Source organism: Siphateles boraxobius, unplaced genomic scaffold (genome assembly GCF_051911475.1).
Source record: "Siphateles boraxobius isolate OS27281-9 unplaced genomic scaffold, OSU_SipBor_1 26, whole genome shotgun sequence".
Classification (NCBI taxonomy): domain Eukaryota; kingdom Metazoa; phylum Chordata; class Actinopteri; order Cypriniformes; family Leuciscidae; genus Siphateles; species Siphateles boraxobius.
The window spans coordinates 4,569,498-4,641,586 of NW_027508876.1; the positions used below are offsets into that span (position 1 = coordinate 4,569,498).

At 43.5% G+C, this 72,089-nt stretch overlaps 1 protein-coding gene across 2 annotated transcripts; it reads left to right on the top strand.

Annotated features, from left to right (window-relative positions):
- The first annotated feature begins 3,461 nt into the window (after positions 1–3,461).
- LOC143751588 (NXPE family member 3-like) lies at positions 3,462–35,455 on the top strand. 2 transcript variants are annotated; one of them, XM_077244165.1, is made up of 9 exons: positions 3,462–3,703; positions 6,370–6,509; positions 7,149–7,213; positions 25,336–25,707; positions 31,521–31,936; positions 32,019–32,089; positions 32,207–32,410; positions 32,983–33,323; positions 33,946–35,455. In XM_077244165.1, the coding sequence occupies exons 2-9, from the start codon at positions 6,479–6,481 to the stop codon at positions 34,141–34,143; spliced, it is 1,698 nt and encodes a 565-aa protein (XP_077100280.1). In that variant the 5' UTR covers positions 3,462–3,703; positions 6,370–6,478; the 3' UTR covers positions 34,144–35,455. The 2 variants fall into 2 exon arrangements, with proteins under 2 accessions (XP_077100280.1, XP_077100281.1); XM_077244166.1 differs by having other exon boundaries at positions 3,587–3,703; positions 7,141–7,213.
- Positions 35,456–72,089: the final 36,634 nt, after the last annotated feature.

The window sequence follows — 72,089 nt, forward strand, 5'->3', positions numbered from 1 at the left end:
GTACTTCAACATTCATTTATTTCAGCAACTTTTAATCAGTTTAATCTGTACATTTTTTATATTTCAACTATTTTATAATGCTTGTTGTGATTTATATACTCAACTGTTGTATATTTGAGCAATAATTATTCTTTCTAAGAGTTTTTTGGGTACATTTTATTTTGTTCCCATCGTGTCTTTGTATGTCACTTCCTGTTCTTGCCACGGAACAATGAGTCAGAGCTGCGGTCGGAGTTTTACAATTCTGCTGATCATATAAAACGATGTAATCATTGCAAAGTTTAAAGTATTTATTTTTATGATCATAAGTCATGCAATCAAGAAGCTTCAAGATGTAACCCCCTCTCTTAGCTCACAAGCAGGCAAAAGTGGTATGTATTTTCTGTTTATGTACGAGTTTAAAGTCATGTGTGTTTTCCATGTAACTGACAGTATGACATGTTTTTGTTGTATATTCATCCTTTTAGTTCTACGGTGTTGATGTTGATGTCTGAGTCCAGAGAGCATTAAACATCAGTTAAAAGAACCTCAGCCTTCGTGTTGTGACTAAGAGCGGTACACTATGTAGTGTCTACTCCTGATAGGAAACGCAAATCACGGGTGTGTCATATTAATATGTTGAAAGCATATCATTATAGGGAGAGATCTTCGGAGAAAACTGAGGAAAAATCTGTACCTGTGGCTGCGTCTGTTGCAGTAGTCGGCAAGGTTTTATCTTCAATAGGAACAGGGGCGGATGAAGATGGTCTCGTGCTGCGTAATGCACCGCAGCAGTGTACTAGGCTGAGAAATTCAGAATTGTTGAAGAAGTTGCCGCCTTTAGTTCATCTATCCGAAGCTCAGAGACAGGATGTTATCCAGCTGATTGAAAATTTTCCTACTCTTTTCAATGACACACCTACTAAGACTTCGGTGTTACAACATGACATTGATGTTAGGGATTCTCCCCCTATCAAACAACATGCTTACCGTGTTAATGCATGCAAGCGAGCTATTATGAGAGAAGAAGTTGACTTTTTAACAGAAAATGGTTTAGCTATTCCTAGTTACAGTCCGTGGAGTTCGCCGTGTGTACTCGTTCCTAAATCAGATGGAACTTTCCGTTTTTGCACGGATTATCGGAAAGTTAATGCGGTTACGATGCCAGATTACTATCCTCTTCCTCGGATGGAGGATTGCATTGATAACCTTGGTTCTGCACGTTTCGTTACTAAATTAGATTTACTAAAAGGCTATTGGCAGGTGCCTTTAACTAATCGTCCATCGCAGATCTCTGCATTTGTGACACCTGATCACTTTATGCAATACAAAGTTATGGTGTTCGGTTTGCGTAACGCACCCGCTACCTTTCAAAGGTTGGTTAACCTGGTGTTGGTGGGTGTGCCAAATTGTAATGCGTACTTGGATGACTTGGTGGTATACTCTTCAGAATTGTCAGAACATCTATCTTTGTTGCACACTGTCTTTGAACGGTTGGAAAAAGCTACGTTAACACTGAACCTAGCCAAATGCGAATTTGCCCAAGCAACGGTGACTTATCTTGGTAAGGAGGTTGGTCAGGGGCAGGTTCGACCTGTGGCCTCTAAGGTTTCTGCTATTAATGAATTTTCCATTCCCACGACCAGACGCGAGTTACGCCAGTTTTTGGGAATGGCAGGATACTATCGTAGTTTCTGTCGAAACTTTTCTAGTGTGGTGCATCCCCTCACGAGTTTACTGAGTCCATCTAAATCATTTGTTTGGTCAGCTGAGTGTCAACATTCGTTTGACAGTGTGAAAGCTTTGTTGTGTAGTACTCCAGTCTTAGCAGCTCCGGATTTTGCTTTGCCTTTTAAACTGGAGGTCGATGCAAGTGCCGTAGGTGCTGGTGCAGTACTCCTTCAAGAGGATAAAACAGCATTGAACATCCTGTGTGTTATTTTTCTCTCGAAATTTTAATAAACATCAGTTTAATTATTCGACCATTGAGAAGGAGGCTTTGGCATTACTGTTGGCACTGCAATACTTTGAGGTGTACATAGGCTCCAGTCCTCTCCCTGTTATCGTTTATACGGATCATAATCCGTTAGTTTTTCTTTCACGTATGTACAGACCCGGCCCGAGCCTTTTGGAGGCCCTAAGCAGAATTTGATTTGGTGGCCCCTCCCACTACGCGAAGCCACCTGTGCTTGACAATTATTGACATAAATGTCACACAATAATGATACATTATAAATGAATACAGTAAGGTTATGTATTAATACAAAATAAATACTTAATAAAAAATAGATGCCAACTTAAATAAAAAAGTTTTAACTTTTACTTTACTCTTTTACTAACTCTTTTACTAACTCTAACTCTTTTAAACAAACAGTCTCAAAACATATAAAATAAATTATTTGCTAAAATAATGACAAACTATGAGAAATCAGAAACATAATAAGAGTAAGGGTTCAACAATGACAATTATTGTTGAAAACTGTAAAAATATTATTATTTCTCAACTGTCCTCAAAATCTTTTTTTATTATTATTGTAACAGACTTTGTTGGATTGTAAATGACAGAATCCAACAAAGTCTGTTACTATAATACCGTTAATGATGTACTGGCGCTCGTTGTATGTGTGTATGCAATCTATTTTTCCCCTCGGGGCTTGCCGTAGATATGGGTCGTGCGCACTTGGTACTGGAGTGTCGCGGGTTTTTGGAGCTAGTGATCTGATGTGTGGTATAATAAAGTGGAGAAGAGTTCAAACTGCTATGTTTATTATTTATTCAAACTGCTACCCTTACACCTAGAAGGTTAAGTTCCCCTGCGGCTATTTTCTCCAACTTAAACCGTTACCGTGACTATGTGCAGTTGCGCACGAATTGTCTATGCAATCGCGAGGTGTCTAGATTATGCGCATGACTTAAACGCTGGCAGACACAGCATCAGTTGTTGGCAGGTATATTGATCATGAAATCAGAATTTTCTTTTCTTGAATTATTCAATCATTCATTCATTCATATTCATTCATTTATGTCACTTGTTTAAGTCATCTAAAAAAAAAAAATCGATTGGGGGGCCGCCTGGTGGCCAGGCCCTGGGTATGTACAACCAGAATCAGCGGCTCATGCGCTGGTCTCTGATTGTGCAGAATTATAATTTGGAAATCCGTCACAAAAAAGGAACCGAAAATGTTGTGGCTGATGCCCTTTCTAGGTGTGGTTAGTTCTTGACTTGGGTTAGGTTTTAGGTATGTATGATATGTACTTTTTTTTAATTATTATTGTTCTGATTTTAACAAACTATAATAATTATAGGTTTGTTCTTATGGAGAGGGGTGTTACGTTCCTGTATGGGGTGTGTGTGTTCTTTTGTGTTTCTCTTCCCGCTCTCTCTGTTACTTTCGCTTTGGCAGGTACTCGTGATTGGCCAAGTGACCTGTCAATCATTGCTAGCACTGACGTCATTACTTCTCGCTGTCGCCAATGGGAACAGGCCACCTGGGGAATAAAATGGCACGCCCGATATCTCCACCCAGGGTGAGACTCAGGCCACCCAGCTTTCTGTTTTGAGATTTCGTATACCCTGTTAAGACTATTGTCCCTGTTCGATCTGTGTGATATTGAATCAATGTATGAGTGAACTCTTCTGTGTTCGTTCCTCTGGTTTTATGTAACTGCTATACAGCAGACCGCTGAAAGATACTAGTGCGGAGAGAGAGAGAGAGACAGACAGGTAAGCATGTCACGTGACATACACTGCAACACGCAGGGGTTTTCGTTCTTTCTAAATACATTAGGTTAGGGGCGAGTGCCACTACCTGTATTTTTGTTTTCTGATAGTTAGTGGAGATTAGGTAGGGCGTATTGGACGCCGAAGATTATTGTTTTCTTCTTTATTTTCTCAGTTAGGATTAGAGGTTATTTAACAGCTAGACTTCGTTTGGTTTTGTTTCTTTCTTTTCTTTGGCGCCGTCTACGTCTATCTTTTTCTCTTTTTGATGATCCATTTATCTTACAGAAATTCTGTATCCCTTATGTATAAATGTATATATCATCTATGTTCGTCATAGATTGGTTCACTTCACTTTTGCCATTGACCTTGTTATACTGAATAAAGGTGTTGGCTGTTTGCACAGTAAGTTGGATTCTTGGGTCTTTTGTACAAACCATGGCTTATATGTCCCTTTTTAATGTCGCATTTGCGGTTAATGTCGCAAACCGGTGGTCTAAGAGTTGTTGTTTTTTTTCTTTAATGATACGCGACCGGCCTAACCGGTCGCTTACTGCCTGAAGCGGAATGCTGTGTGTGTGTGTGTGTGTGTGTGTGATTCAGACCGGGCCAAACCAATACTTTCAATCTGAGGAGGGATGCGAGCGGCCCCTCTTAACTTTTACTCATGTTTGGCGGGTTTGTGTGAATGCAATGCAACAGAGACGGACGGTAAAAATGGCGAAAAGGAGAGATTACTGTCAATGGAAAGAAGAGAAAGAAATGGGTGGGGCCGAAAAAATAAGAATTAAAAAGAAAAGATATTTTGCACAAGAGGCAGCTAAATGCGCCAAATTAACAGACCTTTTGCGTAGTGGAAAGAGTGCTGTGGCAGCAGGAGGTGCAGATGAGGAAGGACCCAGCAGCATGGACAGGACAGGTGCACGATTAGGGATATATTAGTGATTTATTACACACTGAAATTGTTTATATTTGCATTTAAATATATGCATTTATTAAATGGCTTGGTAGAATTCCAATGTAGCATGCGGTGTTATTTCTTGATAACAGACCGCTGTTAAGTATAACACACCGTTGCCATGAAAAACAGCGCGTTGCCATGGATGCAGTTCAGAGACGGAACAGACTATTTTCTTTAGCGGAAGCAATACAATCGTTTTTAAATCAATACACTGCTTTTTAAATCAATATTTTGTGTGAAATTATTGATTTATTTGGTAGGTAGACATGTAATAAGCGGGATAATGTATAGTGAGGCGGTTGCTATAGTGAATACAAACGCTATAACAACCGCCTCGCTATACATTATCCCTTACATATATTATATATTTATAGATATATTATATATTATAAACAGCAGTTTGTCGTCACACACAGAAAACATCATTCTATAAGCAAGGAATCTATGTATGTCTGTATATGTATATTAGCTGTTAAGGTCAGTGTTTGAGAGGGACAGGTTGATGATGACCCCTGCAGTCATATTGATGAGAAGGGATAGGAAGGAAAGCAGCAAGAGAAAGAAGAGCTGGAGGATGAGGAGAATGGAACCAGCACAAAAACAAGGACAGGTACAGGGGCAGAGTGCAGGGCTGGGTACTAGGCAATCATATTATGCATAGGTAGAAAATGTATTATTCTTAGTCTTATTTATTACTGATGTTCTTCTCATGTTCTTCTCAGCTGTTCAATCAGTAAGCAGAGGCAGGGAGAGTTGAAAGTGAGGACACACACACAAATCTCTATTTTATGGGACTGCATTGTAGTTTTTGAGTATCTGAGTGGGTATTTGGTAGTATTTGTAACTATTTTATCACTCCAAATGACTGTACACATGACATGCTGGTAGTTAGCAGTATACTGTGACTTATGTGTTCGAGATTAGATTTTGCTGACCTGGTTGTGTTCAGTGCAGTGGTGACTTGCTTATACTACCTGAAGAGGCAGGTATAATCCTAAAATTTCTTGAAGGTCTTCAGTGTAATCTGATTCTCTTTATACCATAAAAACACTATTAGAATTAAAATAACTGCAAAAAAATCCTTCTGCTCGTGCATCAAGGGCACTCGCGTAAAAGGCCTCTCCATCTTAAAGTCCCGGGCTGAATTTCAGTCCCAGTACGTCCCTGGTCGTAACACGTCCACTATGGTCTCGGACACCACTACAAATGGCTGTCCTCTCAAATAACGCCCTATTTGAGGGTATAGGGGTTGATTTCGGAACCCTTCTTTTCACACATTTGTAATTCTGCAAAAGATATTTTTCTCCCTTTTCAAAATAGTAGTCCACAATATAATTTACATTCTGAACAAAATTGTCACAATTGGTTTAGGGTTTTGTATTCATCTCCACGTTTTCATGTCTCTATTATGAAGTATTCCTATCGTCATTTCCTGGTTCCTGGTTTTGTCATGTGATTCCATTATCCCGTAATGTGATCCTGTCATGTGTCATTGTTAAAAGGATAAGTTCACTTCATTCATTTCCTTTTCATTAGTCTTCCTTTGTTTGAATTTTGTTTTGTTTTTCAACACAACATAAATTCTGGCAAGACCCAACAAAGAGACACAAACAGAACTTAACTTACATAGTGAGAGAATAATGAGGTGATTGATTAGTGCACAACTGAAACTGAGTGTCCATGACAACCAACTGTTTTGCTGGTTCAGGTGTGTTTAATTGGGGTCGGAGCTAAACTCTGCAGGACAGTGGCCCTCCAGGACCGAGTCTGGAGACCCCTGGTGTACAGTATCTTATAGGAAACCATCAGATGTGACCATGTTCATTCCACCCACAGCTAATTCTCCAGGTAAATAGTAGTTTATTGGGAGTTTATTATTAATGAGAATATAAATCAAATTGATTTATTCTTTTTGCTTTAAATGTAATTCAGTGTGTACTTGTAACTATCTTTGTGAGGACCAGTTTGAGTTGTAGACCAGCGGAGAGAGGACAAAATTAGTAAAGTGAGGACATTTTGGCCGGTCCTCACTTTTTGAGACCCTTTTAAACACTTTAACCACCAGGGGTCGTTGTATACTTAAAACCGCTAGTGGGAAAGATTTACCCATACACATGACAACTGTTTTGATATGGCTAAAAAACATATTATGTTACTGTATTATGTCACTGTCTTCACAAAGTAATGTCTAGAGTAATGAAATGGTTATTTTTAGTCATCAACTATGTTTTTGTCCTGCTGTTTTTTGTTCAACGCTATTTTAAGCAGGCTGCACTAATCACTTTTCCTAACGGTGAATATAAACCAGCCTACAATGACAACGAGAATTAGAAGGAAAAAAATACATATTTGGGTGGTATAATATTCTAATAAAATGTAAGGCACCTAGTTGTGCTATGAGAGTGTATTGTATCAATAAATGTCCTCACTAAGAAAGATGTACAAGAATGTGTGTATTTGCACATTTTTCTCATTACAGTGTCTTAGTTCACAGGATAACACACGGTTGCATTTGGTTTTTGCTGCTATGTCTTTGGATATCCATCTGTATGGTAAGTTAATGTAAAACATATTAAATAATATATAATGTTAAGAACCATATAATATTATTTATACCCTTTTATGCAGTGTTTAATTTGTAAATAAATAATTGCCGGATCAAAAACAGCAATTAAATGGCACTGTGACCGAAACTGACCATACAACTTACACTAAGTTTTTGGGGAAAATACAATGACGTCACTAAACATGACAGCACAAATTTTATTTTAGTTTTTCAAGAACTTTATTGAACAATATAAACAACCATAAATGTCCTGGTACAAAATAAGAAATGTCTTCTGTCTTAATCAGACAACAGTCAAGCATCATAACACAAGATAAAGAACATATAAAGAAATAAAATAAAAATATATAGAAGTAAATAACGAATAAAGAAATAATTGACTAGGGGTTCTCAGCAAGTTTAAGATCCTCTATTAAGATACTAGTGACGGCACAGCTATAAGAGCATCATTCACAAGTTTATGCACAGTGCTAACTACAGCCTAGCGCAGTGGTTCCCAACCTTTTTTCCCCACCACACACACTTTTTTTTTTAATTCACAGAAATATTTGTATTCTAATGTTATTACTTTTCAACTCCATATTATTATTTAAACAAAAAGAAATTTAAGATAGATTTAAACCGTGTTCTTTTTTGCAAACATAGTCTACTTTCCAGACATTATTTTACAACTACACATTAATTTAAATAAGCAGAAGTTAACCTGCCGTACCAAACAAACCCATAAAATAGTCAATAAAAGTTTTGTCATTGTTACAAACTGCTTTGAAACACAGGTTGAAGACTCAAACTTTTTCTTTCTTTTTTTTGAGGGCAATTAACAGTTGTAATCCACAGAACAGATATAGGGTCAAAACCACAGGACAAAAAAATCCAGAACAATGGAGTCCAAGACTAGTGATGTGACATTGATCTGAGGCGTCGGAGCTTGTGTGGAGCATAAATGGGCTTGCCAGATGAAGCCTCGATTCGATGCTTGTGTTGTTAACGTAGAAATAATGTGACCAATGACAAACGAAGCATCCCTTTCTGTCCAATCATGTGCGAGCTTAATTTTAAATATTGGAATGTTCGAACCCCCAGATCAGAGAAGGTTTTTACTCAGACTTAATAATTTACATTTTTAAATACCCAGTCATACTTAAGTAATGTGAAGAATACAAATTATTTCAGGAAAATAAAATATTTGCCATATGCAATTCATATACGTATTCATTATTCTTCGATAATAACTATGAAGGTAATATATCATAAAGAATCGCATGCGTAGGGTAAGATTTTTGAAAGTGTACATAAGTTTGCAAGCGTAAATTAAATTTGCTTGCACAAGAGAAGATTTGTAAAGTTGTAAATTGCCTTTCAAGTGTAAGAAAAAAATATTTGCAGCATTTTACTGTTATTCATGTATTGTGCAGCTTCATGCTAATGCAAAATAAAAATGATCTGTATTCTTATGACTTGCATTTTCACATTTTTTTTTTCTCGCACAAATACGGCCAAAAGCATTGCAGGCCTGTGAACAGCAATTTGCAACCGAAAACAACAGATTCAGGAACTGCAAAACAGATTGATCGCATAAAACAAACCTTTGTGTAAAAAAATAAACTGTTGCAAATGTCTAAATGACTTCTTGTGTGCATGGGGCAAAATAATTCTCAAAATAACCCGATTTGTACTGTTGCGTCTTTCTTTTAGCTGCTCTAACAGTTTTTGAACAATTCCTTCACTCATTGAGTTTTGCAAGGTGAAGAGGAGGGCGGGTACACCTTCTTCATGTAGCCAATCAAATGAGTTTCTCGCTGACTCACGATCTACTCTTATCTGATTGGTTCAATAAACATGCCAGTCACCAGAACACATCTTTATCTTACACAATAGAGAGCCTAAGTCCCTCCCCTCAGGCTCGGGACCTTATTTCAGAAAAAAATATGTATGGTAGTCAATGGCGAGAGACAACTTATCTTTTTATTCCGTCTGAACTGTGCCCTTAATTATACATATGATTTTTGTCAATTTAAAAGATAATTATGAAAATCAAGAAAGTCACAGTATGTCATAAAATAGAGTAACATTTAGTTTTATGTGAAATTCGCTCAATGAACTACATCTCTCGTCTCGCACTATATACGTCACCAAGCTCGTATGTGTCCAGTCTGGTACAAAACACACAGGCATGACGGCGTAACGTTACGATTATAACGTTAGACTATAGAAAAAATGACAGACGTTAGCTTCAGTAAAGTTAGCTTCATTCATTGAGAGAAAAGGTATGACGTCACATGCGCGCCTTTTGGGTTTGTAGTCTTTGTAATTACGTATTTTTACAGTCTTATACCTCAACAGTTTTATATCAAACTGCGACTTTCTTGACTTTAAAATGTATCTTTTAAATTGACAAACATCATATGTGTAATTCAGGGCACAATTCAAAAAATTAAATAACTTCATATATCTGCACATTGACTGACATGTGATAACACGTAGGCCTACAAGGTATATGGATACATACACACCTGTATTCCATAGCCTGTTTCACATAAAGTCAATATATGAGTTAGCTACATATTATATGTAAAGACAATTATGTACCCAAATTAATTTTAAATACAGAATAAAGCAATAAAGATTCACATATATGATACTCGCATAACTAAAAGATGCCCAAACACACCCTAATAAGAGAAATACATAAACTACTGATGCACTTAGAACCTTAACGTTATTTTACATAATTTCACCCTTATTGCATCGTCTCACGCCATGTGCATGCAAAGCACTCAAAATGGAATGGTTAATAAAACAGATAGGCTACACTCAACTCGTAAAACACAAAAATAACAACTTGCATTTCTGCGCCCGAGTCCAACTGAACCACACACAAATTCCTTGTTTGTGCAAGCACACTTGGCAATAAAGCTCTTTCTGATTCTGATTCTGATTCTGATTCTAGTGTGAGTACACCCTTAGTCTGTATAGTGTGATTCACAGGAGCGCTCAGGCGCCATCTGCTGGTGTAGCGGTGAACTGACATATAATTCTATTTGTGTTCAAATAAAAAAAAAATAGGGGACTGTCTTCTTTCAATTAATTATGTGATAAAAGATTTTATAACACCCTTTACACAATCTTATCTATTCCCGGAACAATCAGGGCTTCGTCATGAGACTTCATTTGCCCATCCCAATCCCTACAGATTACTGTTACCTGTAAAACAGGATAAAAAGTAAAGAACGGGAGAGAAACGTCTGCTCTTTCACAGCTCCTGTGTACATATGAGGGAGCATCATGCACAGTTAACCGTTCCGTTCACGACTCTCCAGACAGAATATCAAAATAAGAGTCATTTTTCTGTCCATATAAATCAATATCCATGTTTTAATTTGCTCATCAACACTGCATAAGAAAATACAATCATAGAACTTGGAACAATATACATATTCAGAGAATGAAGAAAAAAAACACAATTACATAGGCTACTAGGGATGTGTCATTTGCGAACAAGCCATTCTTTGTAGCGAACGAGAAGAGCAGTCTCCCATTCGGGAGACCCTCATCTTTTTTGGGGGCAGGACTTTATTTGGATGAGCACACCATGCGGCCAATCAATTGGGAGGACAGACTAGGATCATACCATTATGTGAAAGGAAGGGGGACACATGCGAGTGATGAAAGCGAGTGGTAAAGGCCAGGTACACAGAGCGATAGAGAGAGGCGGGGGAAATGCGGGGGATCATGTGTGTGTATATATATATATATATATATATATATATATATTAGAGATGCTCCGATCAGCATTTTTGGGGCCGATTACCGATCACCATAATCATGATCTGCCGATTGCCGATCACTGCCGATCACAGAATAGCAGGGGAATGGGAATCTTTTATCTATAATCTAGCAGAGTTTGCACCATTTGTAGAAATGTGTTTATTTAATTGTATTTAGAAAATTAGATGCCTTAAGGCTACTGTAGGCCAGCTTTCCCAAATAAGGCAGAGTAAAGCCCAATTTATACTTCTGCGTCGAACTTACGCCGTAGCTGCGCCCTAGGCTGTGCGTAGCGCGCGTACCCTTCGGCGTACCCTGACGTGCACCTCTCCAGAAATGTAACAACGCGTCAATTCTACGCGGACGCAAGTGCTGTGATTGGTCTGCTCAAACCGCTCCCTCGGGTTTCAAATGCTCCCTCTGCGTGCGTCAATGCGGACAACGAGTCAGAAGTATAAATTAAAACCAATGCGTAGTCTACGGCGTAGAGGCTCCGGCGTATGTCCGACGAAGAAGTATAAATCAGCCTTAACATTAAATTATTCCAAACAAAGAGGGGTCAGGCAGACCAACACACATCAGATCAGCCTAATGGGAGGTGATCAAGTTACACTTAGGCATATTTGGAAATTGTAGCCTCTTAATACACCCACTACATTTACTAATTGGCAACAAAATGTACAACTTGTTACACCAAAACTGGCTACTGATAAAAGGACAAAACTATGGCAAGTTTTTTTCTGTTATTATTATGAACGTCTGATGTAGTTGAGCAGAATGCTCTTTTATGAAGTTACTTCATTAAAGGACATATCAAATGAGATTATGCCTGAAAAGGTTTTGGATTTTTTATCATATGTTCATTTAAAAATATATATTGTATAAAATGACGTCTTGTTTTGTTTTGTTTTATTGTATTTATATGATATTTGTATTTTTATAATTGAATTTTTGCCATGAAAATAGCTTTGAATGCTGACATGGCATTAGCTAAAATAATCTGAATCTGATGTAGTTGAGGAACCAACCACATCAGATCAAAACAAATAAAATACCACCAGCACTTTTGAAACATCTCGCGGCACGAATGTACCAATACAAATAAATAAAAACATCTCCAGTTAACTCAGAGCATTCATTTTGTTAAATAAGAGGCGATCTAGCGCTGAAAAGTTTTTTTTTTTTTTTTATCAAGTGATCAAAGTGCTCGTTGCCGCATCGATCAGTGGCGCAGATACCGTGTTCTGTTGTGGCTCGCGCGGTGCACGGTCTTCACTCAGACGCGCGCTTCAATCCGTTGGGAGACTCCCTATTCGTTCCGGTGAAGGAGAACTCATGTTGCCACTGCCAAGCTCCACTCTGCTGTTGTGTGCTCGTGCGCCACGCATGCAGGTGGGAAAAAGTCGCGCGAGTAATTTACGTCACGTGATCGGCTTTTTTGATCGGCGCTTTTGGGGTTCGCCGATCAATCTATTTTTAGCCAATATCGGCCGATCATGATCGGCGTCCGATCAATCGGAGCATCCCTAAAATATATATATATATATATATATATATATATATATATATATATATATATATATATATATATAAACACTGTACATATACAGGGTTTGAAATGAACACCCGCCAAATGCTGGTAAAAATCAACTGTGGCGGGTAACACTGTCAAATCACTAGCCAATTTGGCATGCTACTTATTATGTTTACTCACTTTGCTGGTGAAATTCGTGTAAGCCAAATCTGCACAAATGTAGCGCAAATACTCAACTGTGAGTCATCATGATATATGAAAGGGTGGGATAATGGCACTTTATACAATATGTAAAATAAGTCTCTGTTGTCCCCAGAGCGTATATGTGAAGTTTTAGCTCAAAATAACCCACAGATAATTTTGGAGATCATGTTAAATTTGTCCTTTTTTGAGGGTCAGTAAAAACGCGTTGTTTTGTGTGTGTCCCTTTAAATGCAAATGAGCTGCTGCTCCCTGCACAGAGGGCAGAACTTCAACAGCTCCTGTGTTCTGGCAGCTCCTATTACCTCACGTAGACATGCACTAAAAATGTCAGAAACTGTACTGGCTTTTATGTTTAAACTGGAGTCGACAAAATGATGGAGGGACTCAAGAAGAAGTGACAACGGAGAATGCAACAGGATGTTTCTGAATGGTTAGTTGATGAATTTATGTTGCTGATGTGGAGTTAACTATCTTCAAGTCATTGATTAGCATATTCTGTAATGATAATCTCTAAAACAGTGTTGGAACTGTTGTAAGATTTCTACAGAGTGAGATGCTATTGCATTTGTGTAACGTCCCAGCTAACAAAAATGTGTTCTTAGAACGTTTTGCTAACATTGCCATTAGGTTATGAAAACGTTATTTCTGAATGTTTTTTAAATGTTGAAAACGTCCAGTTTTTGTAAAGTATTAAACTTTTTTTTCTTGGTTAATGTGAACGTTCAAGGAACATTCCATTCAGTTCTTTTGAAAATGTTTTGAAAACGTTATTTCTGAAAGTTTCTGAACATTCAAAACATCCAATTTTTTTTTACATGTTTTTGGTTTATGTGAACGTTACAGGGACATTCCATTCTATCACTTTGGAAATGTTATGAAAATGTTATTTTTAGATGTTTTCTGGATGTTCACATCACCCTGAATGAATGGCCCGTCCATCACCAAGAAAAAAAAAACATTCTTAATTTTAAGTGATTCATTTAAGATTCCCTATAAATTAATTAATAATTCCTTTTGAGCTAAATTGACCTGTCTGCCCCCTACACATTATTACATAAGCAAAATAAAGGAAATTAAAATGGTCAATCAAAACTTTAAATATAAAACAAAAGAGAAGCAGATAAGTGACAAGTCCGTGGAAAAACAAAAAACTGCCGTGCTCTCAACTCATGAATGTGCTGCTGGTCGTCTCAGCCATTCACTGAACAAGGTAGACGCAGTTAGAGAGAGTGACGGCAGGGAGAAAGCAAGAGCTCGCGCTCGCAGAACAGTACTGGCAACATCTGGAGGTTACTGAGGTTTGTCTAAAAAGTCGCTAGATTTGAACTAGTAGCTTTTTTTGAAAAAAATGTCGCTAAAGGGGTCTGAAAAGTCGTTAAAATAGCGACAAAGGTGATAAGTTGGCAACACTGACAGCGTCTACACCATAGACTGTAAAAAAAGATGGACGACGCCCCTTCGCTCTCCATTGGCGAGAAGTAAAGCCCGCCATTGTCCCGATATGGCGCTGACATCTTGGGAGTTGAGTCTGCACAGTTGCGATTTCGGGACCAGACATGCGCAGTAGTGAGCAGGAAGCTAACACCGCAAAATCAACGCCCCGCCCTACCTCTCGCTGAATCAATCGCAAGCACACACCTCGGTTGCAGAACAACCCATTATGTCGGTGTGAAATAATTAATCATAGAAATTTAGATATTAAATTTAAAGCTCCAATCTCCTCAGCCCTCCAAAGATCCCGAAAAAAGTCTGTTGTTGCTTCAGTGACTACTTCGCTCAGAGAACCTGTCAATCACAGCTGTGCATCATGACGCTACAGCGCCGTTTTTATAGCATCAAATAACTAACTAAAAACAAACTTATTTTAAAAACAAACACTTGAAATTACATCAGCGATCAGTGATGAAAACTACAGTAAATGACAGAAACTATCTTTAGAAAAAAGATATGTGATCTGTAATTTAATTGTTTAGTTGGTCTCACGTCCCATTGAATAACATGGGGAGGTGGGGTTTATGACCTATACTAGGACCAGTCACCGGGGGGCGATCGAGACGCTTTTGGCTCGTTTTCACTGAGCGGTACGATACAGTACGGTACAGTACAGTACAGTACGGTTCGGGTCGGTAAACCATGATCCGGCTAGCGTTTCCACCGCCAACAGTACCCTTACTTGATAGGCGTGGTGTTTGCCGGAAAGAAGCGATCGACGTCATTTGCGCGCGAAGAAGAAAGCGACATAGTAAACAACAATGGATGACACCGCAGATCTTGTTCTTGCTTCTCGGCATGTTTGTCACAAGAAACAAGCGCCGGCATTAGGCGTTTCTCAATACCAAGTAGCCTACGCAAAGTCCGACTCAGGAGAATGACTCCCGTGGACGCGAGTCCAGTAATTCTGCTAATGGAACAGCGCGTTCTTGAAAGCGCCACTCAGCCTGCTCTGCTACTCCGGTTATCTCTGTATGTACATTTTAGGCAACAATAAAACGAAATATGTTATAAAACACCACTCTGCTGCTTTTCGATTTCATTTAAATACATTTTAAACATTATAAGCACACAACAAATGTGGTCTAGGCAACGCATAGCCTATTGATTAGGCTATATTCACTGCATGTATACGGTAGCCTATATTTATAACAAAACTAAATATAAAACACAACCCTGCCTCTTTTCGTTTAAATCAAAAAATATTAAACCTATTCCAGGCAATATGTGCATTGGTACAAATGTTGCAATAAACATTACAGATGATCTTGTAATAAAATAAAAAATGACAAAACTCAACCCTATGTCTTTTTGTTAAATTTCAGTTTTATCAATAATTGCCATTGTTAAAAGTATAAGTGAAAGGTACAAAAAGCTATACAGTAAAGCTTTAGTAACATAAAGCAAACAATTCAGTCAAATATACAAATTCAGTGCTCAAATATATGAAACTTCACTTAGCCTTCTGCCAAAACTATTGGCCAGGGAACGAATTATAGATTCACGAGACCAAAGATCGCCTGTTAGGTCTATACAAGACGAATTATAACTCATGTTTAACCACTACAGAGACGTCAGAGTCAGCGGCAAACATCAGAACGACTAGCCGAGGAAAGGCTGTTCCAGGCGGGGTACATGAGCGCAGAGCGCCCGGTGATTGCTTGGAATGGATCTCAGTCAGATTATCATAAATCTATAAATAAACCACAGATTTGAGCTTTAAAAAAATTCATTCTTGCCTGAAAAAATCTTAAAACTACATTTCGTGACACAATAACAGTAGTATTATATTTCAACTGTATATAAAAAAAAATGGCGCTTCTAATGCCCTTGTAGCACGCGCAAGTGACCATACTCTGTCAACCAATCAACGTTCTGCAGTGAGTCTAGCTCCACCTTTTAGTACCGTACCACTGTGCTAGGTATCCCAAAGGAAGGGTACCCAAAAAGTGGTAGTGTACGGTTCGGCTTTGGTACCATTCACAACTTTTGACAGTGGAAACGCAAATAATTGCGTACCGTACCGAACTGTACCGTACCGTACCACTCAGTGGAAACGAGCCATTTGGCTTCACTTTTCAGGGCTTGTGCGGCATGCTTGGTCTACACTAGCTAAGCTAGAGTAGGTAACCGTGACGTCATTTGACAATGATGCTTTGCATTATTTTAGTAATTAATAATTATTTAGTTTTGCTCAACTTCCTCGTGCATAAGCTTCTTAGGTTAACAACAACCAGGAGCATTTAAAAAATGTTTTAATACGTTTATTTATTTATTTTTTGCATCTGTCAGAGAGTGCTGTAATGTCTGCATTTTCCAACAGGGGCTACTTCCCACAGCCCTGCTGTTAGTTCAATGTCACTGTCTCCACCCATGTGTTATGTTGACTTTCCTCAAAATTGCTGAAAGACATGACACATATGCAGGGGTGTGAAGTAACGAATTACAAATACTCACGTTACTGTAATTAAGTAGTTTTTTTCAGAAATTGTACTTTTTAGAGTAGTTTAAAAATTGTGTAATTTTACTTTTACTTGAGTACATTTTAAGTGATGTATCGGTACTTTTTCTCCGCTATTTTCCTTCTGTTTGTGGTCGTTACTCGTTACATATGCTTGTTTTAGCCTAATTTCATTTTATTTTTATCCATCAACGTGATTGGATTGAGTAATCGGTCTCGTGACTGTCATCAAATTAAGCATAGAAAACTTTAACCGCCTATTCCTGCTGTTACTCGTGACTGCTGTGGAAGTGCATTCTTCACGCATCAATTCAATCCAGATATCAGCGTCTTCCTCTAATATGCTAAGGTACATTTCACATTTCTGCTTAATATGATATTTATATAGGCTGGCCTGTCTAAATGGCCTAACATTTGGTCTGAGGTTGGGGGTATTGCGTGACGAGTTCATAATGCGGCGAATTCCCGCTCCCATTTACTTCACAATCACATTATAGAGAGACGCGCGTCACGATCTGTGCACTGCCGCGTCTCGCGCTCGCCATGCCGCCAGATTCAGAATCAGTGCACTCTATGAACCATGGCGTTAACTTGAACTGCATTTATTCTGTCAGTCTGTGACTAACGTTACAGCTCGTTAATAAACAACGTTTTTTGATTGATCCTTTATACAATCCGTCTTCATTTGGCAAGTGCACTTGCGCAAAAACATTTTTCATGTTGAACTTTTGTTTTTTTGTGTGTGGATGCTGCTGATAAAACAGCTTCGACGAGACTACAAAGAGACATGCGTGTGTGTGTTTTTTTGTTTCTTTTGTAAACGTTTCCTGGATATAACTTCCCTATTTAATGCACAATTTTCCTTACAAATTATATTATCAGCAGCATTACAATGCGAGTAAATGTAGCCGTGTAAAATGTAAGGGATGATGCCACCCTTCTAGAACAATGTGCATTTACGTTTAAATTCTAACATATTTAATAGGATGGAATTAAAGTGTGTAATTAGTGTTAGCTCACTATCTTAGCCTTTTTCAGTGCATTAGGTGAGGTAATCTGATAATATTAGTGATTCTCATTTATCAAAACACTAACATTGGTACCGTTTTGGAGAGAAATTGGGTATTTTTTAATCTCTCTATTTAACCCATCTCATGGTGTGTGATGCTGAACTATCATATGAGTTTCTAAAGGTTTTTGAATTCTTTGCACAGTTATGAATATTGATATTTTATGTGCAACAATAGCATGCTCAGGCCCAGTTTCTTTTCGCCTAATTTTAAATGCTCCCCCCCCCCCCCCCAAATAATATGATTTAAATTGTGATGAGTGTACTGATTTGATGCATTTTAAAAAGATGGATGATATATATTCTTCAATCCTTCTGACAAAGAAGAAAATATAATGTGAATTACAGTATGTGCATTTTTTTTAATTTATAAATTGTAGTGCACAGTGTTTATTATAAGGGGTAGAATCCGCAGCTCAGTACTCACTACTCACTACTCATGAGTACTTTTAAATAAGCTACTTTTTTACTCTTACTCAAGTAGTTTTTTGGACAAGTACTTTTTTACTCTACTCACAATACTTTTTTTGGAATGTAATGGTACTTTTACTTGAGTATGTTTTTTCAGTACTCTTTCCACCACTGCACATATGTGCCATTTAAGGAAGGGGATATCAAAAAATATTTTATACTAGCTTGGAAAAATTGAATTTAAATAATTAAAGCAATCTCAAAGAAAGCACAGAATATCTTTCAAATATTTGATGCCCCTAACCTTGCAAACTTTGGGCCCATTGTGCACATACTACATCCCAACTATACTCAAAATTATGATATATATATATTATAGTAGCACAACACTGCTCTACAAAGGCCAAACGCTGGAACTGAGAAAAAATGTTTTCAAAGATTGTATTATCAATTGGTTTGACAACCAAACCTATGGAAGCTTGTTTCCGCCACAGAATGAAAAATTAAAAAGGTAATTGCGACCTTTTATCTCACAATTCTGACTTTATTTGTCAGAATTGCGTGATATAAAGTCGCAGTTGCGTGTTATAAAGTCAGAATTGCGAGATATAAAGTCAGAATTGCGTGAAATGAAGTCGCAATTGCGTGTAATAAAGTCAGAATTGTGAGATATAAAGTCGCGACTTTATATCACGCAATTGCGACTTTATATCTCGCAATTCTGACTTTATAACACGAAATTGCGACTTTATATCACGCAATTCTGACTTTATATCTCGCAATTCTGACTTTATATCTCGCAATTCTGAATTTATATCACGCAATTCTGACTTTAAATCTCGAAATTCTGACGTTACAACACGCAATTGCAACTTTATTTCACGCAATTCTGACTTTATATCTCGCATGTAAACTCGCAATTTTGAGAAAAAAAGTCTGAATTGTGAGATAAAAAGTCGCTATTATTTATTTATTTATTTATTTAGTGGCTGAAACAAGCTTCCATACAAAACTTTCTGCCACAAAGCAAATCATAAACTTAGATACCTAATTTCACAGGGGCCCTTTGCTATTTGTAAAAATGAACTTGAGGAGACTTCATCTTTTCAAAATACCTAAGTTAAAATACATGGAAAGCTATGCACAAATTTGTAACAGAGAGACACACCAGGGTATCCAGCTTTAACAGAAAAGACCAACCTCAATACCTCACTGACGAAAGGCAATATCTTGGTTGGCCGCCACTGAGGAAACGTCTCAGGTTACGACTGTAACCTATGTTCCCTGAGAACAGGGAACGAGACAATACGTCAACGACGCTATGGGGAACGCCTCAGGCGTGACAGGTGTCTGAAATCACTATCAAATCACGTCAATCATATTGACCGGCGACAGCCCGTGAATCATTAGCGTGAATGATTAACGTGCGACCTGGAAGTATAAAGGGGCGCCTTGCAAACATGACAAATCACCTTATCGTCTGAAGGGACTGTACGGTAGGCAAGCCCCGCGGCATGGCAGGGAGACGTATTGTCTCGTTCCCTGTTCTCAGGGAACATAGGTTACAGTCGTAACCTGAGACGTTCCCTTTCGAAGGGAACTCAACAATACGTCAACGACGCTATGGGGAACGATATACCAATGCCGCCATGCTAAGGGGAGTGCATGCCAAGTGGCAGTGACAACTGTCAGAACCAGCAACTTCAAATGAAACGCTAGAACCACTCACCCTCAGGTCACACTGGGCTGTCAGTGACAGCATTCCCTACGGTCATAGCCCAAGCTACAGCCTCACAGAAAAACCTTCATAAACATGGTTAAATGAAAGGTCTACCTGGGCCGGCTCCGGGCCTGGAACCTCAGCTTCCAATTAGAAGGGGTCCCTTCTAGGGAATGTGGCTAGGGAACCCAAGGGAACCCCAGCCAGTCACTATTCAGGGGAACGTACTCACCCCGAAATGCCACCAGGACGGCCTGACCTGGCGCCAGTACATAGACACTTAGTCTGGCCAAATCCTGTCTGTCTGAAGACAGAGCCTCTGGACAAATGCCTTAAGTAAGGCATCCAACCCGAGGGACTGCGAAGCTGGCAGTGAACCACTCGGCCCGGATCTCAGAGACGGGATATCCCGGAGAGTATGACTCAGCATAGTGCTTTCCGACCCTTGCTAGCGAGGGGAGTTTCTCTACTCGATCCACGGATCAACCCAGTGTCTGTGTTTCAAAACACTGAGGAGGCCTGTGAAGGCCTAAGGGCTGATCTAACTGGGAGGCCTCACGAGAGGCCTACGACCGTCTGACCAGACTCAGGAAGCCGCATGCTCAAAGAGACCCTCGTGAGGGGAGCACAAGGTCTGCCTGGTAGGCAAACCAGGCTGTAGGCAGAAAAGGTTCCGGGAGGGAACCTTTAGCAGAGAATGAACACTTTAGCGAGCCAGGGCGCAAGCTCGCCTTCAGCAGCTGCCTATTAAGGCTAGCTGAAACTGATAGCAAGAGACTACTAGCTTCATAAACCCAGCACCACTAGGGAGCGTTACAGGGAGGCCCGGAGAGGCCTACTACCTGATCCTTTAGGGAGGCACGTGAGGCCTACTACCTGATAACCACAGTACGTGGGAACTCACCTTCAGGGAGGCCCGGTGAGGCCTGCTACCCTACGACCACAGTATGTGGGGAGCTCACCTTCAGGGAGGCCTGGAGAGGCCTACTACCTGGTAACCACAAACTGTGGGAACTCACCTTCAGGGAGGCCTGGTGAGGCCTACTACCTGACCGTTCTCAATCAAGGAGGCCTGGAGGAGCCTACTACCTGATAACCCCAGTATGTGAGATGCTCACCTTCAGAGAGACCAAGAGAGGCCTACTACCTGATAACCACAGTACGTGGGAACTCCTCCTTCAGGGAGGCCCGGTGAGGCCTGCTACCTTACAACCACAGTATGTGGGGAGCTCACCTTCAGGGAGGCCTGGTGAGGCCTACTACCTGGTCACCACTATCTGTGGGAACTCACCTTCAGGGAGGCCTGGTGAGGCCTACTACCTGACCGTTCTCATTCAAGGAGGCCTGGAGGAGCCTACTACCTGATAATCACAGCATGTGGGAACTCACCTTCAGGGAGGCCTGGTGAGGCCTACTACCTGACAGCCAAAATATTTGGGAGCCCACATCCAGGGAGGCCCAGAGCGGCCTACTACCTGACAGCCACAATATTTGGGAGCTCACATTCAGGGAGGCCCAGAGAGGCCTACTACCTGATAGCCAACGTAAGTGGGAATTCGCCTTCAGGGCGGCCGGGTGAGGCTTACTACCTGATAACCATCTTAAGTGGGAATTCACCTTCAGGGAGGCCTGAGTGGCCTACTACCTGATAACCACTGGTAGCTTTGAGCCCTGAGTCCGGGTGAAAGTATAAGGTGGCCTGCTAAGGCCAGCCAGCTGGGGACTCGCCTATCAGGGAGGCCTGGTCGGGCCTACTAGCTAATAGCAAGTCATATTCTGCCATAAAGTACACTGTTGGAAACCATACTACACAGCATAATTCACTAATGGGCTTCCAGTAGCGCTATAAGGTATGTCCCACAATGTTGGGACTCACCTCCGAGGAGGCCTGTTTAAGGCCTACTACCCATCAGTGAGTCAACTGCCCGAACCACCAAGGCCAACCACGTAAAGTGAGCTGGCCTACAGTGCCCTCTGGGGGGCTGTCCAATCAAGGAGGCCTGCTGAGGCCTACTACCTAATGGCGCAGCCTTCGTTGGCAGAAAAACTGTTTACACAGCGCCTACAGCATCCTGGTGCCTAATCACATTGCCCATAGCAGTGTACTCCGCAAGAAAGCTAGCACCCTTAAAACAAGGGGAGTACAACATACGCCACTCTGCCTCAACGGAGGCCCCAGTTAGTCAGGGGCCTACCATCTATGCATGGGCGTCAGCTCAGGGCAATGCTCTGGCTTCAGGGGAGCGTACTTCGACCAAAGAAGAAGTGAAGCTTACTTCATACTCGACCCGAGCCATAGTGGTGCGAGGTGGGATAAAACAGAACTGGGAGTGAAGTGCTCAGACCTACCCTGTATCACAGGGGAATACTCACACCTCACCCTGAGGTTACCAGGGTGCGGGCCTGCCAGCGGCTCTAGGGGTGACAGAAATGTATCTGTGCCCAACCTAGGGGAGTGGGGCTTGAATGAAAGCCAACCACCTACAACCTAGCGCTCGAGCAGTAGCTCAGCGAGGTGAGTGAAGCCTAAACTGGCGGCCTAAATCCGTAGGCCAGTTCTGCATGGCAGAGTCGGGCAGGAAACCCAGTCTTCTTCGTGAAGCGAAAGACGGCCTAACCCTGCTCAATAAAGACATATATACCACGGAGGCCTGTTTGAGGCCTACCATGTCCTTACAAACCATCCTCAGCACCACGCTGCATTACTCTAGGCACCCCAGAATGCAGAGAAGGGGGCGGGCCTTGGCCTAACGACTCCCACGGGAGGAGGCTGTTTATACAGGGATGCTAGAAACCAACATTCACACAGTGAAGGGTCAGAGGAAGAAATGCTAAAATTTTTAGCAGAGCGCCTCTATTATCCCTGGCACAGCCTAGGCCAGCTACAGAGGCGGCCCTGGTGAGGGCCAGCCTGCAAGCATAGATCAATCTGAGGGCTCGGAGGAGCCACAGCCTTACTAAAGAATATAGTCTGTATTATTCCATACAAAGGGCTGCAGAATCGCTCAGCCTAATGAAACCCAAACAGAGCTCAAGGGGCGAAATACTCAGGAAGAAGTCAACGGACCCGTGGGCCGGACATAAGATCTATCTGAAGCTCTAGCGTCAGTCAACACTCTAAGTAAAAAATTCTAAGAGAGAGACCAACTACTCTACCCTGAGGTGGCTAACAGCCCGAAGGCTAACATAGTTATCGTTCTGGCCACCTAACGGGGAACTTCAGGGCCCTAATGATCCAGGAAACTTCTCTTACCTTATTACCTTGACATGACCCCATAGCTCTATACAGGGAACGAGGTCTGTAGAGAGATACATCTCGGAATTTTAATTCACAAAAAATTACTCTTAAAAGACCAGTCAGCTCACCTGCGGCGTGCGGAGTGAAGACTCGCCAGATAGTTCTTTATGACCCTGGGGTCCACCACTTTACATGCCTGAAAGAGGCGTTTCTACTAGCCAAGCCTAGGCGGGCCATTGGAACATCGTTCTTATCATAGGCCCAGCCCCAGGCCTGATGTAATGAACGTCTGGGGAGTCAGAAGAGAGGAGAGGGCTGGATTTCTTTTTAATGAAGCCCTCCGGGGAGATTATCCATCAGCGACACTGTGTGCGCTTGTGCTGGATAACCTCCCTCAGATCCCTCTTCTTGCGGGAGTCACGCCTCTTCTGCGCCCTGTTCCTCCATGGAGGGGGCGCACGAGAGGCGACACTGGCTCTCTGGCCCTGTCTACGGTCCTCGGACCGTGAAGGGCCAGGCCCTCCCGCCTGCCTGGGTGTGGAACCGGATCTCAGCGGTATGCAGGATCCTGCAGCAGGTCGGCCTGATATGCCTGCAGCACCGCCATAGTGTGCAGGGAAGCACCAGCCTGAACCGCTGTCGTGTATGCTCTGCCATTCAAACGTGCTGTTGACTTTAGCGGTTTGGATGGCAGGGTTGGAGCTCTCAGTGTCGACGCCTGCCCAGACACAAGATAGTTCGCAAACGACTCGTCAAATGGGCGGCATCGATACATACCCATGCTCTGCGATCCCCTCAACATCAGCGAAATTAATCCGCTGATGTCGGTGAATACGGGCAAGGTATGGGCTCTTCCATGCCCTCTCGATCTCCGTGTGAAGATCAGGAAGGAATGGAAGGCTCACCTGAGCTGGTGTGTATGGCAGGGGAGAAACCGATCGCCAAGCCTACCGCGAGCGGTCTCTCCTCTAGCGCGTCGCCATGGCAGCTACAGCCTGTTGGCGGCGCGCTCCACAACATCCACCAGGTCTGCATACACGGGGCAGGGTGGCTGAGAGGGTTCAGGATCTACCTGATTATAAACCTCCTCAGCCATCTCCTGCTCGTTCTGAAGAGCAGCAACTGCAGGAAACCATTGGTGCCTGCAGTTCGCCCTCGTCAGCCGTCGAATCATTTGAGAGGTTTACAGGACTCTCAAGATGATCGATGAGCTCTATCTGGAAGCCCATGATGCAAGTCGCCGCTCTGCCTCGGCACGAGCGGGACCACGCGGACCAGACGTTGAACCCCCTTCACTCGAGAAGAGGGCCAGACGAGAGCGGAGCGTTTTAAGAGAAAAACGCTCACAGTTCACACAGAGGATTCCCTCGAGAACCTCTCGTGCACGCTCTTCTCCCAGGCAGGAAAAAACACACTCGTGTGCTGTACATTTCATTTTCTTACCGTTTCATTGAGTAGCGTTTTCAAACAGACAGTCCCTGAAGACGATGAGATGATTTGTCATGTTTGCAAGGCGCCCCTTTATACTTCCAGGTCGCACGTTAATCATTCACGCTAATGATTCACGGCTGTCGCCGGTCAATATGATTGACGTGATTTGATAGTGATTTCAGACACCTGTCACGCCTGAGGCGTTCCCCATAGCGTCGTTGACGTATTGTTGAGTTCCCTTCGAAAGGGAACTGCTTTGCAGTGTTGGGGGTAATTACAAGTAACATGCATTATATAATCAGATTGTTTTCTTTTTGATGTAACAAGTAAAGTAATAAGTTACTTTTAAGACATAAATATCTACATTTAAATATTTTAGTTATTTTTTCTAAAGTAATGCATATCACATTTCAGTTTAATTAATTTGCTTAAAAAATGTTTTTTAAACAACTGAATTAACTAGTTTTTTATTTTTAAAAATTCAACTTTCAATAGAATGAGTGGTTTAGTAGGTATAACCTGTAATGTCAAGGGTTATTTTGTATGGCATAGCTCTAGTGGTCAAAACATAATGATATTTTGAATGTGTTTTTTAAAGAAAATTAAGGTGTATGTTATATAGGCTGTTCTTGGTTGCAAAAATGTGTTAAACACTCAGCCAGGTGAGAAAGTAACCTAACACATTCCTTTCCATTAAATTAACTACGTAACATAATTAATATTGTAACGTATTGCTTAAAAGTAACTTTCCTTAAAATGGTAGTTCCTGGTCATCTTTCAGACTTTATGGAGATTCCTGGAGAGTGGTCATCAGATACGACAATTCCATTCACCCATTCCTAGACCCGTTAAAGGAAAACAGATTAAAACAAATTCAAAATATGTAATTTCCATTCTTGACATGGGAATCAGTGAAGAGGAGTGGGAAAGGTTACAGAAAGCTTTGGACTGGTACGGTCCAAATCAAGAAATCACTCACCTGGATCAGAGCACAAGCACAGTCCACTCAACATTCTCTATTGTGGGACTCAAGGAGAGTTACAAAGTGGGAGAGAAGATCTCAATTACCATCACAGCCAGAGACCACAACAAGAACCTGAAAAGATATGGAGGAGATTTTTTCAAAGCAAAGCTATTTAATTCAAAGCTCAAGGTGTGTTTATTTTATAAAATATTTTATTTTAAAATCCATTTTAATGAAACAGTATACTGACATTTATCATATTGAGTTTGATTTGCCTGTTAATTGCAATTAACAGGCAAATCAAAGGTTAATTTACAAAATATTACTATTACATATTGTTTAGATTTATAAGCTTGCTTTACCTGCAGACATGAGTTCCCTTTCGTTGTCACTCCGAGTTACGTCGGATGACGACGAATGGGGTTTCGCTTAGAAAGCCTATCAGCTTCGAGTATTACAAAACGAGCCAATGGCAAAGAAATGCCATGGGTCTGCGGAATTTGCATGACGTAACTCCGCCCCACCTCGTGGGTATAAAAGGAGGACGCCGGCAACATGGAGATATGTTTTCGCTTCGGAGCCAAGTTTATTCTTCTCTCCACAAGCCATCTCTGAATTGTCTTACAAACGAGTACCTCGAGTGTTGGTGTGATGGCGATCTACGGCGAGCGCGTGCTTCCTGCTTATCTGTTGCATTTGTTTGCCAGACAGTGCGTGTCTCCCCGGGTGCCTCAACACTTGAGTTTTTTCTCACAAAAAGATCTTACACGCGGCACGTCTTTTTAAAGATGCCTCGCCCGTGTACTTCTGGTTGCCGCACATTGGTATCGGACTCTGATGGGCACGAGCGTTGTCTAGTATGTTTGGGCATTGATCATGCTAGAGCAGCGGTCGTGGATGACTCATGTTCTCTCTGTGGGAACATGACCATCGCGTCATTAAGGTCGAGACTCGGTGAACTCGCAAGAGTGAGAGTCCCCTCATCCACCCCCCGTCCTTCGGCTGGTGGCCAGGGTGACCTGAGGGTTACGGTCTGGAACAAGGCGCCGACTATGTGTCCGCGACACCAGACTCCCTCTTCAATGACGGTGCCCGCTAGTGATCTGTTGATTCCCACGGGTCTACCCTCTGGTGGCCCGTGTGTTTCAGCTGAAGCTACAGAGGTTGATGCCATGTCTGTTGCAGCATCACAAGGTGGGATTGATTCTTCCGGAAGTGAAGACTCGTCACAGCTGCCACCTTCCGGTGTGCATACGGCTGTTCCCGAGTCCGATCCGGAGATGACGGCCATGCTTTCCCGGGCAGCCGCGAGCATCGGACTCGAGTGGAGGCCTCCACCTTGTCCTGAGCGCTCGCGGCTGAACGATTGGTTTTTGGGTAAGGCCGCCGACCCCCGTCCTCGGCAAACCCCAATACCTTTCTTCCCAGATGTGCATGATGAGATCTCGAAGTCCTGGAAGACCCCCCTGTCTTCTCGGGAACACTCGTTGGTCTCATCCGCCTTTCCTCCCCTCGATGAGGCAGCTGCCCGTGGGTACACTGGGCTTCCCCCGGTTGAACGCTCTGTTGCCATGCAACTATGTCCTCAGAGTGCTTCTTCTTGGGGCGAGCCTAAGCACCCATCTAAAGCCTGTAGATTTTTGTCGACCCTTGTGGCGAAGTCTTACAGAGCGGCGGGACAGGCGGCTGCTTCACTGCATGCTATGGCCACTCTGCAGGTCTACCAGGCCCAGATGCTCAGAGATGTGCACGAGGGTAGGACAAACCCAGCGCTCTTTGATGAGCTGTGCGCCGCGACCGACCTTGCTCTCCGGGCGACGAAGGTTACCGCGCGCTCCCTGGGTTTGGTGATGTCCACAGCTGTGGTCCAGGAGAGACATCTGAGCGGACCCGTCTGCTCAACGCCTCCCTGTCCCAGGCCGGCCTCTTTGGCGGTGCAGTTGAGGATTTTGCCCAACAGTTCAACTGCCCAGAAACAGACCGATGCCATCAAGCACATTCTGCCCCGCCGGCCCGCTGCTGCCTCCACCCGCCCGGCTGGGCAGACGCCTCAGCCTGTTTCCCGCCGAGGGCGCCCTCCTGCCGCTCCCGCCCCTCCCACCCGACCATGCAGCAGCCTCCACCCAGGGCCGGTCGCGGAGGAAGCCGCAAGAAGGAGCCACAGCCCTCACCTGCCCCGCCCCCCGCTAACGCCGGGCCAAGCGGCGCTCCTGAGACGGGCCGCTCAGGGATGATTGTCGTTTCTCAGGAGATGAAAGCAGGACCACTCCTTCCCCCGGTGGAGGGCCGGGGGAGAATCTTTTGTTCTCCGCTCCCCGCTGCTCACCCACGGGTGGGCAGCACCCTAAAGTGGTTAATGACAAAAATGACCCCCTCTTCCCTGAGCTCACAGAATTCTCGGGCGACACAGAGCGGCACCCACAAGCCGTGCTCTCCTCGCCCCCCTCTGTCCCCGAGGTGGTTGACACGGCGTGCCGTCTACGGACCGCTTCGCCCTTATCCCCCTCTGTCGCCAGACCCCTGGCAGAGCAGGCGCCCGCAGGACCACCAGCCTGGTCCTCCCCTGGCCCCTCTGCCAGGGCGCGGTTGCTAACTGTGCCCCCACATCGGGCCGCTATGCCGTCCACGTCTGGGCCAGTTACTCCGCTTCGCTGCCCCTCCGGGGGGACGCCTGTGGTTCGCATGATCCTGCTGGTTCAGTTCCTGGGAGCCTGGTTAGAGCTTCCCCGTCTGTCCCGCTGGATTTACAGCCCCTACTTCATGGTCCCCAAGAAAACCGGTGGGTTACAGCCAATCCTGGACTTGCGCGTACTGAACCGCTCCCTTCACAGAATGCCGTTCAAGATGCTCACAGCCAAACGCGTTTTCGAATGCATACGGCCCCAGGATTGGTTTGCAGCGATCGACCTGAAGGATGCCTACTTTCATGTCTCCATTCTTCCTTTCGAGGGGCAGGCATACCATTATGCGGTTCTCCCTTTCGGGCCAGCCCTGTCTCCTCGCATCTTCACGAAGGTCGTCGAGGCTGCCCTTGTTCCCCTCCGGGAACATGGGATTCACATCCTGAGTTATATCGCTCCGGCACCTAGCTCGTCTGGGCCTTCGGGTCAACTGGGAGAAGAGCAAACTTTGCCCCGTGCAGAGGATCTCTTTTCTCGGTATGGACATCGACTCGGTCGCCATGTCCGCGCAGCTTACGAGCGAGCGCACGCAGTCACTGCTGACTTGCCTGAGACAATTCAAGGGCAAGAGTGTGGTTCCACTGAAACTTTTTCTGCAGCCGCAGTCACGCCGCTCAGATTGCTTCATATGAGACCGCTTCAGCTTTGGCTTCGCGACCGAGTCCCGAGTTGGGCATGGCAACAAGGCCCGCTCCGAGTACCAGTTACTCCAACTTGCCGTCAGTTCTTCACCCCGTGGTCGAACCTCAGTTTTCTCAGGGCGGGTGTCCCCCTGGAACGAGCTTCCTGGCATGTTGTTGTCTCAACGCCATGTACAATGGACATGCTGCTGCGGGCTCCTGGACAGGACCCCAGCAGTTATGGCATGTCAATTGCCTCGAGTTGTTGGCAGTACGCCTTGCCCTGCACCGCTTCCGGGCGTTGCTCAAGGGTCAACACGTACTAGTCCGATCAGACAATACCGCTACTGTAGCGTACATCAACCGTCAAGGTGAGGTCGCTTCGAGCCATTTTCATTCCCGGAGCTCTGAACTGTGCAGCCGACGAGCTCTCACGGCTTCAGCCCCTCCCTGGAGAATGGCGACTCCATCCCCAGTCGGTTCAGCTGATTTGGGACTAGTTCGGGGATGCACAGATATATCTGTTTGCCTCTCACGACTCGATCCATTGCGCCCTGTATTATTCCCTGACCGAGGGCACGCTCGGCACGGATACACTGGCGCACAGCTGGCCGCCGGGCCGCAAATATGTGTTTCCCCCAGTGAGCCTTCTTGCGCAGACCCTGCGCAAGGTCAGGGAGGACGAGGAGCAGGTCACTCTGGTCGTGCTGTACTGGCCCATCCGGACCTGGTTCCCCGAACTTGTACTCCTTCTGACAGCACCTCCCTGGCCCATTCCTCTGAGGAAGGACCTCCTTTCTCAGGGACAGGGCACCCTGTGGCACCCTCGTCCCGATCTCTGGAGCCTCCACGTGTGGCTCCTGGACGGCTCGAGGCAGGTTTGAGTACCCTACCATCACTTCCGCTAGAGCTTTGTCCACGAGACACTATGCGTTGAAGTGGAACCTCTTCGTCATCTGGTGCTCTTCTCACCGAGAAGACCCCTGGAGATGCTCGATCAGCGTTGTGCTTTCCTTCCTTCAACAGGGGTTGGAGCGAAGGCTGTCTCCCTCCACCCTCAAGGTCTATGTTGCCGCACACCATGCCCTCATCAGGTTCCTGAGAGGAGCGAGGAGACTAAATCCTCCTCGCCCTCCTCTCGTTCCCTCTTGGGACCTCTCAGTGGTTCTAACTGCCCTGAAGAGTGCTCCCTTTGAGCCCCTGCAATCAGTCGAGCTTAAATTCCTGTCAATGAAGACAGCCCTCCTGATTGCACTGGCCTCCTTCAAGAGGGTAGGGGACCTGCACGCATTCTCCGTTGACGAAGTGTGCCTGGAATTTCGGGCCGGGTTACTCTCACGTGATCCTGAGACCCCGGCCTGGATACGTGCCCAAGGTTCCCACCACTCCCTTCCGGGACCAGGTGGTGAACCTGCAAGCGCTGCCCCCGGAGGAGGCAGACCCAGCCTTGGCACTGCTCTGTCCAGTAGGCGCTCTCCGCGCCTATGTAGACAGAACGCAGTGTTTCAGGACCTCAGACCAGCTCTTTGTCTGTCATGGTGGGAAGCTGAAGGGAAAGGCTCTCTCCAAGCAAAGGTTGTCTCACTGGATAGTGGACGCCATTGCTTTGGCTTACCAGCAGCAGGGTCGTCCGTGCCCCCTTGGTGTGACTGCCCACTCCACCCGGAGCGTGGCGTCCTCTTGGGCTCTAGCGCATGGCGCCTCGCTAACAGACATCTGCAGAGCTGCAGGCTGGGCGACACCTAACACGTTCGCCAGATTCTATAATCTCCGAGTGGAGCTAGTGTCCTCTCGTGTACTCGCTTCAACCAGCTAGTACCGGACCCGCTCAGCTGTCTTCGCTTGCTGGCTATTCCACTCCACGGACTGGATATGTGTGATATTCTCCTCAGGTGAGCTTCCCCGAAAGCCCTGAGTTCCTCCAGCACTCCTGACGTCGGCGCCAGTGTCTATTGCTTGCGGGTCGGCTAGGTGCCTCCCGTGTGCATGGTCTTTCACTTGGCACGCCACCTTGCCACCCCTGGGGTTGAAATATTCCACCTGCGGCTGGATTCCCCAGTGTTCTCCATATGTTTCCTTCGGGTCATATGTCTAAGTCCCCCCCCCCTGGGTTGGCTTTAATTGCATACTTCCCCTAGATTGGGATATGCTTCCCAGTGTACCTTGGTATTCCTGTGATAAATGGAGTCCTTCGTCCCGTCTACGACAGGGATCTTGATTACGCAGGGCACTGGAAGACAGCTGAGTAGGTGGCGTGATTAGACTGGTAACCCCATTCGTCGTCATCCGACGTAACTCGGAGTGACAACGAAAGGGAAATTCTCTGGTTACGTACGTAACCCTCGTTCCCTGAGTAGGGAACGGAGACGTTACGTCTGACTGCCACTTTCCGCTGTACCGCGGGGATCGCCTGAGCTCAGTCTTGGCTCCTCAGCGAAGAAACATATCTGCATGTTGCCGGCGTCCTCCTTTTATACCCACTAGGAGGGGCGGAGTTACGTCATGCAAATTCCGCAGACCCATGGCATTTCTTTGCCATTGGCTCGTTTTGTAATACTCGAAGCTGATAGGCTTTCTAAGCGAAACCCCTTTCGTCGTCATCCGACGTAACGTCTCCGTTCCCTACTCAGGGAACGAGGGTTACATACGTAACCAGAGACGTTTTCTGCATTACACTTAACCTTCTCTATTCTTCTTGAAGGCGAGTGTGTACGGGGAGGTTGTGGATCACTGTAATGGGACTTACTCTGCAGCTCTTCTTCTGCCCTGGGAAGGTCAGGCACAAGTTTATGTACGTCTCGAGCACTCCAGTGAGGTTGTGCAGATTCTTAAAAAATACAGGGAGTCCTCATTCCCACGCAGCCACTATAATGGCCACTTTGAAGGGCCAGGACTCAATAAAACCAGGATCAGTGAAGTAGTACAATGTAATCTTAAGTGGGGTCCAGATGGAGGTTGGAGTAAAGGCGACTGCTGCTGTGAGTATAAGGACGTAAAAACAGGGACGGTCTGGCAGTGTGAGAGACCAAAGAAACTTTCTTGTGACAAACTGGTTCATCACTCAAGAGGTGGTTTGGAAACTCCATTAAATCCTTTTGAGAAGCAAATTTTCACAAAGTAAGTGGGAAAGGATACAGAATGATTTACAGAGGAATTGTAAAACTAGAAAAACTGTGGAAGATTTTTTTTTTCTCCACAGGAAATTAACAAATGTTGCTATTACTGGAAACACAAAAATCATAAATGTCCTTCCCAACACTACAGCCATTGGTATGTTCATATATCAGGACCGATATAGTCTAAAAGCAATTGTAGTTAGTTGCAAGAGAATTAAGAATTTGCATAATTACGGCAAAGACTCTTCAGATAAATGTTTCTTTTCTTTAGGCACAATGGAGAGATGCAGATCTGGCATGACAACACCAGTTCCTGCAGGGTTTTATCTGAAAGATGTCTGGAAGTCTTTTGTATGCAACACCCAACAGTTCAATTCTTCACAAATGGGAAATTGTCTTAAAAACAAGATTGTCTACTTGATGGGAGACTCCACCACCAGGCAGTGGTTTGAGTATTTAGAAAGAAAAGTGCCAGGCAAGTTGTTCAAAAATGACATTGATGGGAGGGGGGCGTGGGGTTATTTACATATATTCTCATGTTATTTAAGACTTCATGTCATAAAAGTAATATAACTGAAATATACAGAAGCCCCAAAAAGTATTTGGATAGGCTACTTCAACAAATGCATCAATGTCTTGCCATTACTCCAAAATATTAAATCAAGTGACAATTGTTTTTAAAGACTTAAACAGGTCACACTTAAAAAATAATACTGTAATGTTTTTCCACATTGCAACATGTAATTGCAAAAATTCATAAATAATTTGTTTGCATCTAATGCAATGACATTCTGACATGCAAATGAGTCAGTGCATCTATGAAGGGATACTTCACCCCATTATGAAAATTATATCATCATTTACAACATTCAAACATGCAATATGGGTGAAATGATGACAGAATTCTATTTTTTTTTTAAGTGTACTGTTCCTTAAGTGCCCATATTTCTAGGGGGTTGCTGCGTAAAATAAAAGGCAGCTTTGCAACATTGTTTAATAAATAAATCAAGCAATGAGTCTAATTTAAGTTTTACTTATCTTATTTAGACATAAAAAGAATGGACCTCCACACTCCTCGTACCGGTGGACCCCTGATGGCTATAGAGTTGAAAAATAATATCATTGTTCACTGGAGGCCACACGGTGTTCCTTTGCGATTTACTAAAATGCTAATTACCGACTTGCACTATATCAGCAATGATATTGACGAAATAGCTGGTGGTCCTCATGCAGTCGTTGTCTTCACGATCTTTGCACACCTGGTTTTTCACCCAATAACATTTTACGTGCATGAAGTCGCCAAAATCCGTCAGTCTGTTGTTGCTCTGCTGAGTCGTGCACCAGAGACTACCGTCATCATCAAGTCTGGAAACACTGCAGGATTAAAGGTACAATTGTTCATTTTCCAATCCTACTCCATTTTTGATAATTTTTCTGTCTTGTATTTGTAATATAGTACATTTGTCCTGCTGTCTTTATATTTAAAGTCTAGAAACACAAATACTGTATGCCTGTGCTGAGGTGACACTTCATTTTCCAATTCATGCTAAATTCCATCCCTTAATGGTGTAATTCAGTCATATCCTGTCATTAAAAACCTGTATGATTGTCTTCCATGGTGTTGCAGAATGTCAACTCATTTTATTTTCTAAGAAAGTGGATGGGTACCAGAGTACAAGCAAAGTAGTCCATTTGACTCAAGGACTATTCCATGTTTCAGAAGGCATGAAACAGAATGAAATGTAAAAATTTTTTCCGTAAACAAATGGTTACCATTTACTGGACATTCTGCTATAAATAACTTTTTTAAATTAACTATTCATTGTTTTCTCCCTATGAGATAGGCCTACAAGGTCAAAGTTGAATGTCAGTTATAACAGATGACAGACAAAAATTTAAGTAACCTACTCAGCACTGTTTCTGGTAGAAAATACAATCAATGTAGTTTGTCTAAACCAAGTAAATTTTAATGCTTATAGTATTGTCTGTTACTGGTCTGTGTTGTTACAGGATATTTTTCAAAGTGATTGGTATACAATAGAGCTGAATACAGTGATGCAGGAGATGTTCCGAGATATTGATGGAGTGATCTACTTCGATGTCTGGCAGATGACTTCTTGTCACTATCTACGTGAAAATATTCACCCAGGTCCTGTTATCATTGCTAATGAAGTCGACATGTTGCTCTCATATATCTGTCCTGCCTGACACAATAGAATAATATTTACCTTACTTTGTTATAATATACCAAGGAATGTATGTACCTACAAAAATGAGCATCTGTAAGAAACTTCTTGTATACATATTGTTAAAACTTACCAAGCTTCGCACCAACCTGCTTAATGTAAACCTGTATATATGACATTCATTATTTATTTATTTTTAACCTCAACCTTTGGTTCCAAAAACTGAGGTAACTTTCAGGGTATGTAAATGGCCATAGTGGGGGTTATTTAATTGTATGCTACTATAATAGTGTATATTGTGTTAGATGTTGTGTGTTTGGGCATTCCAGAAAGCAGGTTATGTGACATGTTTAAGGGTAAGTGGATAATCTCAACTTTCGGTTCCAAAAACAGAGGTAACTTTCAGGGTATGTAAGTATCCATACAAACTTACTCTCTGAACATAACCTGTAAGCTGTACCATAAGCAGGATCTGTTCCAGGGTTAGTTTACTTCAGAGGTGTTCAGCGCATGCATGCTTTATTGATGAGGCTCCAGTGGGCATGGCAGATTGTGCACAATATTATAGTTATATCGATATATAAAGCACTATTAAAACTAGGTAATGTGAATTTTATTCTAATATATAGCTATATAATTCTCACAAATCTTTGATCTCCGTTGATCAGACGTTTTTTTGTTTGTTTGTTTTTTTGCAACAGAAAGTTTTCTCTGCTATAATGTACAGTATTTCTATAATAAAAGACATGATATGATATATAATACATCTTACCTTTCAAGTAATGTGGAAGCAAAATGACTGAACAAAAAACCTTTTACAGCCATGTTATCTTTGCAAGCAAACTGTAATTTAGTTTAATCAGTTTTTTTACTATATAATTAGCATCAAACAAACAATATAGTTCTTATTCACAGTGATTAAAGATTATTAAATGAAAAGATGACAACACGATTGCACAGCCAGCAAATAGGTGGTGATATGGACTAAGTATATAAGTAAGAATTTAACGAAAGCAGAAGAAAGAATTAGTATGGCCAGTTTTCTTAGCATCCGTTTCCATGGTGACTCGTCGATTCATCGCTCTGTTGAGAATGTCTTATGTGTTAACCATGAACGTACTCTGAGTTTGATGAACTTACTCCCGGATGCGTTTTTGGAACCAGTATACCTCGAGTAAGCAAGGTTTGGGTGAATCAACCAAGATTTTAGGGTATGTTTGACGGTATGATAAACTTGCTTTCTGGAATACACCCCAGATGCCTTTTTTCCTTTCTTGAGGGTTACTGTGTTATTTACATTCTTTGTAAATAAAACTTGTTGTGATGGAATTTAATATGTCTCCCATGCGTGGCAGGGCCAGGCCCAATCTCTCACCCAAAATCTTTTTTTTTCTTTTTCACTGTTATTACTTCACCCTAGGCAAACGTTACATCTGGGATGTAACAATTGTGATGTATTCTCTGAACATAGTCAACTCTAGAGCAGGTTATGTTTCAGGGTTAGTTTAATTCTTAAATTTACTTCATAGTAATAAGAAAGAATTGTATTTCTTAAACCAACATCTCACCTGCCATGGATCTACAGTATGTGTGTGTTTCCTGGAGGACTCTTAAATTGAAGTGTTCTTAAATTATTTTTGTATTTTTGTTTTTTTTAGTTTCTGGACCTTTAAAAGTAAACAGCCAAGCGACCAAAATAGCATAAAAGTTATAATAGATCAATGAAATGTTCTGTTTGTTACTTGATTCCCAATTATTTCATGATTTCTAGTATTTGTACAGCCTTTACATGTTATTTTAATGTTGTAATTAGCAATTAATTTAATTTTACCTATGAAGCAGATTTGTTACATAACAGCATCAATTAGTTCCCTGTCGATACTTTACTTGTACTGCGTCGCTAGACACTGTTATGGGGAAAACAAATTTTTCTCAGAATTCTGAAGCCTTTTTAATCACGCGGTGAAACTGCACGGCCATTGTTTCGTGCAGACTAATAAAACAAACCAATGGCGAGGCAACGGAGCTGCACGAGCCTATGGCAGAGAAGCCCGCCAGAGCGTGCCAATATGGCATGTGGCATCTGGCTATAAAAGCAGGCGATCTGGCATAGCATACTCAGATCAATTCTCCTTTAGTAACGACACTTCTCTTCGCTGATACTCTGAGGATTCAAGCCTTCTCGCCATTGACCAGCAAAGCAGAGGATCCAGCCGAATCAGCGTGCCGGTATCAGCTCTTCGACGATCCCGACCCACTGCTTGCGAGCCGCTCTGCGCCTGCAAGCAGCGGATTCAGCGATCTCCTGCCGCCATCCAGCGATTCTAAAATAGCCTTATTCATTTTCTTAAAGAGCAAATTGCAACATTGATGCAAATGTCACGCCACCACTGTGGTTCGTGTAGGGCGTTCTTTTTAGAAAGCGAACCCGCCCCTCACATCGGGGCACAAATAACAGTGGGGCAAAGGGGTTGAAGCCTCGGAGTCGAACAAGCTCACGCCAGCTCACATCCCGCGTGCCACGTTCCCTCCACAAAGAGAGGTTTCACCTGTGCTGTTTTCCTGCCCAGACCAATGCCCCTCTGCCAGCGCGAGTGGTATGGTCTCGTTCGGAGGATCCGACGCGGATCTTTATGACGATAGCATGTCGTTGGCGGCCTCTGACGCCAAGGATTGGTCGGGCTCAGAAGATGACCCCACCCCCTCGCTACTTAGAGAGCCAACCGACGCAAGAGCTGGGATTGACGCCGAGCTTCTCCACGTCCTCTCCGACGCTGTCGAAAAGCTTGGATAGGATTGGGCTGCTCCTGAAGATCCCACACGCAGCCGGTTAGACGAGTGGTTCTTGCCGGGGTGCCATCAGGCCCCTCTTCAGCAAGCAGCGCCATTTTTTCCGGAAGTCCGCAACAAGCTCACGAAGTCATGGCACGACCACTACTCTGACCGTCTGCTAACTTCCTCTTCCTACGCTCTCACCAGTGTTGACGACGCAGAAGAAAAAGGCTATGAGAAGCTACCCCCCTCGATGAAGCTGTGGCCATGCAGCTCTGCCCGCCCACGACCATCGGATGGAGAACAAAGGTGGTTCATCCATCTAAGCCCTGCAGGACCACTTCAGCCCTCGCTGGATGAGCCTACTCTTCGGCTGGAAATGCAGCTTCCACACTACATTCTATGGCAGTGCTACAGGTCTACCAGGCCAAACTCCTCCGCAGCATGGACGAGTCTGGCCACAAATAGAGAGCTGCACAACGAAACTGACCTGGCCCTGCGTTCTACTAAAATGCAGGCACAGGCTATTGGGAGATCAATGGCCAGCATGGTGGTGCTGGAGAGCCACCTGTGGATTAACTTGACAGAGATTAAGGAAATTAAGGAGATTAACTTGACAAAACTGCCTTCCTGGACTCTCCAGTCTCCCCCACCGGCCTCTTCAAACCCACTGTTGAAGGCTCGCAGAGTGCTTCCCCAAGCCACAGAAGTCGCCCGAGACTATGCGATACTTCCTGCCCAAGCGTTCAAAGCTCCCATGATGCTCCGGGTTGCCCCAGGGCTGCGCTGAATCAGCATGCTTTAAAGCCCACGCCCTCGACCGCTCAGCCTGCACCACAGCCTGAGCCTCGGCAGTGTTCTGCAAAACTCCAGTCCTTCCCAAAGCGCCAGGGACCCCAGCCTAAGATAACGCTGGACCCAGCGCCTCAGAAATTGTGCTGGTCTGCCAGGAAGGAAGAGGAGGAGGCTATGTCTCTCTGCGGCCGGACAACCCTCCAAAAAGCCTCATTTATGCCCCCTAGCACCCAGTTCAGTTCTCGGTGCTGAAGGCAGTGTGTTTGTTGCAGCCTCTGGGCCCATTCATTTTCACGTTTAATGCAAATAAATGCTGTTAGAAAGAGCAAAATAAAATACAAACATACTCAAAAAGAGAGCTCTTTTCCTTTTCCACTTACCACAAGCCCAAGGCTCTTACACAGCGGTCTGTTGCTCGAACTAACAGAACGCCTTGCCATGCAGGCCGAGGTCTGGGAGGCCATCCCCGGAGTGTCAGAATGGGTTCACAATAGCCTGCTTCAAAATCAGAGCCCCACCCACTGTTAGGTCTTTTCAGAGGATGCTGGGCCTCATGGCCTCTGCATCTCCAGTACTTCAGCTAGCTCTGCTGCACATGCGGCCTGATCCCTCAGGTCATCAGAAGAATCAGGGAATACAAACATGAAAACAAAAATGTCCTCTTTGTGACCCCCCTCTGGAGAAACCAATCTTGGTCTACAGAACTGGCGCAGCTGCTCACAGCAGCCCCGTGGCCCATCCCTCTGAGATGGAACATCCTCTCTCAGGCGAAAGGGACGATTTGATACCCCCAACCCGAGCTGTGGGCACTGCACCTTTGGCCTCTCGATGGGAGCCTATTAACCTCCCCGAGAGAATCTTAAACACTATTTCTGAGGCTAGAGCCCCGTCTACACGACGCCTCTATGCCCTTAAATGGTCGGTGTTCTCCGCCTGGTGCACAGCCTGGAGTGCAGACCCCCTCTTTTGTGACATATGTGACCGGTCACGGAAACTAGGGACACAAGTCAATTCTGGGGCATTTTGAGTTATTCATAGATTCTGAAAGTGTGATCTCCAAGCTTTCCAACGATGTGTAACATGTGGAAATCTGATAATATTTGGAGAAGTTGTGGCCATTTTAAAGTAGCCATTTAAAAAAGCTCAAAGATGAGAAAACGACCTCTAAAGATTGTGCAGTTCTCACCTCTCTCTGCTGCTGGGGGTGACAATAGGGCTCATTTACATCTCATTTAGATAAGCCATACCCCCTGTAAAGCTCCTCCATGTGCTTTACAGCTTTTTTTGCACTTCGAATGAGTGCACTTCTGCCGCACTAGGCGAAAAACAATTGTGCTGCCCCTCTATTTGCAACATACCAGCAACAACACACAAAGACCAATATGCCATATAGCCTGCATATAACGCGAAACCAGCAAAAACACACAAAGACCAATATGCCATATACATATAACGCAAAACCAGCAACAACACACAGACCAATAAGTCTAGTGCGCAAAGCTTGTGTGCCCAAAATGTCAACAATATTAAAGTTTATGCAGGAGGCAAATGCCTGCTGGCATTTTTCTTTAAGCAGTCATTTCTGGAATTTCCAAAAATAATCACATTTCACCTCCTCAAATTACTGTTGCAAATCTCTTTACACCACTTTCTTATGTGCGTATACACACACAAATGAAATGTCCGCAAGCACATTATATCATCAGCAGGTTCAGCATCTTAAATAACGACTAAAGAGCAAATGAAGCTTAACTTACATTTCAGAAACACGCACGGCAGGCCTTCATCGCATCAAAGGTATTAACTGCATCCTCTATTTCGATTATCTGTGCCAGTTCATGTTCTATGGAGATTGTTGCCAGTCCATTAACTCTGTTCCCTGTTCACTAAACGTTCCCCATTCAAAGCAATCGGGACGTCACATATGAAACAGCCAGCCACCGCTGTCAGCAAGCCGAGCCGCCGTATTCAAGCACTGAGGGCGCGCGCGCCGCGCCCATACCTCCGGTTCAGTTTCCCGAGCCCACGAAGTGCGGCGAAAACATTTTCGGTGTAACTGCCAGACAGTTCAGCTCGTCTGCGACAATCTTTGTGGCATCCATCTCCATTGAATTTTGATATCAGATAGAGCCGGCCAGAGCACAGCATAATAAGTAGCCATGCGGTTCACTTGGAGGGCGGGGGCAAAAGCGCCGGGTTATTCAGTATGGAAATACACACAGACAATGACACGCCACGCCCCTACTGCATGCTAGAATCTCCGAAAACAAGACGATTTCAACCTCAAAATGTAAGCTTTTAAATATACCAATACTGCTATCTCAAACATGGAGAGGCTTCTTCGTGATTTCAATTAACAGATTCTCCAAAAAATTTAAAATCACCAATTTTGAAAAAAAAACTCTTCTTTCTCATTTTGCTCGAAAGTTGTGCTGCCGACTTGTGTCCCTGGTTTCTGTGACGGGTCACATATCACTGATATTGTCTTTCCTACAGGACCTGCTGGATAAGGGACACACTTCCTGGGGTGGTGATGGCACAGTAGATAAGACACATGCCTTTGGTGTGAGAGACCCGGGTTCGAATCCACTGCCAGACACCAAAGTGTCCCTGAGCAAGACACTTAACCCTTAGTTGCTCCAGAGGCGTGTGACCTCTGAAACATAGCAATTGTGAGTCGCTTTGGAGAAAAGCGTCCGCTAAATGAATAAATGTACTTCCTCCACGCTTAAGGTTTATGTGGCAGCCATAGCACCGTTCCATGCCCCTCTGGCTGGCCAAACTGTAGGCAGAAACAGACTTGTGGTTTGTTTCATGAAGGGGACCAGGAGGCTGATTCCACCCCGCCCCCTCACTGTCCCTACATGGGACTTGTCTACAGTGCTAAGGGCTCTAAGGCCTTTATTTGTGCCACTCCAGTTAGTCGACCAGCGACCGCTGACGCTAAAGACCATACTTCTGCTAGCACTAGCATCGTTCAAGTGTGTAGGTGACATTGCCTGTATGTTACCTACACACTTGAACGATGCTAGTGCTAGCAGAAGTATGTATGGTCTTTAGCGTCAGCGGTTGCTGGTCGACTGACTGGAGTGGCACAAATGGAGGGCTCCTTAGAGCCCTTAGCACTCTCTGTGAGTGCCTCATGCTTGGAAATTGGGCCAAACAACTGCAAAATCGTCCTCAAACCAAAGCATGGTTATATACCTAACGTGCTCTCTACTCCGTTCAGAGTACAGGTCATTTCGCTCTCAGCAATGGCTCCCTCCGTGGATGAACGTGAGCTGCATTTACTCTGCCTAGTCAGGGCTTTCAGAATATACCTAGAGCGTTCTGTCTCTTTTAGACACGCAGAACAGCTTTTTGTATGCTTCAGAGGCCGCACCAAAGGGCATCCAGTCACGAAGCAGAGGATAAGATGGAGAGTGGACGTAATTGCACCAGCCTACTCCTCAACTGGCCTACAATGCCCCATCGGAGTAAGAGCTAGAGGCATGGCCTTGTCCTGGGCTTGGTCCAATGATCTTCATTGGTGTTTTTTGTGCAGCATCCGGCTGGTCCTCGACGTCCACATTTACCAGGTTCTACAATCTAGAAGTTCCTGCTCTGCTGGCACAAGTCCTTTCTGTCTAGTGGATTTGGCCTCAGCTGAGCCCAAACCACTATGAACTTTCCTCCCTACTATATGGGGTAACTCTGTGGCTATTGCGAGAGATCCCACGGGGAGTTCCCTGTGGGATCTCCAGCCAGAGCGGCGCCTTTTGGTCACATTTCGGTAAAACAGGGCATTCCTTTGTTTACTAATTGGAGAAAAGCGCCGCGTGTGAGAATCAGAATCAGTAACTTAATCAAGTCCAAACCCCACGAAGAGTGGAGCTGTGTTTGCAAATTAAAATCCAGTAATTTAATCAAATGGCAGAACTGACCATCTGCTTGCTGTTACTGAACGTCTCAGGTTACGTCTGTAACCATAGTTCCCTGAGAAAGGGAACGAGACGATGCATCAAGCGCTTTGGGAACGCCCCCGGCGTGAATGCGTCTGAAGCATCTATGTCAACTAGTCCAATGGAAAGAATGAGCATCATGGGCGGGTGACGTCATGACCAGGAAGGGATAAAAGCACATCCGGTGCAAACCGGCATTAGCTTCGAAAAATTGCCGAAGCAAGCCGATCACAGGGATGCAGGAAGTATGGCAGGGTGACGCATCGTCTCGTTCCATTTCTCAGGGAACTATGGTTACAGACGTAACCTGAGACGTTCCCTATCGAGGGAACTCATGATGCGTCGAACGCTTTGGGAACGAGAATACCCAAAACGCCAGACTTACAAGTAACCGAGTGTCAGACTGTTGTAGCTAAGCTCTAAGCACCTGAGAACCTGGGGCAGCATCCAGGTCTAAGCTGTAAAACCTAACGAATGTGAGCGGTGAGGACCAGCCTGCTGCATCACAAACGTCTTGAAGAGAAACCCCAAATAATAAGGCTTTAGAAGCCGCCATACCCCTAGTAGAGTGAGCTGTGACCGCCAAAGGACACGGCTGGTCAGACTACTCGTATGCAAGTGAAATAGCCTCAACTATCCACTTACTAACCGTCTGTTTAGAAGCTGGAAGACCTTTCTAAGGAGATCCAAAGCAAATAAATAACTGGTCGGACTTCCTCCATGAAGAAGTCCGATGAACATAAGTGTCCAGTGCTCGCACTGGACACAAGAGGTTCAGCCTTTCCTGGTCCACAGAAGTAAAAGGAGGAGGACAGAAAGCCTGCAGCACTATAGGCCTCGGAATCAAGGTCGGCACCTTAGGGACGTATCCCTGTTTTGGATATAGGAAAGCCTTGACCATCCCCGGTGCAAACTCAAGGCAAGTGGGGGAAACCGAAAGGGCCTGAAGATCTCCAACTCTCTTTAGGGACGAAATAGCTACCAGAAAGATAGTCTTAAGTGTAAGAAATTTCTCTGAAACCTAATCTAAGGGCTCGAATGGAGCCCTAGACAGGCCTTCTAGTACTATAGCAAGATCCAAAGCTGGCACCTTAGTGCGAATTGCAGGCCTCAGCCTCAGTGTGCCACGAAGGAAATATGTAATCAGGGGGTCTCGACCCAAAGATGTACCCCCCACAAGAGCGTGGTAAGCCGCAATGGCCGCCACGTAGACCTTGAGCGTGGAAGGACATAGACCTGACGTAAAGCGCTCCTGCAGGAACTCGAGTACTGTGTTCACAGAACAGTTAACCGGATCCCACTGATCAGGGGCGTCATGCAATCCAAAATGCTGGGGGGGCACAATCTGAGACGTTGCAATTGTTGTCTGACGGTGATATGGATCATGTTAGGAGGGGTCAGGGGGTTTCTCCCCCTGAATTTTTTTTAATTCTGGCTGCTAAACATACCATTTCAATCCTCTATCTGAGGACTAAGTTAAAGTATCTATTTTGTAAGTTTATGTAAAAGACAGGTTGATGAAAGAACTGTAAGCTCAAATTCAAAAGCTTTTGAAGTGTACTTCATTAAAGCATGTTTACACACACACTTACTGTACACTTAGGCCTACTACACATTATTTTAAAAACAGTACCATTGCAGTTTTTATGTTATGATTTTAAATTGGTATGTGACCTAAGAACGATCTTACATTAAAGGTACATAAAGGTGCCGAGGTCTGACTTTGTGGTGCTCTAAAATTAAGTTATTTTAATATTAATATGTAATGAAAGACTTTGAAATAAGTTTGACAGATTTCAGTGCTGAATTAGGTTAACACTACCCCGTTTATCTGAAAATGGTTAATATTTGAAAGAAATGTAAAAAAGTAAATCAAATGTAATATGTAACATTACTTTTAGTAAAATCATTGAAATACTGTAGTTACACTGCTCATTATTATATTTTAAATAAGGAACTTGTAAAGAGTACAAATTATATGGCAGGCAGTAACGTTAGCCAACTAGTTTATGGTTAGACTAGCTATCGATTGCGTTACACTGACACAACTTAAGTTAATGCTCTGAATTCGCAGCTAATATCAATTCCATAACTTTTTGATCAAGTTAAAGTTTCCAGGTCAACCACAAATAATCCCACTACCTTTTAATATCATCCGATAACTAATTCAATGCCGATTTGTTGCTTTGCCCACTTACCACTTCAAGACCATCTGTAAAACATTGCCAGCTCAACATGCGAGACGAGTGAGTTGCTTGAACATACACAGCAAAGGTTCTAGGGCGCTACGCGTATAGCGCTCTAGATTTGATATACACAGACACCATATTAGGAAAAAGGAGCGGGCTGATGCTGACCGATTTTATTACACATCCAGAAGAATACATTTGAGTCGTTATAGGCTCTGGTAATTATGGAGCATAATAGGAATAAAGTTGTGACAAAAAAATGATCAGGGAGGAAAAATATGAGGGGGCACGTGCCAAAACTCTCCACTCAAGCGCATATGATTTCCTAGTAGCTGGAGCTGTGGAGCTTAGAATGGTCTCAACCACCTCAGTTGAAAGACCACTCTCTATTAGTTGGGCCCCATCAAAGGCCAAACCCACAGGTTCCAAACTGTAAAGGTCCTATACTGTAAAGGTCTCATGTACAGCAGGCCAAAAGGTATCACGTTGGACGCTGCTGCCAAAAGACCCAACAATCTCTCGAACTGTTTTACAGTGCGTGACTGGCCTAGCCTCAGCCCTGTTGTGGCAGTCAGGATAGCAGCTACACGAGCGGGCGATAGAGTGGCCCGCATCGTCACTGAATCCCATACTACACCAAGGAAAGTGGTCCTCTGTACTGGAGAAAGCACACTCTTCTTGGTATTGAGCCTCAACATCTGCATATGAGCGAGAACGACACCTCGGTGCCGAACCGCCAACTGCTCTGATTCCGCTAGAATCAGCCAGTCGTCGATGTAGTTCAGAATACGTATGCCCTGTAGCCTGAGCGGGGCTAGAGCTGCATCTACGCATTTCGTGAACGTGCGGGGTGATAAAGCTAGACCGAAAGGAAGAACCCGATACTGGTATTCTTTGCCCCCGAAAGAAAACCTTAGGAACTTCCTGTGCTGAGGGAGGATGGAGACATGGAAGTAAGCGTCCTTCAGATCTATCGTGACAAACCAGTTGTAGGAGCCGCATTTGAGTTTTATTTTTGGTTTCATAATTTACTTATAATTGTCTTTTCTATTGCATTTGAGTAGTACACCTTCAACAGCCAGAGAGGGCGCTATCCTATAAGTTGGAGCGTGTAGCGCATGAGAGAAGGAGAAGGCGTGCCAGCAGATACAGTCTTTGACCTCGGCCTGGATCTGCGTTACTGAAGCTTGGCCTGTATGAGAAAGCTGAACTCCAAGCGCTACAAAGGAATGCTTAAAGACATTTAAACCAGTTCTCATTTTTTGTTTTGTACTTTATATTTATTTGCAATAAATATCGACAACATTCAACAACTACACTCTTGGATTTTCTTGGATTCGGGCTGTGAGTCTGACCCGGTACTCGCATTCTCCAGGTGGTTGGAAACAATAACAGGGGGTTACAGGAAAAACCCAACAATGTTTTTTGCCACTACATTTCGTCAAAGACTACTGTGAATTTATCAAAAAAGGATTTATGTTGAAACTACGCGATATGAAGACGAAGCAAACATCGGTCTAAGCGTGGCAAGCCAAACAAAGAAACACTTCGATTGAGGTATGTGCTTTCAAAGTGAATAATTTTTAAAGGATTTAGAAACCAATCTCACCGCAGATTTGTGAGTTGGCGAACTGTGACAAGTAATTAAAAGCGGTGAAAAGCAGTTTGCCGTGGTGAAAACACAGCCAAATTGGAACGAATGAAATGCAACGAGATGTTGATTTTTGGAAAGAATACAAACTGCTTTCTACAATTTTGAGAACTTTTGCATTGATTGAAGTAAGATAAATACTTTCTGTGATTTTTGGGAAGTTTTTTTTTTTGAGAATAATGGCTGATTCTAATGAAGAAGAAATAACTCCTGTTAAAGACATGAATGAAACTGTCGCGCAATTGCGCTCGTCTAGAGGAGGAAAAATGTCACATGTAACACGGAGAATGAACATTGTGAATGATTTAATGACTAGTCCGGAATTTCTGGATGAAGTTAAACAAAACATGATTAAGTTTAATGAATTTCTTGAAGAGTTCAAAGCCGTGCATGCCTCCTATAGTGAAATGTTGGATGAGGAAGCAAATCAAGAAGACCACGAAACATGGTATCAGCCTAGATGTGTACAGATAGCGGCTTTTATGGCTAACGTTGAAAACTGGATATCAGCCATACAAAACCCAGGTTCCCAAGCCATAGTTGAAGCCACCTCTTCTGTCACCCAAGTAGAAGATAGTGATACTGATACTGATGCGCAATCATTTGGATCACATACAACGTCGGTGTCATTGCGCATCAGTGCAGAAGCAGAGAGAGTAGCTTTAATGGCTAAAGCTGCAAAGCTGCAAGAAAGGCATGCAATTGAGGAGCAGGAGCATATTCTAAGAAAAAAGAGAGAAACTTTAGAGTTGCATTCTGAAATTGAAGCCACTACTGCAAAAATTAATTATCTAAAAGAAGCTGAAATAGAAATGAATAAACCTGCCAAGTCTGATGTCACAGTTCAGATGCCTTTGTTGGGTGCAGAAGCAGATGAAGTGAAGACAAAATCAACAGTGACAAATGTACCATTGGATGAAAAGCTTGATAGCTCACTTTATTTCCAGGAAAGGACGTCCCCAGTAGTTAAAACTAGGCCAGGTGTTCAGGTTCAATTTCCTCTTCTTAATTTAGGCCCAGATAGGCATCACAGCAGACCTGATTTCCAGCCCAGAACTAGCAGTGATATCCGGCCACAATTACAGCAGACCTCAGCTCACAGTATTCCCTCTGTCATTCCCCAGCCAGCAAGGTCAGTCCCAGCCATTCAGTCCACTGTACCTCAAGGGCAAATTCCTACACCCAGTTCAGCACAGGAAAGTCACATGATAAAAATTCTGGAAAAGCAGAGTGAATTAACAAGGATTCTTATGAAAAGCAACTTCTGTCCACGCTACCACAAGGTAGCATTCCACTCTTTGATGGACAAGTTCTTGAGTACAAGTCGTTCATTCACTCCTTTGAAAATATGGTTGAAAGGAAAACCGATAACAGTAAAGATAGATTGCAGTTTCTTATTCAATATACTAGAGGCCTAGCACAAAGGCTAGTCAAGAGTTGTGAGTACTTGTCACAAGATAGAGGCTACAGGAGAGCAAAGGAGTTGCTAAAGGAAAATTTTGGAAACGAATACAAGATCTCTTGTGCTTACTTGGAAAAAGCCCTATCCTGGTCCCAAATAAAATCTGAGGATTATAAATCGCTACAGGATTATGCCATGTTCCTTAGGAGTTGCTGCAATGCTATGGAGGAAATGGAATATATGGAGGAGCTGGAAACAGTATCCAATATGAAAAGCATTGTGCTCAAGCTACCGTACAAGCTTCGGGAGAGATGGCGTAACAAGGCTTATGAGCTGCAAGAACAACGTAGTCGTAGGGTAAGGATTTTAGATCTAGTCTGCTTTATTGAAGAACAAGCTCGCATAGCAGCTGATCCGGTATTTGGTGATCTTCAAGATCAGTCAGCTAGTAGTAAAGCTAGATCCCCAGTCAAACCACAGGCCTCAAAGTCATCTGGCAGTAGTTTTGCCACTAGTATAGCTATTGCCCAAAAGCAGATGAAGTTTGATCTTTCTTGCCCCTTCTGTAGCTCAAGACACACATTGGACTTGTGCAAAGACTTTTTAAAGATAACACATAGAGACAAGCTCAGTTTTATAAAGACCAAAGGCATATGCTTTGGGTGTCTCTCCACAGGCCATATTAGCAGAGACTGCAAAAGGCGTCTCAGCTGTAAAGTATGTAAGCAAGCTCACCCTAGTGTCCTACATATTGAGGCCAAAGATAGTATCATCAAAAAGGCAGAAAGATCCTCTGATGTTACAGGCAATGCATCAGCAGGGTTATGTGGTCATATAGGGGCCGGAGACCAAGAGAATGTGCTGTCCATTGTCCCAGTTCAGGTTAAGGCAGCAAAGGGCAGCCGAGTCTTACAGGTGTATGCTCTCCTGGACCCTGGATCCTCCGCCACCTTCTGCTCCGAGGATCTTATGTTTCGGCTCAATCTGAAGGGAAGAAAAACACACATTCTTCTACGCACAATGAATCAAGAAAAAACTGTTCCAACTCATGTCGTCTCTGAAATTGAAGTTTCAGTACTGGACAGCAATAACTTCTTACCTCTTCCTGATCTCTTCACTCAAAAAGAAATGCCAGTTACCACAAACAGCATTCCCAAGCAGAAAGACTTAGCACAATGGAAGTATCTAAGTCGAGTCAAACTTCCCAGCATTAATTCAAAGGTGGAGCTGTTGATTGGCACAAATGCTCCAAAGTGCATAGAACCATGGGAGGTTGTTAATAGTCAAGGTGGGGGCCCCTACGCAGTTAGAACCTTATTGGGGTGGGTTGTAAACGGGCCACTGAGAAGTGCTGATGGCAGTGCAGAGAATGTGACTGTGAATAGGATGTCAGTTACAAATCTGGAACAACTTCTGATCTCACAGTATAATCAGGATTTCAGTGAGGTAGCATCTGAGGAGAAGACCGAAATGTCAGTTGAGGACAGAAGGTTTGTAGAGATAGCCAATGAGGCAGTCTTACAAGATGGACATTACTATTTGAAGTTGCCCTTTAGGAAAACTGTTGTCTGCATGCCTAACAATCGCCAAGTTGCAGAACAGCGCCTCCAAACTCTGAAAAGGAAAATGAAAAAGGATGAACAATACAAGCAAGAATATGTTGCCTTTGTCAATGACATCTTTGAAAATCATTATGCAGAGGAGGTCCCAGAGGAAGAACTCATACAGGCACCTGGAAAGGTATGGTACATACCACATCATGGAGTGTATCACCCCAAAAAGAAGAAACTTAGAGTGGTGTTTGATTGTGCAGCTACTTACAAAGGTGTATCCCTCAACACAGAGCTACTACAGGGTCCTGATCTGACCAATTCTCTTGTCGGAGTCATTTGGAGATTCCGTAAAGAATCCGTTGGAATTATGGCTGACGTTAAGTCAATGTTCCATCAGGTGGGAGTAGAGAAATCGGGTGTGGACTACTTGCGCTTTCTGTGGTGGCCACAGGGTGACACCAGTCAAAACCCAAAGGAATACCGTATGCTTGTGCACATATTTGGTGCAGTGTCCTCCCCAAGTTGTGCAAGTTTTGCATTACGAAAAACTGCTGATGACAATGAAAGCTGTTTTCCCCTTCATGTAGCTGAAACTATCCGGCACAACTTTTATGTGGATGATTGTGTTAAATCCGTGGTTGAAGAGTCTGAAGCCATCCAGCTAGTAAAAGACCTCACTGCACTATGCTACAAAGGTGGATTCCAGCTGACTCAATGGGTCAGCAATAATCGGGCAGTTCTAGCATCCATTCCAAAAGAAAAATGGGCAAAAGAAATAAAAACACTGGATCTTGACAAAGACAGCCTACCAATGGAAAGAGCCCTGGGATTGCAGTGGTGTTTGGACTCTGACCATTTCCAGTTTAACATCAATTTAAGCCAGAAGCCACATACCCGCAGAGGCATACTTTCTGTTGCAAGTTCCATTTTTGATCCCCTTGGTTTTCTTGCTCCTCTCATTCTCCCAGCCAAGCAGTTGCTACAGGAGCTCTGCCAGAGAGGCTTTGGATGGGACGAACCTTTGCCCCAAGCTGTAGTAGACAGGTGGGAAGGATGGACAAACAGTTTAGAAAGAATAAAAAGCTTCAGTGTTGCACGTTGTTTGAAACCAAAAGGCTACGGAACAGCAAAGTGTGCAGAACTACACCACTTTGCTGACGCCAGTGAGAATGGCTATGGCTCAGTGAGCTACATTAGACAAGCTAATGAACAGGACATTATACGTGTCACTTTTCTCATGGGAAAGTCAAGAGTCCTTCCTTTAAAGAACATCACAGTACCACGTCTGGAGCTGGCCGCTGCAGCATTGTTGGTAAAGGTGGACAAAATGCTAAGGAGAGAACTACATCTACCCTTAAAGCCCTCCGTTTTCTGGACTGACAGCCAAACCGTACTTAAGTACATTAGAAGTGACACTGCAAGATTTAAAACATATGTAGCCAACAGGGTCTCGCTGATTCGGGATAATTCGGAGCTGTCTCAATGGAGATACGCAAGAAGTAAAGACAATCCAGCGGATGATTCCTCGAGAGGATTAAGTGCAGGTAAATTCATGGAACAAAGGAGATGGATACATGGTCCAGAGTTCCTATGGAAACCTGAGGAAAGTTGGTTAGAGGTGGAGGCATTGGGCTCAGTGTTACAGGATGATCCAGAGGTCAGGAGAAACACTACTGTGTTTACAACAGTGGTAAACACTGAAACACCCACAGACCAGCTTATTTCATACTTTTCAAATTGGATTAGGCTAATTAAAGCAGCGGCATGGTACATCAAACTGAAAAAGGCCTTGCTACTGAGAATCAAAAAACAAAAGGGCTTCCCATCGTGTCAAGTCACTACCCGCTCCCATAGCCAAAAGGGGAGCCCAAAACTTGAGGTTTTCAAGACCAAACCCGGTGGACAGCTCCTCACAGTGGAAGATCTCTTACAGGCAGAAAGGTCAGTTATCTCTTATGTTCAGAGGCAAGCATTCCCAGCTGAAATTAAAACACTGCAAATGACCCCACCTAAAGTGAAAAGGAGCAGCAGGATCTGTAGGCTTGATCCTGTGCTAGATGAAGGCATCTTAAGAGTAGGTGGCCGGATGCATAAATCTGCAATGCCTGATGAAACTAAACACCCCTGTATCTTGCCCAAAGATTCACACATTTCAATTCTTCTTTTAAGACACATTCATGAACGCTGTGGTCACAGTGGCAGGAACCACATGCTCTCAGAGCTCCGTAAGAAGTATTGGATTATTAAGGCCAACTCCTTAGCAAGAAAGGTGCTCTCAAGATGTGTCATGTGTCGACGTGTAAAGGGCAAAGCAGGTGAGCAAAAAATGGCAGATTTGCTGCTGGAAAGAATCCTACCTGACCTCCCTCCCTTTACCAATGTCGGATTGGACTATTTTGGCCCGATTGAAGTGAGGCGAGGAAGAAGCACCATCAAAAGGTATGGAGTTCTGTTTACATGTATGTCTAGCAGAGCTGTTCATTTGGAAGTAGCTTTCTCATTAGACACTGACTCATGCATTCACGCTTTGAGGAGATTTGTTTGCAGAAGGGGGCAGATTAAGCACATCAGATCTGACAACGGAACAAACTTGGTGGGTGCTCAGGTGGAGCTCAAGAAAGCTCTGATGACACTGGACAAGTTGAAGATCCAGGATGCCCTGCTTCCTGATGGAATCGAGTGGAATTTCAACCCACCAGCTGCATCGCACCATGGCGGAGTCTGGGAAAGGCTTATAATATCTGTTCGTTATGTGCTGTACTCCACACTCCATCAACAGTCCATCGATGACGAGGGTCTTCAAACTCTATTCTGTGAAGTAGAGGCTATTCTAAACAACCGACCTCTCTCCACAGTGTCCTCAGACCCATACGACCTAGAACCGCTGACCCCAAACCACCTCCTCCTGCTGAAAACTCAGCCCATTATGCCTCCTGGAATCTTTCTGAAATCAGACCTTTATGCTAGACGCCGCTGGAAACAGGTCCAGTACATGGCAGATCTCTTCTGGCATAGATGGACCAAAGAATACCTTCTTCTACTCCAGGAAAGGCAAAAATGGACTGTAGTGAAGAAGAACCTGAATGTTGGAGATCTTGTTCTGGTGGTTGACCCCACTGCTCCAAGAGGGTCATGGCCATTAGGAAGAGTTCTAGAGACCAAGCCTGATCAAAAGGGGCTGGTCCGATCCGTGAAGCTCCAGACACAGACTTCAATCCTTGATAGACCCATTACCAAGCTGTGCCGAATTCTGGAAAATGAAGAGTGTCAGGTGCCCCTTAAAGATCACCAATAAGGGATGTAATGTATACATTATTTATTTCTTTATTTTTCTTTTTTTTTTTTTTTCTTCTAAAAGTATTAAGAGATTATTTGTTTTCTTGCTCCTTTTTTGTATTTATTTTGAATAATTGATTCTATAGAGAACAATTAGGGGCCGGTGTGTAGGAGCCGCATTTGAGTTTTTTTTTTGGTTTCATAATTTACTTATAATTGTCTTTTCTATTGCATTTGAGTAGTACACCTTCAACAGCCAGAGAGGGCGCTATCCTATAAGTTGGAGCGTGTAGCGCATGAGAGAAGGAGAAGGCGTGCCAGCAGATACAGTCTTTGACCTCGGCCTGGATCTGCGTTACTGAAGCTTGGCCTGTATGAGAAAGCTGAACTCCAAGCGCTACAAAGGAATGCTTAAAGACATTTAAACCAGTTCTCATTTTTTGTTTTGTACTTTATATTTATTTGCAATAAATATCGACAACATTCAACAACTACACTCTTGGATTTTCTTGGATTCGGGCTGTGAGTCTGACCCGGTACTCGCATTCTCCAGGTGGTTGGAAACAATAACAGGGGGTTACAGGAAAAACCCAACAATGTTTTTTGCCACTACACCAGTCCTCGGATCTGATTTGAGTCACGATCTGTTTGAGTGTCAGCATCTTGAACTTGAGTTTCTGTACTGACCGATTTAACAGACGAAGATCTAAAATGGGACGCAACCCTCCATCCTTTTTTGGAACAATGAAATAACGGCTGTAAAAACCCGACTCTCGGTCAAATGAGTACACCTGTTCTATAGCTTCCTTCGCTAACAGGGCCTTTACCTCTTGCTCCATTACCAGAGCCTGCTCGGGATGCACCACTGTGAGCAACACCCCATTGTATCGAGGAGGACAAGAACCAAATTGGATTCTGTATCCATTCTCTACAATCCGCAGGACCCACCGAGAAATATTTGGCAGTAGCTTCCACGCTGCCAGAAAATCGACTAAGGGAACCAGCCTCTCGAGGCTGGTCTCTGGCGTTAACGAGACGGCCAGTTCTGGAGCCTGAAACATAATGGCAGGAACTACCTCAAATGGCTGCTCTAGAACCCCCCTCAGAGAGTGCGAAACTGATGCAGTGCCGCAGACTGGAGACTGCTGTGCCCTGAAGCACCGGGGGTGGCAGGGTTGGCAGAACGGTCTCGTGAGGACCCCGAAGTGGAATGGGCACCGTATACTGAGGTGTACACCGCTTCACTTCGGTCGGGGCTGTCCTCCCAGGCCTGACGCCAGTGGCATCAGGACCTCTTTTTTTGAGCCGAAGTCTTCTTCGCCTGAAGAACGGTCCTAGGATCCGGCTTCGACATAGAAGACTTCGACTGAGAGTGCTGCGCCTTTTCCCAGTGTTTCTGTGGAGGTGCACGAGACACAACACTCTCTTTCTGTTGCACACGATATGATGAGCTCGATGGCTGGGGCTGCTCACGCCCAGCAGCCCCAGGGGGCTGCACACGGCGAGGGAGAAACTTTTTAAAAGCATCAGATTGCTTCTTAGATTACTGAAATCTCTCGACGACCGCATGAACTGCGTCGCCGAAGAGACCCGAAGGCTCAAGCGGAGCATCTAATAAAAATGTACGGTCTCTCTCTTTTAAATCGGCCAGATTTAACCATAGATGTCTCTCAGTAGCTACCAGGGCTGCCATAGACCGCCCAATTGCCCTGGTGGTCTCCTTAGTAGCTCTGAGAGACAGATCGGTGGCCCGACGAAGTTCTCGAACCTCGTCAGGACCAACTCCCTCGCTGTTATCCAGGTCCTCCAGCAGGTCAGCCTGGTAACACTGGAGCAATGCCATAGTGTGTAGACACGCTACAGCTTGACCTGCTGCCGTATAGCTTTACCCACTAAAACCGATGTTGCTTTAAGTGGTTTAGTGGGCGGGCTAAGGCCTTAAGTGACGATGCTGGACCAGGTGACAGATAGCTGGCTAGTGTCTGTTCAGCCTGGGGCATCGCCTCATAACCATACCCTTTCAACCCTCTTATTTTAGAATACACATTAACTTGAGGGCTGAAAAGACGTGATGAATATGGCTTATTCCACGATTTAGAGATTTCATTGTGCAAATCGGGAAAAAAGGGGAGGCCTCGTGGTGGAGATGATGTGGTAGAAGAAAGGAAACTTCGCCATCTATTTCCCCACCATGTGATGAGCTGGTGGAGGTGATGTCTCGCGCTGTTGATAGATTAAATATTGTATGGCCAGCTGAGAAAAGGGACGCTTGTCCCAAAAGCAAATTAGACGAGCGTCCCTTTTCTCAGCTGGCCATACAATATTTAATCTATCGACAGCGCGAGACATCAACTCCACCAGTTCATAATATGCTGGGGAAATAGATGGCGAATCTACTTCTACAGTGTGTGTGCTTTCACTCTCCATACTCATAACATCAACCTCCTCGGAGGAAGAGCAATGAAGTAATGGAGGGCTCTCTCCCCGGGCGGAAGAAGCCGAAGAGCGGGCATCCGACACCGGGAGGAGAGCACTAGATCTTCCGGGTAAGGAAGGAGAAAAGGCCCTCGGACCCTTCTCCAACCCCTCCAAAAGATCCTTTTGCGATCCCCAGGAATGCATTCTCCGTGCCGCCTCGGCAGACACGGGTCCTGTACCCTGAGGATCGCGAGCCTGCCCACACTCTTGAAAGAGTGACAGGCGAGAGCGGAGCATGCGAAGCGGAAGCATTTCACAGTGTTGGCACTCAGCCCCCTCGAAGGCTAAGACCGCATGCTCCACTCCCAAACAAATGACACAAAGCTTGTGTGTGTCCCCACCTGTTAAATAACGCGGGCAGGGAGAAGCACACTGCTTGTACATTTGTTTCGCCATAACGTTTCCAATATATATATGCAACAGACAACAATAAATAGACAGAGACAGTATAACACAGATCGCTTGCTGAGGCAACAGAAGCTAATGCCGGTTTGCACCGGATGTGCTTTTATCCCTTCCTGGTCATGACGTCACCCGCCCGTGACGCTCATTCTTTCCATTGGACTAGTTGACATAGATGCTTCAGACGCATTCACGCCGGGGGCGTTCCCAAAGCGTTCGACGCATCGCGAGTTCCCTCGATAGGGAACCAAGGTTAAGTAAGTAACCGAGTACGTTTCGTAAGGGTCAAGAACATTTTTCTAATTGGATAGCAGACAGCATATTTTTTTAAAGGGTAACTAAACCCTAAACCAACTTTTTTTAGTTAATGATCTGTAAGAATGGGGCTTTATTAGTGCTGTTCATTGATTTGAGTAACTTTCTTGACATTTGGATATAAAGTGTTTTAATTCTACAATATATGGTGTAAAATTGGAGTGCTGCCCTCTTCAGGTTGAACTGTGGTTACTGCAGTTGAATTTTCCTATTGGATGTTTGAGGTGGCAGGTGACATAAGCGGTGGCAGGTGACGTAAGCAGGTCCAAGCTGACCACGCCCTTGGTATGAGCTACCACGCCCTTGGCAGTATAAAAAACATCTTGTTTCATCAAAACCACTCTTGTCATATTTCATAGCTATACCTTGTGTATCTCCCTACAACAACGGCGCATGACAGAAAACACTACGCCGGTCAATATATTGTGTTTTTTATTAATTCGGTGCTATTTATGCATAGCTGAGTTAACAACACAGGTTTACTGTGTGTGTGTGTGTGTGTGTGTGTGTGTGTGTGTGTGTGTGTGTGTGTGTGTGTGTGTGTGTGTGTGTTTGTGTTTGTGTGTGTGTGTGTGTGTGTGTGTGTGTGTGTGTGTGTGTGTGTGTGTGTCACATAAGGTGTCTTTCCCCTGCTTGCAAAAGGAGATAGTGGATTTCCATTAATTTGTTGCCCTGATTGAACGCACCCGAGTCCGTGTTGCTTTACCATAAACGCGAACCGCAGCACGGTTCTGGAGCAACCGAACTCAGACCACCTCCTCCAGGTAGTCTCGGGTTCGGTACCCCAGTTCGCACCTGGGTCCACATGACAGCATTCACATTAGCGATTTTTCTTAAGCGAATCGTGCCCCATTCCAAACTAAACTGCCAGTGTGAAAGCCCCATCAGAGTCTGACAGCAGCTGTCAATTAATCCGTCACTGCGGGACCCCCCACCATCCCCCCGGCTCAGCCCCGCCCTCGGTTCGTCCCATCTATCTCCGCTGGGCTCTTCCCACTTTTCCAGCATTTTTCAAATATTCCCAGTGTGTGGAGGCAGGCTCTGAGCAGGGTTTTAGTTACCCTTTAAAGTTATCTCCATCGCCTGCACTGCATCAAGCCACTCCCATAATAGCTGCAAATTATGGAAATAACAAAACACACAGGGAATACATGACAATACTGCTAGATACTACTAGAGAAACCACAATTGTCCTCTACACTAGTAAAGGACCAGGTCTTCATTTCCAACATGACATCATGACTTTGCGTAAACATACACGCCACTTTCAAGTCAAGTGGCGTGTTATCTATACGCATTTTGAGCTATCCGCGTGTATGTCCACGCCGAAATCTTTTGCGTGTATGTCTACGCCATTAAATGTCCGAGTGATTCCGCGTGTATGTGTACGCCGTTAAATGTCCGAGCGAAACGAAGCAAAATCTATATTTACATCTGTGGAGCGATCTTTTTTTCCCTAGGATGGTAGGAGAACACTCATAAATGGTATTAACCCCAGTGACGGGTAGGTTTAGGGACGGGGTTGGGGTAGGTCATATATCTAAATATACATAATACAGTAATATAACGTTAAGTCAAAGGCGTTGATAAACACGCTGAAAAGCGATTATGCGTGTTGATAGCACGCCAAAAATGGAAATACGAATTGGCGTGTCATACATACGCCATTTCATGAGATCAGTCTGTCATTTCTGTGAAATAATATGGAAAGAAAAATTAAGTTGGGTAGAGAGGATGCCTTCAAATTATAAATCATACATAGATATATTCTCTAATGACTGAACAAATTTATAACAATGACTATATTAGAGATCAGTAGTGTTGAGACTATTTTGAGGCTGTTTTGTGAAACACCCTCCTCCCTCCATCTAAGGACACAGCAAGCACCTTACCTGCTGGTCAATGACATATGAAAGGTCTTCACACCTGACAGCCATCAGTGTTTCATCTGTGTATGTCCATGAAATGTCATGGATTCCTGTATATGTCTTTGTACGCTAAGTATCTGGGTATTTCTGAAAATGTACTGTTCTACGTAACTTGGCTCAGGTATTTTCCGCATACATCCGGGATACCTGAAATTACACAACAGATTACCATCGCCAGATATTACAAAATTTTACCCCATTTCATGCAGTGGTGGCAAGAACGGACAGGCTCATGAACATGAACATCCATCCCTGGCCACCGATAGAGATTACAAAGGCATTGTTTGGTTGTCACCTCTCCATGATGTACTTTGTGCGCTATGGAGACCAGCACAAAAGAGAAGAGCACCAGGTACAATCAGCCACGAGCCTCAGAAGACAAAGTTGTCCTTAACAGACAATTCCAGTCACAGTTTATATTACGGCAACAACTCAACGTCTAGTGTAACTATCTCTAAGGAAAGTGTAAATAAGGTAAACACTTCAGAGCTTTATTCTATTAGTTAATATTATGAGTCCTTTATTTTGGCGCCTCCTAGTGGAACGTTAATTTCGCATCTAAAGGTGGGGACTAGTTTGTGAGACGCACCCACGGAAGTAAGGATGAAAATCACATTTTGCACTGAAATCATATAAAGCTCTTAAAAAGGATAATTAAGCACCTACCGAAATGACAATGAAGCCTATCAAGACGCCTGGGACAAACTAAATCGTCACTCTGGCCAGCCATTCGCCATTCAGAGAGCATTCAGAGAGAAGCTCACCAACTGGCCGAGAATTCCATCAAAGGACGCTGAAGGACTGAGACGCTTCTCAGATTTTCTGAACACCTGTCAAGATGCCATTCCTCATGTCAAGGGTCTCGACATATTAAATGACTGTGTAGAAAATCAGAAGCTAGTTCACAAACTACCAGACTGGGCAGCTTTGCGCTGGAACCGACAAGTCACAAAAAGTCTAAATGAAAATCAAGAATTCCCAAGTTTCAAGGAGTTTGCTAGATTCACAACAACTGAAGCTGAGATTGCTTGCAATCCCATTACGTCTGTAGGAATTGAAGGTGAACCAAACACAAATAATTCTTCCAAGTGATTCGTTCAAACATAATGCCACACAAAACTCAGCATTCCGAACCGTAAAGATCCTGGCTCCAGCTAGTCTACAAAACGACTTTATGGCCCTGCAAGCTTCAAAGAGACGAGTCTAAATAGAGGAAGAACTGGTCAAAGTTAGATAGTTTGAAAAAGACTGATTGGTTCAGAGATGGCACGGCTCAGAACCCACCAAGATAACGGCAGAGGTTGTTTGAACCCATGACAAATGATTTAAAACAAACCTCGTCCTCCTTAAGGACCCATGAACTACCCCAGGGTGGGAATCTCTTAAAACCACAGAGACTGAGATTTTACATATAAAAATATATAAAATCATCCCAAAACAATTATTGACGGACTTCTAATCAAACATTGTTCAACTACATAATCATATATTGTATCTACCACCTCTGAATGTGTCTATTGTGCTTAGATCACATACAAGTCATGTAATTGTTATAACTATTAGATGTTTGAATGAAAGTGTGTCTTGTTTCCTATCAGTACGATCATATGTTCTTAATTCATAAGAAGGCTTGAGTGAAATCGGTGTAAAATATGTCGTGTTCTTATAATAGGAATCATGTCTAAACTGTACCATTTTCTCTGCTAGAGCTGGAGAAGTAAAGGGATCACAGATAACACATGGTTTACGATGAGAGGTGATGAAAATACCGCCTCTCAAATAACACAATGTCTTATTGGTCAGAATCATCTAAGAGGTTGGATAAACCATTGAGTTTAAAATCTTAGGACCCGAAAAAGCCAGTAGAGAGTTAGTAGAAGACTTTGTTAAGTTGGGTTGAGGTTTATTTTGTGAATTTGTTCGCTAGAGCAGGTTTACAGAAGTCATGGAGAAGCCATGACGAACCGGACAGACGAGTAACCATGTAGACGAGCAGACAAAAGAACCCAAACAAGATCAGAAGAACATCCATGGGTTAAACAGCTTCATCCAAGCCATCTATAACTACTCTCGTCTCACTTTTCTTTCTGTTTCTTAGCTTTATTTTTCTTTTCCGTTGAGAGTCTCGGTTCTAAGTTAAGTTTTGCTGCAAAGTTTTGTTTAAACGATTTGACTGCAAAGCCCGCTTTCAACTGCAAAGACTTTTCATCCATCGCCAACACACCACGTGATTGGCTGCCCAGAGACATCTATTCAGGCACGAGGACCCGCCAGTCAACGAACCCGGGAAACACCCTCTTACACCGACAAAAGGAATTCCCAAAAAAACGCACAGACAAACGCAAGTATAGCCTACCTCCAGACTCTTAGCTGAACTGGTGCATTGAGATAAAATTGAATAACCCGCCTGGGTCATTCTATGAAAATGGTGGCTTTTTGAACAGACATTTTTTAATTTTTTTATACCAAAACTTATAGTCCGATAATAGTTAGCCTCTTAACATTATATATCAACTTAAATGACAGTTTAATGTATTTTTATATTTTTACTACATTACATTAAAAAATGCTTGAGCTGCCCTTTTGTCACTGGTGTCACCTATATTTTAGATGACAATTCAGGCTTTCCAGAATGTAATTTGACTATTTAATTTGCATACATAATCAAAGACAGAAAAAGTTAATGTAATATTAAGAAATTGTCTTGATTAGTAATAATTTGCTTTAACCAGGTATGTGTAAAGTTATATTGTGTGACATTTTTCTATTTCTACCATTGTGGTTTTGTTGTAACATTAGAAATAATTGAGGTTGAGTGATCAAAATTGAATGATCATATCCTTAAAATGCTTACTAATGAATGCAGCAACAGTTAGGTAGATACAAAGCAAATATTCTATGAAACTGGGCAACTCTGATGCCAGAACAACCAATATCCCATGCAGTAACACCATTGACGCAATCTAACACCAGTGACGCAAGTTAAACGCTTGCTTTATTAAATAATCAATAAAGTCTTGTTTATATTTTAAAGATAATTGTCTTGTGTTATGTGCTTACAGATTTAATGTCTTAAACTGCTGATCTAAGTTACCTTGCTAATAAATAGTGCTTCACTATAGTTTGGATATTTATATCCGTTTTAGAGCTGATAGTTGCGGTCAGTTCAAATGAACGCTGGACGAGTCATTTGCGAGCCGTTTAAGTGAATCGTTTAAGTGATTCCCTATAAATTAATTCATAATTCCTTTTGAGCTAAATTGACCTGTCTAACCCAGACACGTTATTTATTTAATCAGATAGTTCCTTACACGTCCTTTCATACCCTTTGTTGGTGAAGAAAAACAAGGCCAGTGTTCTTACCACTCAAACAGTCAATGACAATGAAAACCACAAGTCAGAACAGAGGAAGGTTAAGACTTCATGTATTCTTTGTCAAGATAATTAATACCAGCTTCATGCATGCTACAAGTTCACTGAGATGGTGTTGGTTGAGTGACGCAACTACATAAAGGAGAAGAAACTCTGCTACGGATGCCTTAAACCCGGCCACAGCGTGAGAGAATGCAGTCATCGTCATTTCTGTGACCACTGTAAGGGAAAGCATCCAACAGCCCTGCATGATGACAACTATAAAAGAGAAAAGTCTACATCAAAACCAGAGACAAATCGAGGTGCTGCCGCAACGTCACTCAGTGTAGCAGGTGAAGGCTCATCCAACACATCCATGGTGATACCAGTCTGTGTTTCATCTAAAAATGATCCAACTACTGAGAAACTTGTCTATGCACTACTCGACACTCAAAGTGATACTACTTTTATTGACCATGATGTGAGTGATTGTCTTAATGCTGACAAGTAGGGGTGTAACGATACATCGATATGGATCGATGTATCGATCAAAAGTCTAACGATACGATGCAATGATGTCAGACACAAAATATCGATATGAGATACTTTTATTTTGACAGTCTCCACCACGTCCTCACGTAACATCCGTTTCCGCATTTCCGCCAAAGCGCGCGTTTGGTTTTTCTCACCTGCCTGTCACTTGTGTGTCGGATTGCGAATGAGATGGAGCAACAAAGCGGCGGTAGCAGCGAAAAGACTATGGAAAAGACAGACGTTGAACATTTTGACGCTGTTGTTGGGCGCAAATCGTGGGTTTGGAAACATTTTGTATTTTCCAAAAAAGATGGTCAGGTAAATAAAACCCATGTTATGTGTACACATTACCTGTAATAAGCTAAAATATTCGGGAAACACCACAAACTTGTCAGTTAATCTGAAAAGAAAACACGGAATCGAGGAGAGTAACGTTAATTTGGCTGAAGAAAAACAGCCTCTCTCACCCCCATGCATGAAGAACTTCTTCGCCCCGACATTAGCCCACAACTCCAAAAGAGCAACTAGCATTACGTCCGCGATCGCTTTTTTTAAATGCAAGGATATGAGGCCCTACAATGTAGCTGAAAATGAAGGCTTTCGTCACCTACTACATACTCTGGAGCCGAAATATAGCATTCCATCAAGACAGCACTTCAGTGAAAGTTGCATTCCGAAGCTGTACAGACAAGTGAAAGAGAAAATACAGCATACACTAACTGATGCAGAACGAGTCACAATCACTACAGATGGATGGACATCCTGTACAACCGAAGGTTATGTAACTTTGACCTGTCATTATATTGACACTGACTGGCAAATGAAGAATTATGTTCTGCAGACACGTGTTTTGAATGACTCGCACACCGGGGTAAATCTTGGTAAAGTCTTGAGAGAAGCTTGTGAAGAGTGGAATATACTTGACAAAAATCCTGCACTGGTCACCGATAATGCCAGTAATATGGCAATAGCTGGAGCAGAGGCAAATCTGTCACCTCACATTAAATGCTTTGCGCATACCGTTAACTTAGCAACACAGAAAGGCCTGAAATGTGCTGGTGCAACATGTCTTTTGGGAAGAGTGAGACGAATCGTGTCATTTTTTCACCGCAGCACGATTGGTACCACAGTTTTAAAAGAGAAGCAGAGCTTGCTCGGAATTCCAGAACACAAGCTTAAACAAGATGTGATCACTCACTGGAACAGCTCCTTTGATATGCTGGAACGTATTTTGGAGCAACAAGCTGCATTGTGTGCTTCACTGCTGGACAAAAAACTAAGGAAACTCTCAAATGACCTGCAGCATACCCTCAAAGAAATTAACATCACTGTAGCTGAAGATATGGTTAAGCTACTCTCACCAGTGAAAACTGCCACCACCATAATGTGTGAGGAGGAGCAGCCAACTGTATCTGTTATTGCACCTCTTCAAGCTAAATTGTTGAAACATTTCACTGTCACGGCTGAAGACTCCAGTGTGATTACAGAGATGAAGCAGATAATGGCAAAGGATCTAGAACATCGATATATGGATGTGAGAACAGTTCTTTACAGCGCATCTGCGTTAGATCCCAGATTCAAAAAGCTGCCTTTTTTAAGTGAAGAGGAAAGAGATGCAACCTTCCAGTTTCTCATCCATGAGGCTGCAGAATTGATGATCCAGAAAGTAAGAATATATTTTTTAGTTTCAGCAATGTTTTATAAATTTTATATATTTTATAAATTCGTTAAAATGCACTACCTCTTCATTTGCTATGTGTGTGTCTGTGTTATAATCTACAGAATGACACAGTGTCACAGGTTGAAAATGTAACGGCTCACTCATCTGCTGACAAAACTTCTGATGATGATGATGATGGCGACCCTGAAATGATGCCAGTGTTCCAGGCTGAAACCACTGAAGAAGGTGTGTATGTACACTACACACACTGTACTTAAACATTTGTCTATTCTTTGCTGTTAACAGCCTGAAAATGTGATGTGCTTTTATTTATCAATTAACAGCTGTAAGAGGCACATGTTTTATTTCCTCTGACATAACTAAGCCATGCGTTATTTTGTTGTAATTTTAGAACATGTTCCTCCTTTCAAGAAGTCAAAACCCTTTGAAGATCTGTTTGGTGACACATTCTGCACTGCTGACCCTAGCCAGACTGTCAAGACCCCTAAAGAGCTGGCCCATGCTGAAGTTGTTAAGTACAGAGACACTGCATCTTTGAACTTGGGGTTAAGGTGTTGGAATGGTGGAAAAGTCATCAAACTGAGTTTCCCCTCCTGGCAAACCTTGCCAAAACATACATGTGCATTCCTGGTACCAGTGTACCATCTGAGCGCGTGTTTAGCACGGCAGGTGACATTGTCAATTCAGAACGCAGTGTCCTCTCTCCTGTACACGTTGATCAGTTGATTTTTTTAAAGAAAAACCTCTCAAAAGAGACCACTGCACTGTAGCACTTGTTTGATTCATAGATCTTATGTTCTGTGAAAGATCAAATGTCAGATAAGTTTAAGTTTTTTTTTATATATATATATCAGTTTGTTTTATTTCATTTATTTATTTAACTAGAGAACCTCAGTTATTTGCACTATTTGCACCTCAGGTACTATTGCACATGTTGGCACAAAAGACTGGAAGGCTTTATTGACTTTATTGACCATTATAAGCTTGATTGATTTTTATCAATCTCCCCTCCATTATTTATTTTTATTTTTGTTGTGTTGTTGCAAATGTCCCAATTGGGAAAGAGGGTGCAATTTTCAAAGTGTTTAATTAAACATTCATGTTATATATCTTTTGGTTGCATTTGTGAGTTAATAGAAATGAAACTGGTTGTGTAAAGTGGCGCATAATATCTAAATATCGATTAATTGATCGATATAGCAATGAATCGAATCGAATCGTATCAAAAGAAAAATTTGAAGGATCGGCAAATATCGTATCGCTGGCTGAGAGAATCGATATCGAATCGTATCGCGATGATCTGTCCGATTTACACCCCTACTGACAAGTATCCAGTGAAACTGAAGTTGATGACTATGAGTGGTAAAAATACAGTTCTCACAAGCGAAAGTGTTTCTGGCCTTCGTGTTAGAGGATATAGTTCTGCAATTCAAGTCGATCTTCCGGTCGCATATACAAAGGACTGCATACCCGCTAACCGCTCTCACATTCCCACTTGTGAGACGGCTAAACAATGGAGTCATCTTGCAGAAATAGTGGATGAAATCCAACCACTGAAGGACTGTGTATTTTGATTGGCTCAGCTGCTCAAGAGCTATGGCACCAAGGCAAGTCCTTTTAGGAGAAGATGAGGAACCCTACGCTGTAAGGACTGATTTAGGATGGAGAATTGTAGGGTGCTCATTATAAACCAATGACGTGTTGAGCACACATCATCTGTGTTGCAGAATCACAGTTAAGGAGCTACCCCAGGTAACTCTTACCAACGTCATTCACATTTTAGAGTCTGACTTCAAAGATGGAAGTGACAACAGCAAAATTGTATCACAAGACAACATCACAACAGGAAGAGACAGAAAGATGGCGCCGCTGTGTTTGGCCTGCCACTTGCTCCTCTGTTTTATTATGTTTGTTTTTGCTACCGTCTCGCCGTTTATCGTTTATGATCGCACTACGCTGTTGGAATTGCGTATTACAACTAATTGCCTCCTAAATGCCCAGTCCTTCAAACAACAACCGCCACTATTCCTCCAATAGTGACATCAATTCCTCCTTTCCTGAGACGTCCTGTCTGCTTGCTACCAAGTGGTAAGCGCCGCAGAAAACGCGGTCGGAGAGGCGGATTATGTGTAAGGCTGAGGACTTACCTGGATTCTCCGTCGTCGAGTAGTGGAGATCGATCAAGGCTTGGCAGTGTTAGGAGATCGCGGGAATGCTATCGGTGGCTTCGGACGGTTGGCTCCGACACTGGCGTTCCATTTTCGCGCCCCCGCCGCGTGAATACTTCCACCCGGAGCTGCATCAAAGGAAACCTCCGTTCAATTCCTCGTGTGACACCAACGCCTGTCAACTCGACCACGCTCAGCATGGCTCTTTGTAACACCAGATCGCTCAATAACAAAACATTTGTTCTCAATGATGTCATCTCCTCTTACAATCTGGATTTGTTTTTCCTCACCGAAACCTAGCTTCCCCCAGGTGACGTCAGTGCCTTTTCAGAACTCCTCCCCGCAGGCTATCTTTGCTTAAACACTCCGCGGCAAACGGGTTGGGGCGGGGGGATAGCTACTGCACACAGACAGTCCTTGAAGTGCCACCAGTTGCTCACTAGAGGGTATTACAGCTTTGAGTTACAAGTATTTGTACTCACACTGCCCTGTCCTATTTCATGTGCAGTAATCTATCGGCCGCCTAATTTAAATAGGGATTTCTTAAATTTTTGGCAAAGTTTGACAATATTTTAATCTGTGGTGACTTTAACATTCATTTTTGTTGCCCCTCTGATAATCCTGCTAACGATTTCAATGCACTTTTAGACTCATTGGATCTGACTCAGTCCATATCTAGTCCCACTCATAGGTTAGGTCATACTCTTGACCTTCTCATTACTCGTGGGGTGACTGTGTCAACTTGTGAGGTCCTGGATTTTCCCATCTCTGACCACTCTCTTATACGTTTTGACATCTGTGCTGTTCCTCCTGCTCCCACGTCCATGCCCCCCCCATCGTTGTCACATCTTTACTTCATCTACAGTTGATGACTTTGTTGCTGCTTTCTCTGTTTCCGATTTCGCCTCTGGTGCTGGACTGGCATCGCCTCTATGTCTTGACCATTTCCTCTCCTCCTTCCACACCATCTGCTCCCAGATTATGGACTCTGTAGCGCCCTACAAGGTAAAGTCGACCAAAGGTCCTATGGACCCCTGGCTCAATGATTCAACTTGGGTTGCCAGGCGTCAGTGTAGACAGGCTGAACGAAAATGGAGGAAGGATAGGCTGCAGGTCTCACTGGAGATGTTTAGAGAGAGTCTTGCCACCTATCAGAATGCAGTGAAGGAAGCTAAAGGACAGTACCTTTCTAATCTCATCAATAGCGACAGCCACCGTCCTGGAATCCTGTTCAAAACCATTAATTCTGTTATAAATCCGGAGTCTGCTGCTTTGAATGATGTATCTGAAAATACATGTAATGCAATCAGAGAATACTTTTTGGAGAAGGTTTTGTCTGTTAGGCAAACCATCACACAAGCCCCTGCTGTTGCCTTGTCCACCCAAGCGGCGCAATGTGTGCTTGAGAACTTTGAGGCTGTTTCTCTTGTGGACCTTAAAAAAGCTGTCCATGAGTTGAATCCTACCACCTGCATTCTAGATACTGTTCCTGCTAAGATTTTGAAGGAGGCTAGTGACATCATAGGTCCCTTCCTTGTCCCCTTCATAAACACCTGTCTTAGTTTGGGCACTGTGCCCGCTCCTCTCAAACACGCATATTGTTAGACCGCTGCTCAAGAAACCCAACCTTGATCCAACCATACTATCCAACTTCCGTCCAATATCTCACCTGTCATTTCTGTCCAAGTTGATGGAGAAGCTGGTTTTCTCCCAGCTTCAGTCTCATCTCCAACAGCACGAAATTGGTGACAAATTTCAGTCCTTTTTCAGATCTAGACATAGCACCGAATCGGCACTACTGAGGGTCCATAATGACTATCTCGGAGCCCTGGACTGTAAAAGCTCTGTGGTTTTTGTGTTACTGGACCTGACCGCTGCATTTGACACCTAGGATCATGCCATTCTCATCTCCCGTCTTCAACATGTTGTCGGTCTGCAGGGCGCAGTGCTTAATTGGTTTACTTCATTTCTCACCAACAGAGCTTTTTCAGTAATGCTTAATGACTTTTCCTCCTCACCTGCTTATCTGTCCTCCGGTGTGCCTCAAGGATCCTTTCTCGGTCCGATTCTGTTTTCTTTGTATATGTTGCCACTTGGTCAACTCATCTCTAATCACAATGTTAATTTCCATTTCTATGCTGACGACCTCCAGATCTACCTTCCTGTGATTCTGAGTAATCGCTCTGCGCTGGATCCTCTCCATAACTGTCTTCAGGACATCAAACAGTGGCTTTCCCAGAATTTCCTTCATTTGAATGAAGGAAAGACTCAGTACATTCTGTTCAACCCGGACTCACCCAATAGGTCTCTCAGTTTCGGTCCTCTAATACCTCAGTTTGCACCCATTGCGCGTAACTTGGGTGTTATTTTAGACAAGAGTATGCAGTACAATGTACAGATCAGTGCAGGCGTGAAAGCAAGCTTTTACCAGTTAAGGCTCTTGAGTAAGGTCAAACCATTTTTGTCCAGAGCTGACCTTGAAAAGGCCATCCATGCCTTCATCAGCTCGATGATAGAATATTGCAATGCCCTTTACATTGGACTTAATCAATCACTGCTCAATAGGCTTCAACTGGTACAAAACACAGCAGCACGTCTCCTTTGTAATGCCTCCAAACGCTCACATATCACCCCAGTCCTCCGTTCGCTCCACTGGCTTCCGGTCCGGTTTAGGGTGGAGTATAAGGTCCTGCTGTTCGTGTTCAAGGCCATCAATGGTATGGCCCCGGCCTACCTCGCAGAACTATTAACGGTCTATAAACCAGTCAGAACCCTACGCTCCTCTGTTTACACCTCTTTGGTGATTCCTAAGTGAAAATATAAAAAGTTTGGAGGTCGGTCTTTTGCCGTCCAAGGCCCAAGGCTGTGGAACGCACTTCCACCTCACCTACGAAGTATTACTATATTGAGTACTTTTAAATCGCAGTTGAAAACTCATCTATTTAGACAAGCTTTTAACACGTAGCTTCCATCCCGTTTCAATTGCTTTTATGTACACTTTTTTGTACATGTTTTTATATATTGTTGTCTATTGATGTCTTACTGGAAAGCGCCTTTTGCACCTTTTGGTTGTTGTAAGGCGCTCTACAAATAAAATTTGATTGATTGATCACATTCCTCAACATACTGGATAAGGGAATAAGGAAACATGTACATGGCCATTATGAAATGCCTCTGCCCTTCAAAACCAGACCCAGCTTGCCTTACAACAAAGGCTCAGCCATGACATGCCTCCTTCACCTTAAAGGGGTGGATGATTGCGATTTCATTTTTTTTTTCATCTTAAATAGTGTGTAATGTTTCTGTTGGTGCATGAACAGTATCTGCAAAGTTGCTGCGCTGAAAGTTCAGCGTAAGCAGATATTGTCTTTTAAAAATCAGGAAGTTTAATGCCTACAAAAACGACTCGAATGGGACTACAACGAGATACTTCCTGGGTTTTATACGTAACTAACCCATAAATTTACATCAACCCTCCCTCCGGAATATGCAAAAAATGGGGCATGGCCATATTTCTGCGGCTTTGTCAAAGAAGAAGAGTTATAGTGGAGAGCAGTAGCCATGCCGTCGAAAGTGTGTTATTTTCACCCAGCTGTCAGGTTTTCTCCGGTCGGGCTTCCTACGGATGCTGTAGTTAGTCAACAATGGCTACAATTTATGGTTGATTATGTTCCAGAAAATTACAGTCGTAATTTAGCTCTCTGTGGTGAGCATTTCACGGAAGACAACTTCCAGAATCTCCACAAATTCAATGCCGGATTCAACAACAAACTGTTATTAAAGCATGAAGCAGTTCCAACTTTAAAACCAGAGGCAGCAGTTGTTGGGCCACAACCTGTAAGTAAGACTTAATAATTTTAAATGTATTCGCATGTATAATTGTAGACATAATGTTTTAGTTTTTATCAAGGACGTAAACAAATGCCAGCGCTAGCTTTTGTAGCCACTTAGTTATGCTATTTTGTGTGTTTATGACAAACGCGTAAAACATTTAGAACCTGAATTTGTAATTATGTACTAATTTTGTAAATGTATTTTCCAAGTATAGCTACTTTATGACGTAATTTTTCGATTTGATCAAGAACGTAAACCAATGCCAACGCTGTTTGTTTATAGTAGCCATTTAGTTCGATGCTATTTTGTGTGTATAAGACAAACATGTATAAAGTTAAAAAAATTACATGTAATCGCAACAGCAAACTTCAGCTGCTGTTATCAGTGTACAGTATGGTTTGTTTACAGGTTTTATGTATTGTTTATCTCCATACGTATTACTGTTATAGATGTTTTCATGTTCTGTTGGCATTTTAACACAGTTGCCACATGTACACCTAAAGAAAACTATACACCGAGTAAACAACGTTTTGTGAATAGATAAACGGTTGTTCATTATATCGATAAAACAATAACTTTAAAAAACGGTATTACTCAGTCATTTATTCAGTTATATTAAATATTTAATCAGGAGAAAATTGTATCTCAAAAGCAAAAAAGCAGCAGAAGCATTTTCAAGTAACAGCGTATCGAAATTCTTATATAATAATAGTAGAATAGAATAATAATAATACAAAAATGTACCATTCAGAAACGTTTTGTAAGAGCTGTGTTTGGGGAGGTTCTGCTTGACTCTCTTCATTGCCACTTTCTGGGTCTGATTCTGGCTCAAACTGATACGGCAGTATTGACTTCATTATTTACATTTGACCGGAGCACATGCAACTTTCGCCCGTAAAGGTAATGGGCGTGAAGTTTCCGGACAACGTGCGCTACGCAGTTTAGCCAATTGCAACACAACGGCCCAACTAACCAATCTGAGCCCAGTGCCTGTTTCTGAGGGAGTGGTTTCATAGAATCAGGAAGTCAGCCGGTCGCTCAAATGACAGAGGAGAAAGCGGCTTACGATAAAGGTGAAATTTATGAAAATAAGGGGTTAAAAAAAAAAACAGTAAGACACGTTATATTGCACCCCATAAACACATTCATGCAAAGAAAAAAAGCAGTAAATGACCCATTTAAAAGGAAATTGCAATGGGATGAAATGTATAAGGAGCATTATGTTGAGTTCATGGAGGAGGTGATCCGAAAGGGAGATGCTGAGCAGGTCAGGGACGGTGGGAGTGAAGGTGAGAGATGGTACATTCCCCATCATGGCGTGCATCATGCAAAGAAGCCGGATAAACTTTGTGTAGTGTTCGATTGCTCAGCCATATACAAAGGAACAAGCTTGAATGATCACCTCCTTTCTGGGCCTGACATGTTGAACAACTTAAGTGGAGTTCTCATCTGTTACCGACAGCACCCTGTTGCATTGAGGTGCGACATTCAGAAGATGTTCTATTAGTTTCATGTGGACGAAGCTGATCGAAACTACCTACGCTTTCTTTGCTGGAAGCAAGGATTATTGAACTCACCGCCCAGCTAGTTTCACATGAAAGCGCATCTGTTTGGTGCAGCTTCCTCTCTGGGATGTGCAAACTGTGGGATGAAACATCTAGCTAAGGAGAATCGCGACATCTACACTCAAGGCTCGAGATTTGTAATGAGGGACTTTTATGTAGACGATGGACTCGTAAGTGTTGAAAACACTGAAGATGCTATTCAGCTTGCAAGAGAAGCTCGTGAACTCTGCGCCATGGGTGGTCTCCAACTACATAAGTTTGTGGCTAATGACAGAGAGGTACTAGAGAGTATACCACCCTCCTAACGAGCAACCAACGTGAAGGATATGGACCTCGCGTTTGATGATTTGCCACTTGAGAGAGCTCTCGGGATTTAATGGAATGTGGAGTCTGACCGCTTCAGGCTTAACATCAGCCTCAAGGAGCAGCCTGCAACAAGACATGGCATTTTATCTACAGTGGCTTCTCTGTACAATCCTCTTGGGTTTGTGGCGCCAGTCGTCCAGGAATTGGGATTTATTAAAGGGGTCATGACATGAGAAACCAAATTTGCCTTGATCTTTTGGTATATAAGAGATCTATGTACTATTAAAACTTCCTGCAAGTTTCATACCTTAAGACGTCCTCCCCATTATAAACGAAGCATTTATTTAATCAAGCTCTAAATACAGCTCGTTCTAGATCCATGGTATGAAGTGACGTCACGGTGCGAAGTGACGTACCAGTCTTTTGCATATGACCGCCTCCAGCGCAAGACAACTACGCCTCATTTCGCATCAACGCATGCGTTGTCGTGCAGCGAGTGGGTCTGTTTACAAGATGACTGTGATGCTACACAGATGTGCTGTTCCTGTTTGAGTCTTTGAATACGCTGCCGAACGATCCAGACGTCAGGGAAAACAGTCGGATGCAGTTTATTTGCAGCATATGCAGCCCGCCAAAGCTTAATTTGAACGGTGAGTGATCAGATGAGTGTGACAGGGCATGTTACTGAAGAACGAGCAGAGAGAGAGAGAGAGAGAGAGAGAGAGCCCCGGCCGCGCGCGCGCCTTCAAACTCTCACTCTCTCTCTCTCTCTCTCTCTCTCTCTCTCTCTCTCTCTCTTTCTCTCTTTCTCTCTCCCTCCCTCCCTCCCTCCCTCGAGCATTTCAATCAAAATCAATTGAGAATTGACACGATGGTAAAAGATCGGAAGACCGAAGTTTCACGTGGTGGAGCATTGTGTAGTCTACGTGTGATACAAAATGATAAACGTTAATAATTTATGCATAAGCAGCACTGACGTTAGCCAATCATAACAGTGGGCGTTAACACTGAACTCTTAAAGGGGAAACACCTCCAAAACATACTGTTTGAATCAGCGGTAAGAAACAGGGTAGGAAAAGGTCATAAATCACTATATTTTTAAAGTTTGTTTGTACAAAAAACTATAGTAATACTATAATTGCACCTAAGGGAACATAATAAAACAAAACAAAAAACCATGTCATGACCCCTTTAACGCAGAGGAGTTCTACTGGACCAACTCTAAAGTGGTATTAGGTTATGTAAGAAACAAAGCACGATGATTCCACACGTTTGTGGCTAACCGCGTTCAGAAGATTCAGCTCAGCTCAGCCCCACAACAGTGGCGATATGTCCCAACAAATGAGAATCCTGCTGACCATGCTTCTTGGGGCTTAACTGCCAGTGAGTTTTTGTCATCTACCTGGCTCACTGGGCCCAAGTTCTTATGGAACAGAGAAATAAAGCTGGCTACAGATGAAGTACCAGAGTTAACAGTCAGAGATCTAGAGGTCAGGAGTGTTCTAGCGCTCAGTACAAAAACCACTGAACGCGTGAGCCTGGTTGATTGCTTGTCCAAGTTCTCATCTTGGTCGCTAGCTACGCGAGCGGTTGCACGCATTCTCAGGCACATAAGAAAGAACAGATCAAATAGTCTCACCACTGTAACAGAACGAGAAGAGGCAGAATGGTGCCTAATCAAAGACTTGCAGAAAAATGTGTATCAAGAAGAGTTGAAACTGCTGAGAAAAGGGATCCCTCAACCACCTCACAATCCGTTACACGCTCTTGACGCTTTTCTCCACAACGACGGTGTCCTCAGGGTGGGAGGGAAGCTGTGCAATTCCT

Bases quoted from the DNA above. Each gene is read 5' to 3' on its own strand.
- LOC143751588 (XM_077244165.1), top strand. From the start codon at position 6,479: ATGTTCATTCCACCCACAGCTAATTCTCCAG. The intron at 6,510-7,148 runs GTAAATAGTAGT...ACAGTGTCTTAG, and splicing joins ACCCACAGCTAATTCTCCAG to TTCACAGGATAACACACGGT. The intron at 31,937-32,018 runs GTAAGTGGGAAA...TTTTCTCCACAG, and splicing joins GAGAAGCAAATTTTCACAAA to GAAATTAACAAATGTTGCTA.